The sequence below is a fragment of the Triturus cristatus genome, chromosome 3_2, assembly GCF_964204655.1.
Source record: "Triturus cristatus chromosome 3_2, aTriCri1.1, whole genome shotgun sequence".
NCBI lineage: Eukaryota > Metazoa > Chordata > Amphibia > Caudata > Salamandridae > Triturus > Triturus cristatus.
In genome coordinates, this window is record NC_140584.1 from 316,214,559 (window position 1) to 316,286,647 (window position 72,089).

The following is a 72,089-nucleotide window of genomic DNA, read 5'->3' on the forward strand; positions in this document are numbered from 1 at the left end:
CCTTCCCCTGCGCTGGCGCACAAACTGCATCCATGCGCCGGCGCAGGCACCCTTGCACCATGGTGCAAGGATGCCTGCGCCGTGGGGAGATTGTTTTAGTGCAGGAAGGGACACCTTCCTGCACAAAAACAATCACAAGAGGCTTTTTCCTCTTTCAATGCGTGCTGTAGAATGCAGCGCGCATTGAAAGAGGAAACAAGCATTTGCAATGCAATAGGTCTCGCATTATAAAAGTGTGAGCAGTTGGCATTGTTAATAATAATGCAACACTAGCTATTGGCATTGTAAATGATAATGCCATTTATTTATGTGTTTGTTTTATAAAATAGATTAAAAAGGCATTGTCATGAACAATGTCAATAGCTGAAACTTTTGCAAAAGCGAGACCTATTGCATTGCAAATGCTTGTTTCAGTACAACAGGCTTTTTTAAAAGTTTTAGTCACTACTCAAAATGAAATCCATTTTATCAGCATTGCCAGTGCTCCTTTATGTTTAATGCCCTAAATGAAACACAATGTTCTAAGCAGATTGCTAAACAGCATCTCCAGCCCCGATCACAATGTCTCACTTCAAGTTGGACAATGGCCACCCTGTTTTTATGCAGTGCCAAGACGGGGTGAACTAATGCACAGACTGAGGTCTGTCAGCCTCCGAAGCTCAAAGCATTCCTTGCAACAGTCCGCTGTGTCAAGGTATTGCCATGTGTACAGCACACACTCTGCAACAACGAGGAGTTTCAAAGTTGGGGGTGACTTCACAAACTTTCCCAAGGTGTTCATCGTGTTTGGTGACAGCGTATTTATGGTACCAGCCAGAAAACTGGTTGTGGTTGTGTGTGTGGCTGTGTGTGGGTGTGAGTGTTGTTGTGATTGTGTGTGTAGTTGTGTGTGTGTTGTTGTGGTTGCGTGTGTAGTTGTGGTTGTGTGTGTGGATGTGCGTTTCTGTTATTGTGTGTGCTTGTGTGTGGTTGTGTGTGTTAGGTTAGGTTAGGTCTGTTAGATGAAACTGGGGGGGTTAATGGCTCACCTATCTGCAAAGTAATAGGGATGATCGATGTCTGGACGTCAAAATCCTTTTTGTTGTCCTTCGTAATGAAGTGCAAATCAAGGATGGGGCTAAATGGTAGTTGGTTGAAAGTTGCCAAAGAACCCGGCCGAAATGTGGTTTCTGTTAAGGTGAGTTTGAAAAGAAAATAATAATAATAAACGGTTTGTCTGTCAAGCATGAATGCACATGAAAAATATCAAAACAATCTATGAAGTCGGAATGCAAGCAGTGTAACCAAAGGCAGATAGTCTAGGAACGTCGCGCTTGTAATTGAATCCAAGTTACTTAGAGCAATGCATGCTGTAAAGAAAGCATAAGCTTTAGCAAAGCTTGGTAACCGATTAATTAAGGAACATCGTCCTACTAAGCTCAAAGTTCTCTGAGAGGATTGTAACACTCCATATGGAAATAAAGTTGCAAAACCGTCATGTGACGCATCGGCGGGGTACATTTCGTCATAATAGATTTTACATTTTAAAGTCAGTATGTGGCGTCAGATACTGAGATATTGGTTGCCGGTAAGGTGCTGTTAGATGGTATCTCAAATGTATAGGAATAACCGGAAAAAAAACAGTATACTAATCTGCAAGAAATCGAGGTCAGACACATACCTCATGCACGGAATGCATAGGGTGGGGTCCTCCCAGGCAAAGAATCTGGCCTTAATGGGATTCTTAGGTAACTGACAACTCGCAATAGTGGAGGCGGTAAAAACCGGAATGTAATAGCTGGAAATAACGAAATGAAAAGGGTTTAGGAATCTTAAAATCAATTTACAATTAAAACCGCGTGATGCTAATAGGTTAGGGCGAGAGGTACGTCAATCTGGTAGTAGCGTAGCGACGAGGCGTCCTGTTCCAAAATGTCGGGTGATGTGGTGGAACCGAAGAGCTGGCTACAGCGTTTAAATAGGCCAATGGCCGCATTCGTCAGAACAAATTCAATTGAGTGATACGTCGGGGAATGGATGACGATTCGTAAGGGCGTGACTTTAAAATAAAGCTTTCCTAAAAGTAAAACGACTGTGTATTCAATGAAGCTGTTTTAATAAAGGTATCAAAATTCGAATGACATAGAGTTAGGTCACATCTTTAGGTGGGGACTGCCATCAATGAAACCCGAGCAGAGCTAAAAGAGAATTCACAATGAAAGGGTCATGATATTGTGTCGTTCACATGGAAACAATGTATCAAGAATTACCGTGCGTCTCAATTGTGTTGAAACATGAGTTCCTATATAAAAAACATTGAAAATCAAAATACATTAGCACTGAGTATAACTATAAATAGGGCAAATTTAAGTGACAGAGGGGTAGTATAAATAAATACAACAAGAACAAGCGGCCGCGAAACTGAAAGTGATCGCAATCGCGATCAAACATCAAAGCGGCCGTGCGGCTGCGAAACTGAAAGAAAACGAATGCTTTCAGGCTGCCAAATGGTGCGCGCGCCCGGAGCACATGCACTGTAGTTGGCGGCCTGAAATGCACTCGTTTCCACTTCCAAAAGTCGCTTACTATAAGTCTCGCCAGAGCAGCGCTAAAGCGCTGTCTCAGGCGAGACCTAAAAACGAGGAGAAATGAAAAGATTTCTCCTCGTTGCGCCTCGCTACGCCCCTTCTAGGGTGGCGTAGCATTCACACGCATCTCCTAATTTACGATTTCTCTTAAATCTGGAGATGTGTCTTGTTCCATGGGTGTTGCGTGGGAACACCCACAGCAACACCCATGGGACACCCCTTCAACGCAAAGTGCTGCGTGTGAAGGGGCCATATTTACGAGGAGAGGAAAAGTCACGCAGGATGGATTTTCCTCTCCTTGTAAATATGGAGGGGCCCCCTGCGCCACCAATACGTCACGAAAAGTGATGTAGTGGTGGCGCAGGGGGCTTGTAAATCTGCCCCACTGACCGTAAAGGAGGAATGTCTTACTGTTCTGGAATGTGGGAAAGCTATAGGGGACCTTCAAGTCCAGGGATTTACAATGCTCAGGCTGCAGAAAGTCTGATTAAATAATTCACTTCACACGATGGCACCACTTGAAGCGAAGCCCTGGTTGGCACATGCTACTTAATTTATACTGGGCGGCAACATGCTTCTTTTCTCAGTAAAATGACTCAAGTGTGATTAACTCCCCTGTGGACCTCTGGGAGGGGGGATTGAGTCAGCGTGATAAGGGGGAAATAAATGCTTTCACCCTATCCACTTAACTAGCAAGAAGCCAAAACTGATTTAACAATACACAAATTATTTTTGTCAGTAAGATCTTTGAGCTGGAGAGGGGAGCGGTTTTAATGGTGCTCCTTAGACTCATATTTCAGATGTGTAAACATTTCGATAATATAGAAATGTGTGTGCATGTGTGTACGTTTTACTTGACACTAATATGTCTCATGTAGGCTTGGTCATGGACAACAGCCCTCCATGTGCATTTACACCTGTACATGTACGTATTTCTCTGTATCTTACCCACAGTTAATTGTACGTATTTGACTTAAGCAGGCTTGGATGCACTGCGAGCCCCCACTTATTAGTGAAATAGAAAGAAATACTTACATATTGTAATGTGATACACCTCATACTAACCCTAGACAGCCGTTGAAGCGCGTTGTTGCTCCTGGCTAGAGGACTGTGTTATTTGTACATACTGTTGTTAGCATTCGTGTAACGCTTTCTATTCCTCACGATGCACTGAAGCGCTTCATGGACGCCTAGCAGACAACTCTGCTGCTGGCCGAGGCACCCACAGGGGGCCACTAGAGAGGTCAGCACTCTAGTGTTGCCTGGGCACCCCACACCCCGCCCCCTTCAGGGGCAGGGACTCTGGTTGGAGTCCCCCCAACTCCAGCCTGGTTGTGGCGCAGGAGGGCGTCATTTCCTGGGCGTCCAGGACTTGGGGTGGGTATATATCCCTCCCCCACCATTTTGGCGACCTCTTTTGATAGCCGCACATGCCGTCGTTTGGTTCGTCCTGGTGACGCCGTCGTATCTGGGTCTGGCGTCGGTTTTGTCTGGTGAGTGTGTGGGCATTGTCGCCCCCCCTCCAAGTATTTCCCATGCTGCTCTGGCCCCGACAGCGTGTTTGAGCCGGGTCGTGCTGGGCAGGGGTTTGGTACTTGTGAGGTCCCCCAGCCCCCTGGCCTGGCGGTGTGTTGTGTGTGGGGGAAGCAACATGTGTGAAGCAGCGCCACCACCTTGTGGTAGTAAAATATTTATCAAATGACAGAAGGTTGTTACCAGGTCTGATCGTATGACATTTAACCTACTACGTTGACAACAAGAGGCAAAATTGGCACAGATTTCTAACTAGTCATCACGTAAATTAATCTGTAAGCGCAATATGCCTCGACGTCATATTTATGTTTGCTTGTGTACATTAGAATGCTATTCACTCATACTTATCTTTTCCACCGGTTGCTGGGCATGCTTCATGTAATCCTGTTGTATGCAGGTAGTGTCAGGCGGGCCAGACGAACACTTCGTGAGGTGTGGTTGGGTATCGACTGGGGACAGGTTTGTCCCGTTTAGACCACGGACTGCCTGGACATGCTGTCCAGCCTCATAGGGACGTCGTCGCGAGGTGTTGAATATTGGTGCGGGCCGGGAAGGGCCTTTGCCCAGGCAGACAAACCTCCTTGTAGTTGGAGGACTGGGGGCAGAGGGTGTCCAGGGTTTTCTTTCACAACTATGTGTGGGAGTTGGTGCCGGCGGCGGCTGCTGCCTGATTGAGGCAGGTTTCCCGGCTGGCGAGGGGATTGCAGTGGCCCGTGGCCTGGTCAGGCCAGGGTCCGACGTGTTTGTCGGACGCCTGGGCGACCTGCCGAGGGTCAGCTGGGGATGAAGGTACAGTTGGTAGTTTGCGCGGCCCCCAGTCTTCCCTAGACGGCCTGCTCTTAGGCCCCCCATTGGCTTACCTTACTTTCTATCATAACCAGCAGTGGTCCACGCTGGTGTACTTCTGTGCAGCGCACTCATTTTATCTCCAATTTGGATTAGTCTGTACAGTTGCCCTTCAATATGCGGTCGGAGTGAAATGTCCTGTTAACCTCACCAATTTAAATAATGCTTGTCTGGCATAAGGAGCCAAATGCAGATGTAATTGTCCATTGCGACCGATATTAGCTGTATGTAGCAGATGGTGGAATGGGGTGGTGCAGCGGGAATCTCCTGCTGCTGCTCTCTGGGTTTGGATTTAGTGACCACACCGTCATCCGCTTCAGTCAACACGCATACACAGACGTCACCCAATGATTACACTGACACTTTATTTGTGGGTGAAGAACTGCTGCAGGTTTATTTCATACAACACAGTATGATAATAAAATTGGGTTATCTTACGGGCGATCCAGGGCAGGCAGCCCCTTGCTGCTCCGCCCGCCTGGTGAGCCAGCACACACGGTGGGTCGATGCCCGGCAGTGTGGCACCTAATTATTTACAGATCATCCACTGGGTCACGTGATCTGTCTCCTACTCCCGCCCCTTCCGACAGGGGCGGAGCGTGTTGTGGCACACCCCCGGTTGGTCAGGCCCCCCAACCGCCCGAAGGACTAACGGGGCGCCGTCGCGGTCTTCCCAGAACCCCCTTCGGCTCCTGGACCTTGGCTCGGGCACCCTTACTGTGCCGGACAGGGGTACCCTTACTGTACCGCCTGTCGCAGAGGTACCCTTACTGTACCCGTCTGCATCCAGATCGCCCTGTAACTCCGCCTGCAACGCAAAAGAAAACATTAAAACATTCCAATAACGCGCTGTGCCTGACACGTGGGGTAAGTGGAAAGGGTGGGATAACGCGTGTCCAGGCTGGAGCGGCGCGCATGGAACCGAGGAGGAACTGGGCGAGGGGGCCTCCTAAGTAGAGGGGGGCAAGCCGCGCCCCCCCCCCCAACAGCCCGCCTCCAGCTCCACACTATTGGGGGTCGTAACCCTAGTGGGCGTAGCCTCGCGCGCGAGGCAGCAAGGGGGAAGGCTCAGACGGGCGGCCACTAGAGTGCTGCCCTGCTGATGTCCCACTGCTTGGGACGCGGGCAGCGGCATAGTGACCACACCGTCATCCGCTTCAGTCAACACGCATACACAGACGTCACCCAATGATTACACTGACACTTTATTTGTGGGTGAAGAACTGCTGCAGGTTTATTTCATACAACACAGTATGATAATAAAATTGGGTTATCTTACGGGCGATCCAGGGCAGGCAGCCCCTTGCTGCTCCGCCCACCTGGTGAGCCAGCACACACGGTGGGTCGATGCCCGGCAGTGTGGCACCTAATTATTTACAGATCATCCACTGGGTCACGTGATCTGTCTCCTACTCCCGCCCCTTCCGACAGGGGCGGAGCGTGTTGTGGCACACCCCCGGTTGGTCAGGCCCCCCAACCGCCCGAAGGACTAACGGGGCGCCGTCGCGGTCTTCCCAGAACCCCCTTCGGCTCCTGGACCTTGGCTCGGGCACCCTTACTGTGCCGGACAGGGGTACCCTTACTGTACCGCCTGTCGCAGAGGTACCCTTACTGTACCCGTCTGCATCCAGATCGCCCTGTAACTCCGCCACAGCTCTGGGGAGGCTACCGTCGCTGCCAGAGCCCCCCTTCCTCCCTTCGCTGTTATAGGTGCCCACCCTGCGAGCCAGCTTTTAGTGGGCTAAATTATGGGTCCTGTTCTGCAACCAGTAAGTGACGGCATTAATTTGCAACATTACTCCGGAGCCCAGGGCAGACTACCAAAGGATGTCTTTGGGCCCCACTGCCGTACAGCTTAGACGTTACTGGTGTTCCTAAATTTCTTAGCGATGCCGCTGCAGATCTTCCTAACGTAATTATGGGAAGATCTAGCACCTACATGAGGAGCCAGACTGAACCATAGCTGAATTCGTCAGTCCATCGATTCCCTTCACATCCTAGCACGAAGAAGGTTTTACTTTCCACCTTGTCTACAAAGGTGATGTATAGATAGCGTCATGGTTCCTGAATTGCTGCTGCTGCGAGGGGTGCATGATTTCTCAGCAGGACAAAACATTTTAACGTAACTGCTAAAAGGACGGCTTTTATCATGACTCCGGATAAAGCCAATGTGACTGACTGAGCTGCCGAAGAATACATCTCTCAGCTCGAGGACTAAATTTGTGCACGTTTCCCACCTCCCTGGCTCCAAGGAGAGGCTGAGCGAGAAGAGCAACACCTAAATCTGTTTCTCAGGCAGGAAAATATGGCATGGGTAACAAGGCATTGGTGAAATAGGCGCTTATGGACCTGCAATCCTATTAGATTTTTCAATTGGCCAAATTAGGTGCCTTCCTGGCCTGGAATTGTGTTCCCAACAGCTACAGCACAATAAGCAGGGTGACGGTAACGTGTGAGTTAACTACTTTACCTACGTATATAAACACAAGCTGACATCACAGGTATCTCAATTTTCTTCCTTTCACATCTTATTATCCTACTGTTTACTACAAACTGACCCATATCTTAGCAACATCTCCTCGTTATAGCCTTTCTACTTGCAAATTAAGTTACATTAAATTTGACGGTCGAGTCTTATGCTAGTCCCGCTGTTATCCCAATCTTTTCTTACTCTCCACAGGGACAGCGTGACCAATTCCTTGCTTGTTGAATAGAAGCTAGCTTTTGGATTCTATTGCTGCTGAAAGGAGTTAATAGGTTTGCCTACCGTCCTTGTTATACCGGTGTTGCTGTGCTATAGGTAATTCATTGCACCGACATCGTGGCTTGAAAATGAAACGTCTTGTTTTATCAAATAGTAAGCTGTGAGCCACAGTGATGATTTCGTTCAGATCTTCATAGTTGCCAGTGTCTCTATCCTGCCAATACCTGGGTCACGTCCGCCTTAAATGACGACAATACATCTGGCTTTTCCGCTAGCCTTGCCCATTAACCTGTCAAATGACTGTGGAGAGCAGCACATCTCTGATCATGCTCATTTCAGAAGGTGTTAAGCCCTTTCCATTACTAGAAAGTTTAAGTGCAAAATTCAAGAGGTATGGCCGCTCTCTGCTCTCTCCATCATTACCATGTAGCTGAGGGCATGCCATTCACGGGAGTCTGGTTGACGTATGCACAGGTCATTGACACTCTCCCACGTGCAGTGCTGTGAACCGTTGGAAGTAGTTCATCAGATTCAGCCAGCCACCCCCTAGGTGGAGGCTTGCACTCCCAAACTTCTGCTCGTGTAGAAACCCGGCCACACCTCCAGTTCAGTGAGATTTAGTAGTTCACGACACTGACAACCCTAGCGCAGGTAGAATAAAGAGTTATCCAGCCCTCCTTACTTCCTTTCCCAGTTCGACACAGGTCGAAGAAGAATGCCCCTTCCAGAAAGGTCATGGCCTTAACCCTGAAGCCTATCTGTACCTCTGTTCCATGCGCGCCGCTCCAGCCTGGACACGCGTTCCCGTCTCGCTGTTTGGTCGCGCCGGGATCGTCCCTTGTTTCGCCCGTTTGGTTGTGGTGAGTTTTGTGTTCGCAGGCTGCGTGCCTGCAACTGCGGGACGAATTGTCTGGGCCCCCGGCTGATGTCCGTTGGGAGTGGGGTAACGGAGGTGACTCGCGCCCTCGTTGGGGCTTTGGACCGATGCGGTCACAGGGGTCTCACGGGCAGGCATTGGCAGGAGGGTTATGTTGGTGGCTGGCCTCGTCGGTTTTCGAGGTGAGTGCATGGGGGATGCTGCATGCTGCGAGTGAGCGCCCCCCCCACACTCATAGGCGGTAGTCGGGGTCCTGTGCGGCGGGGCATGACGCTCGAGGGCCACGCTCAATTTAGCCTGATTGACAAAGGAAGGCTATATGGGGACCGCGCGGCGGAGGCTTCTGCACGTGCGGATTAGAAGAGAGCTCTCTCCAGCTCCCGCTCCCGGTACTGGGGCGCGACTGTCAGTAGTGCAGCAGGTGCAGTGGCACCGGGTTAGGTGCGTGAGAGGCCTAGTTCACCTTAATTTGTGGCTGCTTTTTCTAGCGTGCGACTATTTTTTATATTCGAGGCCCGATTTTGCCGGTTGAGCGTTGGTAGCGGATCCGGGGTGGTGTTGTTGGACAGTGAGTCCGGTGGTGTCGCTGTTGTGGCCCCCTGCCTGTCTGTTGGGTTGCTCACGGCGGCCCGTTCTGCTCGCCTACCTTGGTAGTACGAGGGGTGGGGGGAGCTTTGTGTGTGCTCCTTGGCTGGCCCGGTTGCACTGCGGGGGGTTGGTGGGCACAGCATGGAGAGCCCTTCCCTCGGGTGTATGTGCTGGTGTGGGCACTCCCGTGGATTATTGCTCGAGGGGGGCATGGTTTGGCTGCATCAGGGCGCGGACCGATGCGGGACAGGCGCACCAGGCCCATGAGAGGTGCGATATCCGTGGTAGCATATTCAACGGAGTGCCTTGGGAGGCGTGAAATTAATAACCAAGCATTTCTTCTCTGCTATTCAGGAGTTAATTTCGCGATGTTTCACCCCCATTTCACTGTGTCAACGGTGGTACATATATAATATCCCCAACAAAGCCGTTCGTGTTCTCCATCTCCACACAACCCGTTGTTTACCGTTAAGTCGTGTAGCGTTTCTCAAGTTTACCAGGCAGGACATTTCAGACAGACACGAATGTCGTAACATCCTTTGCTTAAATGATGCGTTTGTTTCCTTGTTAATGAGATATACATCTTTACAGATTGGCCACTTAAATATGAGTTATCCATCATAGTTAAAGTTAACAAGCGACTATTTGCCATAAGCAGTTGGGCTCTCAAATTCTGGGCTTTGAATGTAATCTACTGAATAAGCCATAGGGGGCATTGCAGGAATGGAAGGCCAAGTGAGTTTGTAAGCACCCAGAAACTAACGTTTATGGGGATATATATATATATATATACATAGCGGCGGGGTGATGCGCTTGGTGTGGTTGCGTGGCAGAGAGGGCCCTGTGCGGTGGGCCATCGCGCCGAGTGCGTGTTTTTTGGGGGCGCCGGGTTTGGAGCGATATCTGGGAGAAAAACCTGCAGTAGAGGGGGTCCTTGTGTTTCCCCCCCCCCCCCCTCTCCCGTTCACGGTTGGCGTTCCTATAGTCCGGATGTTAAATAGCGCTTGTTTCAGAATTTGGCAGCAGTGACCAATATTTCCTGACTTCTACAGTATAGGAGGCGCGGGACATTTCTAACAATGTGTCACGCGTAGTCTAAGTATTTACCGGTAGCGTGCGCCGTGTGGCTCCCCCTCTCCCGTTCTCGCTGGCGTTCCTATAGTCCAGATGTTAAGTTGCCGGAATTTATTTCTATTATGTATAGCAACCTATATGATTCTAGTTTATGATTTAGGCCCCGGTTATGCGTCTTAACACGATAGCTTTCTATTTGCTTTCTCTCCTCGACTTCAAAGCAGGTTTAATGGCCAACAACAGTCCCATTTGTTTCGTACATTTCAATGGATGTTTCTTTCTTGAACCTTCTGCGTGCCCCTTAGATGTGTGCCATCTTCCTACTCCTGGACTGAACTTTCTGTAGGAGAGTCCTTCCATTGGACTGTTACCCTTGCACTGCGGTCCCCCTCTACAGAGAAGTTTTCTTTCACATCCGGTGTTCCGTGCATAGGCATAATGGCCACCGGAGGGCATCGCATTTCCTTGTAAAAGCCTAGTCCAAGAGACCAGAAACACCTTCCCGTTTAGCAGTCAACAGGTGGGCAGAAAGACAACTTGCAGCAAAAGCCTAACACCCCGACCCCGTACATAAGTTATTGAGCAACAGGGGAGTTTACTGCCAGGGGGGTTCCCTTCTTCACAGCCATTGCCCCCGCCGTGTCCAGGCTGGAGCGGCGCGCATGGAACAGAGGAGGAACTGGGCGAGGGGGCCTCCTAAGTAGAGGGGGGCAAGCCGCGCCCCCCCGCCCCCAACAGCCCGCCTCCAGCTCCACACTATTGGGGGTCGTAACCCTAGTGGGCGTAGCCTCGCGCGCGAGGCAGCAACGGGGAAGGCTCAGACGGGCGGCCACTAGAGTGCTGCCCTGCTGATGTCCCACTGCTTGGGACGCGGGCAGCGGCATTCCACCCGGAGGTTTTCTCGGAACTCACGATGCCAAGGGGGCGGGCGCGTGCTGGGCTGTGTGTGACCTCCCGCTCCGTGTCACGGAGTCTTTGCTGTTTGGTGTGAAGTTGGAAGACAGTGCAGAGGCGTGGTTTAAATACCAGCCGTGGGTGAAGTTTGCTAGTTGTACCGGATGGGGGATTGAAGTGCCGGTGGCACCCGTTTTTCTTCCAATTTCAGTTCTGGCTGGGTGCTGCTTGGGGGAAATTGTAGTGGTGAAAGAGAGCAGAGATGGCTGGACATCTCTGTTGTTGCTTGGCTTCTTGACAGCACAGCGCATTCGGTGTCAGCTGGTCTTGTACTTTTCCCGGTGAACATTTCTCAGGTATTTGGGCCGTGCGCTGAAGTCACTACAGTGAAGTAATGGTCTAGGACGGGTCCTTGAGAGGAAATTCAGAGTGTTCCCGTGTTTCCTTTAATTTAATATTATAGGTGATGTCTGGGAGTCTATTAAAGAAATTTTGTAGAGATATGTTACAAGTTTCGTTCTCATACAGGACCTCACAAGCGAAAAATGGGTGGGGGTAACAAAGATGACAATAATATTAGTGAGCTGCTGCTGTATAATCAAATATTGAAATGGGTATCTTCCTTATTATTAGATCTAACCCATGTAGGATTCGGACCAGTGTGCCTGTGCACTGTCAAGAACCGGGCCAAAGAGGGCATGAAAGAGCTGAAATTGGATCATAAATCCTGTTAAGGGGCTGGCCTTCTCTGCCTGCTGAGGCTCTTCCTAACTCAGCTGCTTGCGGTATTTCCTGTTTTTCTGTTGTGCCTGTGGGGCTGCGAGTGGTCCCTGGTTCCGCTAATACACATTTGAGTACCCTTTCACCTTCCAAGAGTATTGAAAGTGCATCTCTTGTGACTCGTTCAAAGGTTATGCTGGCCGGCTCGTTTGCTCGTCGCTGCGGGCTAGGTGGTGCAGTAAAGGCCAGTGGAGCCAGATCTTAGTTGGTGGTGTAAGGAAGGTCTGGGTTTCTGGGGCTCCAAGGCATAGGGGGGGGCTCTGAGCGGGAACCAGCTAGATGGCGGTCAGCTAAGTTCTTGGCTGGTGGTTTGAGCTTTACATGCAGGCAGGAAGAACCCAAACAGATGCTGCGGTCTTCCTCCAGGGAGTGTTCCTGCCACCGGGTGGCACTGCCCCTTGTTTCGTTTTACATTCGGGCACACAATCCCCCCGTGCCAACCATATGAATGGGTCCATCTGCAACACACCTGGTGTCATGTGCAATGCTTTAATACCTTGGGCAGCCTGTGCGCATAGTAACACCTCAAAACTTTTATTGCTTGGGATAAGAGAGAAAGGGAGATTTGGTAGGGACGATTTCGAGATAGTGCATTTCATGACAGATCTGAAACGGGGAGCAGGATTCCTGCTGGATTTCTGCGGGCGCCGGCTTGATCTCGGGAGGAACCTAGAATTACTCACAGTTTGAAGGGCATTCGAGCCCTGCCTGCTGAGGCCCTCCCACTCAGCTGCTTGTGGTATCTGCGGCTTGGCTTTTGTGCCACACAGCATTACAATGCCTAAAATGTACGTGCTTCACAGGGGTGTGCAGCTGGTACGTGCCAGGTGAATGGCAGATGTGTTGACTTAAACCCTACCAGGCACTTGTACTAATTTAACCCATGTGCAATAATAGGAGAGTAGTTGAACTATCAGTTCACCACATGGGACAACAACCTCACATTGTGTAACAGTTATCTGATGCCCAACCCCTGTCAACAGAGGGACCACGGATAGGGAACATGTCATTTTCACATATTCGTTTCACAGCGTTTGTGTGGCACTAGATGAACGGACACACGTGAACGTAAGTCCTCATTGGCACTTTGTCGTTGCAGTAAATTCTCACCACAGTGGGCAAAGACAGGCCGTAGCCCTTTATGGAAGGTTTATTTGGCTGTGTGGGATCCCTCAGCGGTGTAGTAGGCGAGTGTTTTGACACAATTTCCATATGCCTGAAGTGTGGCACGAGCACAAGTTTCACAAAGCCAAAACAAAGTAAGGAACTTGATGGCAGATTGGGATGCCAGCATGGTGACATAGCATCTGTCAGGCAGATGACTGATGAGTTTGTAGGATAAGGACTTGGTGATCCACCCTTGTCTTGGTTTAGGCGAGGTGGCACACCGAGTGGCCTTGTAGGGCATGAGTTAGCGTAAATTCACTACATGTCTATTGGCTGGCGCAGCACTTGGTCATCAGTCTGTACCTTGTACTGGGGATCATCCAGGTTACAAAGAGCGGCATGGATAGCCAGGGCTCCCCCCTCCTATTTTCGCTGCATCGGTGGAGCAGTTGCAGTTGGGGAGGATTAGTAGGAATGTGCACCCCTGCTCAGTGCCAGCAATGGGGTCTGGGAAGGACCCGGCTGTTACAGGGCATGGTCAAGCGCAGTGTCTGGAAAACCTCAGCCTACATTATTCTCAGGGGGCACTCAAGCTTCCTGCAGGGGGCATTGTTCATGGGTGGATCCTTCAGCGGTGCCTTGGTGAGTGACTTGCGCAGGGGGTTGGGTTTGTGGTACCTTTCCTTTGGAGTTGGGATGTTCGGTGTAAACCTCAGTGTCCTGTTTGGCGCCTGGGTGGCGTGCGCCGTGAGAAGTCTGTCTCGTATTATTGCATTGAGCGAAGATTTCGCTGCTTGGCCAACAAGGTCTTTTGGCCACCAGGATTTATGCATGTGGCCCTTCTCAATGTCTCATTGATGAATGTGCTACTGATGACAAATGGTAAAATGGTTGTCGGTTTTAGCCGGGGCTCGGCAAGTATGGTTTCATCTTTCTCACCTAATACTTGTGCTTTATCGGCCTAGAAGCCAAGTAAACTTCAGGGGGCTCTACTCACACCAAAGTGTGCCAAGATCACACAAAGCACAGGATGAGAGTGCGGTGTCAGTCATATATGGTGAATTATGAGAAATATGCCAGAGGTAGCGAATATGACATCACAGACTTGATCAGTGATAATGTCATGGTTTGTCTTTTGTCCCAATATAGACTAAGGGGTCGAGTACAACTATGTTGCAAGTTCAATCACATTACGGGTCGTTACTGGATGGGGACATAGTCATATCTTACAGGCTAGGCAATACTTTTAAGGCGGTCTTGATGCTTAGAGTTTCGTGTTGGTCTAATGGGTGTAATTACTGATATCGATATGTCTCCCTCATCTTCATTGTTTGATTTTGCTCGCAAGGAAGTGTCAGTCACAGTCCTTTAGATGTCACTCATAGTTGCACTGTAATGAGGAAAATGTCACTCATAGCAAACTGAAACCTGGGCAGCTATGGATGGGGGCTCTTGGCTGGCTTTGCAACTGAGCTAGAATTGTGGCTTATTTATCTGATACAAATAGAAGCATTGACTAAGCCAAAAGATGGATTTGTTGAAGGTGTAGTGTTCCTTTTGTATTAAATATAGGGATGCAATGACATAGCGGCAAAATGCCAGGCAAGGGCAAGGCACGGCCTTTTCAGTATGCTTGGGGGGCGCTGACACATTTATAACACTGCATTTTGAAGGTGAGGTGAAAAGTGCATTTACTTGTAATCAACAGCACAGGCTGTAGTACTACCAGCCGCCCCGGGCAAAAATTATTGGGAGCACCTGTTTCGAACGGCTTTTAATTGATACAGTCTGTTCTTTCATGCCCACTTTGAGGTCGGGCACAGACACACTCGTCCAAATTACGAATGTTTACATCCAATATGCGGGGACGGTGATGCGCTTTCAAACCTTTAACACAGGAGCAGCTAGTTCTGTTGCCAATGGCCCCTCTTGGAGCACAGGGTATGCCCACACCTCGACGATGGGGGCTGTGCGGAGCATGTGGCGTGATGCATCAGGAATGCAGTTAAATGTGCTCTCTGCAAACAGAGGCAGGTTACAGGTCACTTCATTTAAAGACATATTCTCCCACTCTTTGGCCAGGGCAGCAGGCGGGTTGTGGTAGTTGTCATATAACAAGTTTGCTGCAGTGCATAAAAGTTTGGTAAACACTGTGTTAGAGACAAATAGCGACTGGGTATTATAGACCACGGGGCATTCCCAATATTCAGGAAAGGGCAGGTATTTGCACATAACTTTCCCCTCTTTACACAGACTTGTCTGCCCCCCTGGGTTATCCTTCTGCGGGCTAGAACCAGACAATAGAAGGGGCAACTTTTGGGACTGGGGTCCCTAACACATTGATAGTCAAGCGCTGGGGTAGATGTAACATGAAAGACATGGTCACTACTTGGGTTGTCCCCAAGTTCTGGGGTCAAACTGGGTTGGAGCATTAAGTCTTCAGTCCTTAGGTAGCATCCAGCAACCCTTCAATCCGAGTAGGGCAGTTAGCGATAGATAAGTATCAGCGAGTGGGTAACATACACTGGCCATTCAGCGACATCGTGCCCAGGGGATAGGCGCGCTTCACTAATACACAGAGCTGCAACCAGAAGGGTGCCAAGTGTCTAAAGACAGTAAAGAGGTTTAAGGTATGTGTGTTTCTGGCTTACAGCTGGGTGGAGCCAGTCCCATTTAGATGCAAAAAGAGGCACATGGTCAGACTGATTTGCATGTGGCCATGTCTGAACTGGGGGGGCAGAGAGATTAAAGAATGATGATTGATTAACCTCAGATCAGTTGACTGGGGGTGAGTGCTTGCTATGTCAACACTCCGTCCAACATCCCCTTTGGTATCGCTTTGTTCGCCCTAAGTAGGCAGGGTATGCCCAGACGTGGGTCCCTTGCTCACTTTGCCACTGGATTCAAGATAGCCTGGCTGATGAGGGTTATGAACCCGAAACCGGTTCCAGGATGCTTGTTTCCGGTCCAGGGAAGACATGGCTTGGCAGTTCGGGCTGGACTGCTCCCATGAGGCACAGGGTCAGACTGATTTGCATATGGCCATGTCTGAACTGGGGTGGTGGAGTGAGTTAAGAAGGATGATGGATTAAACCCAGATCAGTTGACTGGGGTGAGTGTTTGATTTGGTCAAACGCTCCGTCCAACATCCCCTTTGGTATCGCTCAGTCCCATTTAGAGGTACGCCTGGGTGAAAATGGTGTGCTCCTTCTGGTTCCCATGACCTAGGTGGTGTGTGGCATCTCCCACATCAAATGTTAGGCACCATGTTACAGACAGTGCGCCCTGTATCGAATAAGACAGATTCTCTAAGTGGGTATGCCTAGGGGGCTTCACCAGAGGGAGCTGAGCGGGCGAAATTCCCATAAGGAATAAGGGATGCAGGGCAAGTGCTGTAGGGCAGCCTTGCTCATTGTGTCATACGCCTAGTTATGGACATTCCTGTGCATCTTGATTTAGTAAGCAAGGGACTGTGCCAAGGTTAAGTATATCCTTCTCGCCCTAATATCCGAAGTAGGCAATCGGGGGTATGAGCGGTCTCCTAACTAGTGAGCTGCTGTCCCAGGGATGGGAGACACATGTGTTCAGACGCACATGGCTCTAGAAGGGCGGCAGCTAGTGTGATCAACAAATAGGTGGGGCATCGTGAGCCAGGGTGTCTGAAACTGTCGCGAGGTGAATACTTCACAGGCCAAAAGGACTTTTTATTTCATCTGACACTAGCTGATCCAAGCTAACGTCAAGGGCGTACTGCTTAAATCAGACAGATTCTCTAGCTTGTATGCCTAGGGGGTTCCACCACGGAGGGAACTGAACGGCAACATTCCCATAAGAAATAAGGGATACATGGCAAGGGCAGGAGGGCCCCTTGCCCATTGTCACACACTTCTAGTTATGAACACTCCTGTGCGTCACGATTTAGCAAGCATAGGGACTGTTCAAAGGTTAAGTATAATCCTTCTCGCCATAATAGCCAAAGTAGGCAGGCGGGTGGGGGAGTGGTCACCTAGCAAGTGGGCTACTGTCCCATAGATGGGGCATGCAGGTGTTCAAGCACACAAGGTGCTAGAAGGATGGCAGCTAGGTGAGATCAGCAAATAGATGGGGCAATGTGAGCCATGGTGTCTGCATTCGTCCCGCCCAGAGTAGGCACGGGGCTGAGGCATGTGATGCAGTGGAACTTTCCCGCATGAGGGTGAATAGTGCTTGGCACACTTTCACAGGCCAAAAGGGCCTTTTGTTTCATCAGACACTAGCTGACCCAGGCTAACGTCAAGGGCTATTGGGATATAGATGGGGCCATCTATAACCAGTAGGGATGGTTCTCTTTCATCTAGATTTGCAGGAGGCTCTTTTGACAGGAGAGGTTGTGGGTAAGACTATAGCTGTTTTGGTGGAGGGCTCTTGCGGCGATGGTGTGGCGGAGTTACAGGGCAATCTGGAAGCAGGCCGGTACCAAGGGTACCTCTGTGTGGCACCATAGCGGGTGCCAGAGCCAAAGCCGAGGAGCCTCATGGAAGGGTCCTTGAAACCATGTCGGCGCCCCGCTAGTTCTTTGGGTGGTTGTGGGCCTGAACAACCGGGGGTTTGCTATGCGACGCTCCGCCCTGAAAGGGGCGTGAGTAGGAAGGTGCCAATGGTCACGTGATCCAGGAAGAGGATCACTAGTAAGGGAGGCACAGGCGTGGTTCACCCCAGTGCTGACTGGCTCATCAGTTGTTTGCCTGCCCTTGGATCGCCCATAAGATAACCCACCTATTACATAACGGTGTATGTAATAAACCTGCAGCAACTTTACCCAAACAAAAAATTGTGTTGTGTGTTTATTTATGTGGAATGTATATTATTATGGAGGGTTGGAAAAGAATGCCAATGACGATACTATGTGTGATGTTTACTCCTTTAATGTGACAGAATGACTATGATGCATTGTGCCATACTTGCTAACCCCACTGATTTAAGCACTCTGCTAATTACTAATGCTTTTTTGTGGCAACTCTCTACTAGATTTAGTCGAGTTAGGCTACTGCGTAGTTAAAGGAAATCTGTGGTTTCAACCTGTTAAAAGTTTTATCCAGTCTCCATGGTACGTTACAAATTTATACTGAATAAGTTGCTACCTACGTCATTATCATATGAAATCTCTTAATTGATGTCATAACTGCAATTTCGCTATTGCATTATTCACCTTCTTGCTTTATCAAATTGGCTTGAGAATGTACAATTTGCCCACTCTTTTTTCAACATTTTCCTGGGGAATAACCCCTCCAAACCCCTCTTATGATTGTTGAGTTCACTCACTACCCTTGCTTGCAAGAGGGCACTCATCCAGAACATTTATGCCTCACTGCTGTAGTCTGTGGTTCTTTACAGACAGATCAAATATAACATCATCCATTTAAGTAAAACTTTCCTTAACAGGCAAAATTGGACTTCAATAAGGAATTTCACCCCTTACACAATGCACAATTTGAGAACATTTTTAAAACTGCTGAACCCTGACTATTTGTGTTCAATTTTGAGCATTTTCTGCGTAGAATACGGCCCTGATAGCAGTTCACAATTAAGAAGGTGTTAAAAAAATTTAAATAAAAGGTTGCTAAAATATTTTCAAAATGGTCCAGTTGAAGTGATTTAGAAAGAATAGTTATTTGCAAAGACAAAACATATTTTCAGTGAAGTAATCTGACTTTTTACTTGATTTTATATAGTTGGCGAATCAAAAATATGATTTCATGTATAAGGGAAAAGGGTGCGGATACAGGGAATTTAACACACCCTCCTTACATTACTTGCATCTGTTTTTTCAATTAAGAGTATGGTAAGTGTTTGGCATTAAGCGCATTAACAACAATAAAACTCAATTTGCACTTTGCAAGAAACACACCTAACTGCAGCATAAGAATATCTACTTATGTGTAGGTAAATTAGTCAGATATTGGCCAGTTATGACTCGACACACATAAACAAAGTAGTTATTTTGGTCAACAAGACTACACTCAGATACCACAGAAGTAAGAACCAAAAGATAGTTATTGCTAAAATGGTTTAAGATGTATTGATCTTGGTATGGATCTAAAGTTAATGTGGAATTAGTTGATGGCTGAAATTGGGCCTGGCACCTTAGCCAAAAGCATATTACATTTAATGAGAATTCCTGTAATATTTTTCCAGATTTAGTAATTGTAAGAACTGAATGACAGGAAGATGCCAGCTATCGCTCAGACTTGAAGGGCGGTGCTTTTCCTCAAGCAATTAAAATCCATAGTGTTTGTTGGTCGAACCTATGCAGGTAACCTGCGTGTTAATTAATCAGTCACCTGTAAATTGCACCAAAAATCCTATCGATGACTTTCAGGCAACCATTGGCAGTACAAAAACTAAAGATAAAACATAAATAAAATAAACAAAAGTTAATGTGACTGGGCCATACCTTATCTTATGCTGATCTACTCTATTTGTATTTGGATTACCACAAAGCTACAACAGTGGAATCTCTAATCAATGAATTAGTACAATTTTATAAATATGACATCCGTTCCATTTGTGCTCTGAAACCCTACACAATTAGATAAAAAAAAATGAGTTCAAAGCAGGAATGTACCACTTGTGGTTTTCCAGATGTGCTCCCTTACCCTGAGTAACACAATTGCAATTTTCATTAGGATCCAGGTTTTTGTATTTAGCACACATAGCAATCATGCGTATGTACTGAGGCCTAGGTACAGTAACATTTTCTGAGACCCAGAGCATGGTTGTTCTAAGGTCTGGAGTGGTGCACCAACAATTCCTTTCTAGAACATGGGGTGACTGTTCATATACTGGGGCATAATTCTGTAGGGGCAAATATTTGTGTGATTTGTAATAAGGGACTAACTTTTTCCTGTCCTTGAAGATTGAAATTCCCATAGGCATCCTTTGAGTAAATATCCACTACCATAATACTCCCATACCCTGAACTGTTTCCCTATCTCTCCGATTGAGGTTAAATCACCATCACTGTGCTGCACTCAAGAAGAAGGGGAGGGAGTGATGCAGGGACTGACCCAAGTCCTGGGGAGGCTCTTTCTGATCATGGTCACTACTTAAACTATAACTGTTGCACTGGGGAACAAAGCTTGACCGCCGGGAAAGGTTGGTGTCTGAGACGGGAGCTCAGTGCATTGCCAGAGCATTTCTCCTGACAACAGAGTCCCCTCAACAGTGAGACCAGCGCTATGCAGCACTTTTTCTTTGAGAGACTGGGTGCTGGTGAGCCATATTCTTCTTTTTTGAGACCAATTCTAGAAATTGTGCTCTTTACGCATATCTCTCTTCACAGAGAGTGGCCATTTTATCTCTCTTCCCACTTTGCACTCAAATTGTTTCCTCATTCGGAAATGTTGCTGCCCACATTGGAGTCACCTATGAAGGTTTATTTCCTTTAATGGAATAATTATCCTACTCAAAACTTCTCCTCTTTTCTCTAAGACTTTGTTTTGTCTTTTACCCTCTGAGTTTGTTTGAAATGATTACCTGCAACCTGTGGAGGATTTCAATTTTTTTTTGGCACTGTCAAAAAAGCACTTTGCACTTTATTAATGACTGTTTATAAGGTTAATTGTGTCTGAAAGTAAATAAAAAATTGGATAATGAATTCCAATGGATTAAAACCTGCCTGCCACCTTGAAAAGACACTTTGCCATGATGTGTTTTTTAATAATGAATTTAATGTGTGTTAAGCTGCTCACTGTTAGCCTTATGTTTTTTATGCATTTTATGTATTTCTTACGTGTGTGACTTTTATGGTTTACTAAAAAAAAAAGGAATAAAGTTTTCAAAGTTCAAGTTTTCCTCAGTAATCCTTTCAGTGATTTAGCCAGCATAGTCCACTACCACTTTGAACATTTAGTCACAGCTATGCTTCTTGACATCCTAAATGTTTACCACCATTAGTAGAGTCGTTCTTCTGGTTTATTCACCTCCTCCTAATGACTTTATGTAATGTTCTTCATTCACTGTGTTCCCCTGATATGCTCCTCTACGTAACCTTCTTCTGCAATACATTGTTTATATCTGTTGTCATTTTATATGGGCAGAATTAGGTGATTTAAAATGTCTTCTCATCAGGAGGCACCCTCCAATAGGAAGCCAAGTACACCTTGAATGGCAGATAATTGTCCTATACCAGACCATTTGCCTTCTACAATTCCAAAGATGTCCTCCTTATTCTCATCTTCGTTGAAGGTCACTTCTTCTACTTCTGCAAATAAATATGTCAAACAAGACCCACCTTCTCCAGTGAATTCATCCGCACCAATTTTGCTTGAACTCTTATTGGATGAAATAAGAAGTTTATGTCTATTTGTCAAAGAGTCCAACACACATATTCAAAATCTAGATGACAAATGGCCCCTCATGTAAACAAGAGTTGCATCAATAGATTAGCGATGTTCAGGACAAAATAAATCAAATTGCAGCTTCGGAGAAGGAGGTGGCACTCTTAAAGATACAAACTGAAGATTTAAAGAATAGAAATAGCTGAAATAACCTTTGTATTTAAGGTCTTCTGGAAGGACTTAAAGGGAAAGATTCCATTTCTTTTTTCACATCCTTTTTATCCCAGTTAGTGGATTTACCATCATCCTCACTACTGATTATTCAAAGAGCTTATCGCCTGGGTCCTCAAACTCACTCAACTTCATCTTCCATCAAACCTAAAAAAGTTATCATTTTCATTCTTGAATTAACTGAACTTTTGAAAGTACTTAATGCAGCAAAATAATACTTTTGGTCAGGGAAGAAGATTTTCTCTTTTGCAGGATGTGTCTAGAGCAACTGCTGCCAGGAGGGAAGAATTCCTCGATCTCTATCCCGAGCTTCCTACTTTGAGTGCTCGCTTTGATTTATTCCTGTATGTTCAAAGTGACTTATAGCGACAAAACTACCACTTATCATAACCTGGAAGATCTTAAAAAATGTCTTTAAATACACTCTACTATTAATATGAATACTTCTGGTCCCTCCGCAAGAAGAGCTGTTTTCTTTGTTCTTTGAGTACCAATTTTGACTTTTGATGCATTTACACTTTATAATTATTACTATGTATTAATTCACTTGGTGTATATTTATATGTGTTCCACTAACTAACCTCTTTTCTTTTACAGGTTCTCTGTTGTCTATTGTGTTATCATATATTGTTCAATCAGGCTCTATCATTGATGGGTTTGACTTCCTAACTGTGTCATATTTACCCTATGCTGTCATTGACCCCATCCTAGTGTTCAATCTGATATGGTATGTGTCCTCAGTTGTCATTTATTTTCTCTCTTTTTTCTTTTTCTCTCATTTCTGCCTTATAGTTTCTTTTCTTTTCCCTTTTTCTATTTCTCTTTTGCTTTGGCCCTCTTTTTTCATTCCACTATGTTCATGGAATTTGTTAATATTTAAAACCATATAGTCATATATTGTTGCTTCTCATAACATTCAGAGTTATTTCCTGGAATGTAAAAAGTTTTGTCAGTCCTATAAAAAGGTAGAGAATTTTATCTCATTTGGCCAAGTATGATCCAGACTTAGTCCTCCTTCAAGAAACTAACCTAACACACATTGAGGCCTTAAAGCTTAAGCTTGGTTGGGTGGGCAAAGTTTTTGTCTCACCAACATCCATTACAAAAATGGAGTAATTCTCTGATGTCGCAAGAAATTAAACTGCATAATTGTACCCCAAGAAACAGATGCAGGTGGCAGAAGACTCATTGTTAAATTTCTTATTAATAACATTCCTTTAATGGGCTATAATGTAAATGGACCTAACCAAGCGAATTACTCCTGTTAGCCTAATGTTTCTAAGAAATGTCTACAAAATGACAATGAATTTATCATTATGGTAGGTGACAGTAATCAAATTATGGACCCTTTTATTGACTGTCAATCGCAGGTTATATTCATCCCTCATAAAACTCATACAATTTCACTCTATTATCTCCCAAAGGCTGGTAGATTCATGGAGACTCTGTAACCCTTCCACTGGAGAGTTTTCTTTTTTCTCTGTACCTCATGGATCTCTCACTATGTTAGTTCATATTTTTTATTAGTAAATCATTATCCCAAAACCTTATTAATTCTACTATTGAACCTATTGTGATTTCTGACCATGCTCCAGTTATTGCAGATCTTGATTTGAGTACATCCCAAGTCAAGTAGGTGGAGATTTAATCATTCTCTTTTACATGATCTGGCTTTTTCCTCCCCCTTGGTTTTTTTTACATTGGATTTTTTTGTGATTCACACAGATCCTGATATCTCGGCCTAATTATTTTGGGACACTGTTAAGGTTACATTTCGTGGTCATGTTATTGATTTTGTTTCTAAAAAAAGAGACACTCTGCCAAACAACATGAATTATTACTCTACTATAAAATGACTAGATCATCAATATTATTTAGCATCTGAAACTGATTTACAGGAACATATTCAGTCTAATTTTAATTTTAAGAAAATAACTACAGAGAATGCTTCATCTATTTACTCTGTACCAGCGCTCACTATTGTGGAGGTCATATCGAAGTGGGACCATTTCTTGCTAAATATTTAAAAGGAGACAACGTACTACCATCAGATCTATAGGCTCTTTTATTTAAAGGCGTATGTATAAACATAATGATATTGTAGACACATTTGTGAAGTTCTACCAAATTCTCTTTACTCTTGAATTTCCTGCAAATCCTTCTCAGATTGATACCTATTTGAAAGATACTGTTCCTCCCACTCGTGATGATCTTAATTTTGTCCCTCTTGTAAATGAGATATCCCTCTTGGAAATTCTCAATGCACTTCAGTCTCTTAAGAAAGGTAAGACTCCAGGGCCTTCATTTCTCTTATATACTGCTTCCGAAATGATTGCACCTTTTAACATTGTTATCAGACACTGGTACAGCTGGAGGTACTTTCCAGGAAACTATCATCTGTCTTATTCATAAACAAGGACAAGATGACACACATTATAAAAACCACAGGCCTATTTCTCTTGTAAATATGGATTGTAAAGTTTTTGCCAAATTACAGGCTTTACGCCTCGAACCGTTTTTGACAACATTGATAGGTAAGGAACAGTATGGTTTTGTAAACAGTAGGCTAGCATCTGAAAATTCTAAATTATTCATTGACATATTAACTAAAGCTTCATCCTTATCATATTCCTTGGTGGCAGTTGATATTGATGCAGAAAAGATGTTTGATAGGATTGATTGGACTTTTTATCAATTACCTGACCTGGTATGGATTTGATCCCAATATTATTTCCCTTATTTCTCTTATTTATAAATCTGCAATGGCTTCTGTATTAGTTAACGGGAAACATTCCTAATACTATCAATTAAACCATGGAATTCGACAGGGACGTCGTTTAACTCCCCTCTTATTCGTTTTAGCTCTTGAGCCCTTTCTCTCCCAAATTCATAACAACACATTAATAACAGGATTTAAATATAAGCTGATGCTATTTTTCTTTCTCTTTCTCATCCAGAACACACTTTTCCAGCCTTGATTCACAGAATTTCTAACTTCTCTTTTGCCTTCTCTTCTACCCATCACCAAATGTTGTCTTAAACATTCTTTTTACTCTACTGGCTTTCATTGGGACTCCTCCAAGATTAAATATCTGGGCATCCGTTCACTAATTCTATTAAAGAATCTGTTGCAATAAATCTGAAGGAAGGCTTTACTAGGGTGGAAAACATTCTTTCTTCTTGGAATCCATAGTTTCTTTCCTGGTGGGGTCAATTTGACTCCATCAAAATGATGATTACGCCCATTCTACTCTGTGTTTTCTCTATGATCCCCATATATATATCTATTTCGTATTTTAAAAAATTGGATTCCCTACTTTTCTAAATTCTATGGCATGATAAAAAATCTTGACTATCATTGTTACAACTTAAGAAAATTAAGCAGGAGGGTGGTACTTACTTTCTGGAGGTTTGGGTTTATCATAAAGATTTTTGCTTGAGACAAGCCTTGAGGTGGCTTTTCCCATTACCTTCCTCAATTACACCCTTATGACTTGATATTGAATATTCTTACCTTTTCCTTTTTTCCCAGGGAAGTTCTTTCTTTCTCCTCAAAGACTACCATTACCTCTTGACCATTGTTCAAACATACTTGCATCCTGTTGAAGCTCTATTATTTAGCACAAGTTACAACACAAGACTATTTTCCTACAGTCTCCCTTAAAATACAATCACCTAATTTTGTTTAACAACAAATCACTGTTTTGGACATTTTGAATGCAAAAAGGTATAATATAAGTTTGCGATTTAATTGATTATGTTACATCACGTTCCTTTGCGCAATTTCAAGCATCATTTAACTGTCCGCATTCATTCTTGTCTAACTTTTCTCTTCTCATAAATATCATCTTGGATATTCTTTATTAATTGCGGGTAAATCCAATTCCTTCTCCACTTAAGTCTTTATTTTATGCTATTTTAACCTCTACTCCTAAGGCTTCCCTTAATTTACAAATATTTCATCTCTCCTAATCTGTCTAGAGCAAAAAATAAGGTTGAAGTTAGGGCCCAATTACGATGCGGGCTGGAACGGCTCCAACCGTCAGTCAGAGCCCTCCAGCCCGCATCGTGATCGGATGGTCGGATTCCTTTCTGACTGACCCATTTCGATGGGGTCGGTTGGAAGGGAATCCAAATCGGTTTTCCGATGGCCTCCGACAGGCTCGGAGAACCCGTCCACCATTTGGAAACCCTGCAGTAATCCCTCGGCTGGCTCTTTCCGGCCGAGGGATTACGATGGCAGATTCCCACTGCCTTTCTGTGCAGGCCTTTCCGACACAGAAAGGCAGTGGGAGTCTGTCTTTAGGGGCCCCCTGCAGGGCCCCCATTGGTGCAAGGCTGCCGAATGGCGGCTTATGTTGATCCTTGCACCCAATGGCAGACACCTTGAGGTGCCTGCCATGGGGTGCAGGGATGAACTGCACCTCTGCTCTTTGCAATGACAGCACGGTCCCATTGTAAAGTATAGGATTGCGACCGTACAGGGTTCGGTCGCATCCTACTTCCTGGACTGGAACTGATGGCAGGAGGTTGTTCGGTTCCAGTTCTAAGCCGATGTCGGACAGACTCAAGTCCATTCGACATCGGAATCGACGCCTTAGTTGGGAATCAACCATGGGATGTGCTTGGTCAATCCCCGTCTGTAATAAAATATGGTATAGAGTTCACTAGATTTCTGGAGTGGCTACCACTACTCAAACATTATTTTTTCTATACCACAGACTTTATCATACTCCCCTTTCTATAGGCAAATTCTCCAAGACCACTGATGGTGGTTGATGGTCATGTAATCATCTTAATAGGGATCCTCTGCATCTTCTGCTCCACTGCCCACCCACTGCATTTTTATTTGGAGAAAAGGTTGGCCTCAACTAACAATACTTTTTAACATATAATGTCTATTTATGCCTTTTTTTAGGAAGCTTGTTTGATGCCATTTATTCTTGTATTCATAATAATAAGTTATTTGATCTTTTGTCGGCCTTAGCTATCAACAAGTTACAATTAGTTCTCTCAAAATTTTGATCTTATTGTATGTTCAATGTTACCACTTGGTCTTCAATTTTGATATTTTCTCTTTCCCTTTTTCCCCCCTTTTCCCCCTCATATCCCAAAAAAGGTTCTTTTCTTCTCGACATTATAGAACAATCTATGTTTTCTTATGTATTTATTGTCATTGTCATTCCCTTTTGTGATTGGAAATTTTCAAAAAAGCTAAAATAAATACTTGGTGCATTGGGCCCACCAAGGAGTAGGAGAGAGCGTAAGAGGATCCTCAGCCTCTAAAGACTGCACCTGTGAGTGGAGTAACACTACAAACTGAAGAATCACCAGCACCAGAGGGCGGACTCTTCACTTGTTTCTGAGAGGGACTTTTGCTTTGGGTATTGCCCCGATGAACCTTGCAGCCACAACTGTTGACCAGTTGTGATATGAACGGAGTTCGCGAACAGCATCAGTGGAACTTAGGGCTATGACACGTGCTCCAGAGTGAGGTCCTCACGCTACGGACCTCACTGCAGTTATGGCCAATTAAGTCTCACACCTTTGAAATAGTGCTCACCTGGCAGCCACACCTGCTCACCAACTGTGGTCTGAACTGAGTTTGCGAACAGCATTGGCGGAATGTAGTGTGGAATCCATGTTTTTATTTCAGGTTCCATTTTGTGACTCTCAATAATGAAACCTGCAGAATGTGTCAAAGTTGCTGTCCTGTTTCTTCTGTTTCTGTACTTCAAATTGTTATTATACAAAACTTGTTTTTGAAGTTCTGCACTTTTGCTGTTACCGCATGGCCTTAAGAAATGACCAAGTCACTGCTGTTGCTTGTTATGGCTTGTGATGCTTGCATAGTCTCTATTAAATGGGGGGCCCGTTAATGATGACATCCAGACTCCTGTTCCCTTTCCTGAGCAATAAAGCCCTCATTCAGCTTCCAGACTCTGTGAGACTCGAGATCTTTGAGGTGCTGACTATAAAGCAGCACTTTAACATTTTACCTGTGCTCGGCTTCATGGATCCTTTGTAGGAGTAGGTACTCATTTCCTCAGCTCTGGCTTACATTGAATCCCTTGCCCATGCAATTCCTCATCCCGACAGCTCTACTGAATTTGGAACATGCATCAGATTGTTGATGTGACCTTATTTTGGAAACCGTCGCAAGGTAAAGACAAGCTTTTCCGAAAGCATCCTTTTTGGCTCACACGATGTTTGTCTTTTGTTTTCGGTCACTGCACTAAACCTTTTGCCCAAAGACTTGGCATTTCAGGATAAGAAGCACTATCATCCTAATCCCCATGATTACCTCCTTTCCTTCTCTCCTGCATTTCCATTGATCCACATTTGCGTCTCAAGCCTTTGTAGACAGTACTGCCTTTCCTCTGCCATGCTTAGCATTATACCTTCTATGTAGAGAGTAGACGTTTTCTGGGAAACACTATTACTATGCTATTAATTAGAATGCTGGTTTATGCTCTTTCCCTTGAGGCAATGGTAAGTGTGAATGACGGTATTGACAATAGGGGTTTGTGTGGGTGTTTGCATCGTGTAATAAGAGAAATGTATATTGCTATTTTCTAGTTGTGTCTTTAAAGAGATGCATGTTGTCTGTGGACATCCGTCTCCAGGGTCAAAGCATCTTATAGCAGCCTGAGAGAGCCTGGTCGGATATCCCTCCAACAGCGGAGCTGCTTTGTTCCCCTATTTTCCCTTCTCCCCAGGGTGCTAATCTACAACGCTCTTGCTTATTGGGGCAGTCGGGGGACATCTAGTCTGAAGGTGAGATGATGGACTATCTTAGTCCCATATATTTGGTGGAGAATGCAGACCTGAATCGTGCTGTACCGGGAAAAGATTGCAGTTGAAGGATGACTTTGCCATTGGTGAGATCTTCGCAGCCATGATTGGAGCCAGATGTGCCCTTTGATGCAAAAAAGGCATTTTTTCATGAGCATGGTACCATGTTCAGGTAAGAGGTTTTTGTAATGTTGGTGTATGCCACTAAGATGTATTAATGCACTTTTTGCATCAGAGAGTCCTTGCAGTAGCGTCTACTGTCTTTGTTCCAAATGGAGTGGGCATGTGAACATGCCAGGGTTTATCTCTGTAAACTTTGCGGAGTACATCAGCGCCCAGAGTTCTAACAATTTCATGCAGTGCAGGGCAGCAAGACAATTTGCTGTGCTGCGTCAAAGGGAGAGGACAGGAATGCAACATATTTATTGGATTGTTTTGTGCAGGAAGGACACCTTCCTGCACAAAAACAATGCTTAGAGGCAAGGGCACCACAAACCCTTGATAAAAGTAGTGGTACATGGTGCAAGCCTGACAGGGAGGGTGTAGGAATTCAGGAGTGGAGTGGTCGTCACGCAGGTAAAAATGACTGCGATGCAGAGGTCACAAAACAAAAAAGAAAACACAGGCACAGTAACAAGGACGAGGTGCAGACAGTAAAAAGATAGAGGTAAAACAGAAAAATGGGCACAAAAGACAGAAAAACGGACACAAAAGATAGAAAACAGGCACAAAAGACAGAGGCAGACAACTACGTACCAGCAGAACAGCAAGGCTCTCCCACTGGACCACCAGGGATGAGGCGCAGGCAGGACCCTTCGGGTGTAGGAAGGCCTCAAAACCTACCTGCACAGGGGCAACTGCAGCTGCACAACAGCAGAGCTACTGGGGGAGAGAGCAGGTCTCTGATCAGGAGGTCAATTCAACTCAATTCCATTCACCAAACATGTTGGTTAAGAAGGTTTTCTTGAGCAAACAGACCACATGTACAGGGACAGTGATAGCGTGGTCATTGTCTTATTGTTGTTCCATGACAGTGTAGCATGGCAGGAAAGAGATACAATTACCAACCAATACCAAGGGCCTCATTTATGAGACTCCTTGCGCCTCTGGAATGTCACTTTTTGTGACGTTCCGTGGCGCAGAAGCCTGCAAGATACTTATCAGGCAGCACTAAGCCACTTTTTAAGGCTTAATTCTGCCTGATAAATATCAGTCCCTTTAACACAGTGTTCTGTGTTAAAGGGGCATGCAATGGGTGTTGCTGGGGTCTTTCCCAGTAACTTCCATGGCCTTTTGACACGAGAAATCGTAAATCTGAGGCAGTGCAAAAAGCTTACGCCTCTCCATGGGAGGCGTAAGGGAGTTACAACGAGAATAAATATCTTTATTTTTCCTTGTTTTTCAAGTTTCTATGTGTGCTGCATTCTGCAGCACGCATAGAAAGATGAAAAGCCTCTTGTGATTATTTTTGTACAGAAAGGTTTCCCTTCCTGAACAAAAATAATCATCCCCACAACACAGGCACCCTTGCACCATGGTGCAAAGATGCCTGCTTTGGCGCACAGCAGCCCATTGTTTGCTGGGGCAGGGGAAAAGCACATTCCTGCCCTTTCATAAATGACGCCCCATATGTCCTTTGCATTCCTTTCCACCCCGTCATTACGTTTCACTCTTATACTTAAGTAGCCTTATGCCCTTCACTTATCCCTCCATTAGGAGAAAAAAAGTTTTGGTTGACTCTATGACTACCTAGTTGTTAAAATGTTGTCAACCATCAAACAAACCATCCCAAGTGATATTTTTGCTAGAACCCAACTGTAGTGAGGTATTTCTGTTGTGATTCAAAGGGAAATGAACGGTCCAGAGATCCTGGTCTGGATATTAATTCCTAAAATGCTAGAGGAACTTTTGCTCGAGGCTCTGGACCTTTCCAAATTTGTATTACCAAGTAGGAGTAGGGGTGTAAGCATATGTTCTTCCCTTCCAAAGCGGTCTGTTTTAATCAATAGGAGGATTCCTTTTTTATGACACAGCACAGTAATCCAAGTTGATTTGAGTGAAAGTAGTTCTTTTATTTTCATTTACCGCTTTATAGATCCATTTCACTCTTTTAACTTATTTTATAGACAGTTTTCAAGAAAGAGAACAGCCGACACATGTTTCGGCCTATGTGGCAAGTTGAGCCAGGGCTTTCTCAAGGCTGTAAAGGAAGAGAGATGCAATAAATGCTAAGTGTAACAAGGCAAAGGGCCCTCAGAGGAAAAGACATCAATTTAGCATTCAAGTGAAAAAGATTGGGAATACAAATTGTTATTTATTTTATTGTTACATGATACTAAAAGCCAAAAATTTATTTGAAAGAAGGTGTGTGTAAGAATGTAAATAGAGACAGACCAAGGCTGTTTTTACATTAAAAAGCAGTGATAATAAAAGAAGAAAAGACGAAAAAAAGAGTGACTGAATATAGTGCTGGCGAGAACGTATCTCCAACATTTTTATTCTAAATGTCGATGAAGCAATAGGGTGACATAGATCTAAAAAAAGATGATTTAGGTAGAGAGATAAACGCTTTATTCAATTGATCTCAAAGGTGCTGTTGATTACAAAAACTTCATATGCAGTCTTAAGTGAGTTTATGCAGCTGTCATACCTAATCATTATGTGCAAAAGTCATAAAGTCTGACAAGAGTTGAGTACATTCCAAATTGCCTCAAGATAACATGTAGATAACATCCAAAGTCTAGAAGAAACAAACATGTTTTGGAACTAATTTAAAATCATGAACATACGGGTGCCTCAAATATATAAGGGATGTTAAATCAATAAGCAGTAATTCATACAGTATAGAGTCCATTTATGAATGCATCTATGGTTGCACAACAATATTATACCTTTGTTATACAGATTACTATGCAAAGGATTTTTATGTGCTTTACTGCAATGGAAATACCACATACGAGAAGACACCATAGAGGAAAGCAAACCAGAAGATTAGTAGCAATGGGGTCTATACATTACTAAATGCTGGGCAGGAGGGATTAAGAACTACAAAGTCTGCAATTTCTTGACAACTAGGACTGCATTTTCAGATGAGGAGCATGTCCGCATTTGTGAAAGGTCAAAATTATTTGTCAGATAAAAAGAGAGACAAAGGCATACTTCTAAACATAGAAACGGGTATGGCTACGTGAATACTAAATAGTACAGGCGAGGCTTTTCATTTTGGCTGGCACGGCAGAGCCAACAGTTGAGAAGGACAAGGACCAAAACAATAATTCAAGGGTAACTTACTCAAAATGACCAGGTTCGATCTGTCTATTCGAATTAGGTCCCGGGATAAATCCGTGAACAGAGCGGGCCAGCGGTGTAATAACGAGAAGGAACCGCCGCCATCTTAAGTAGTGCGAGGATCCGAATTGACCCGGAAGTAAACTTCTGTAACCATCAAGACGGTTAATTGTGGGGGAACATATGAAATGTTGTCGATATTATTTCAGCACACGGTGCTCGTTCTTATATCAACAGTAGGAATTAGGGAGTATGGTGAAAAAACCAAACGATCACCATCAAGAAAGAGACCGATATACGTTAAGAGCGTCAGTTTGGGGGTTAAAGGTCTAAGAGCGGCTATACGAGTGCAAAAGACGCAGCCATATTGAAAAGAGTACAGATGAATGTATTTCTGTTGTACTTTGTACAAAATAAATAGTTACTTAAGTGGATAATCTGTTATCTAGAATGGGTGCATTATGTTTTTCTCTATGTGCAAAGTCCAGTCAGTCATTCAGTCAAAAAACTCTTTATTTGGCTTAATGACAGCCATAAAAGAACAAATAAAACATTATTTTAACAATAATACCCATATTAAGATTTTAACCAATTTGAATGATACCCAAGAGTTCATTTTCCGACAACATTACGAAGTCGAACTGCAGCGGAGATATACTTATAGACCACAAGACAGGTGAATTAATTATTGAAAAGAAGTAGATGACATAGTGCAGGTTGACACTTTCTAATATTTAAAAATCTTAATAATGGGTTTAAAAAAGTACGTCTAGGGTTAAGATACAATTTACAAAAAAATATAAAGTGCAAGGTGCTTTGTGCAGAAATTGAATTACATGGACACAGTTCTAATTTGGCATCACAATATGCATCACGTGGGTACGATACCAGTAAATGAGCAATACCCATCCTGAACCTAATCAAATAAAACATATTTGCTTGATTAAAATAAAAAGAAAGATAGGATTCAATTTGTGGGGAGCTAATTAGTAGTGAATGCTCAACGACCCTTTTTTTTTACCATGTCTTGGCTATCTCTTTCATGCTTCAGAAGTAAAAGAAATTCACTTTTAAGCTTGGCTTTAGGAATTGCAGATATATTTCCGGGACTGTTAAAACCTGCAATCCCAACTTCTCCAATTGTTCTTGCAAGTAAGAGAGCCATAGTATTTTTTTTACATAATCCAGTTTTAAACAATCTAAAATTATGTCACGGTCCAGGACTGGTTCCTCTTTTACCCAGATGCTACGCCAAAGCATCAATGGTGTTAATTGCATACGAAAGGATAATGGTGTAACACCTAATTCATTATGACACATAGTGGCAGGGGTGCTTTTAGGTAATGTCAGCACACGTTTTAACATTAAGTTCTCGGCTCTTTGGAGGCCTGATGTGTTTGAGCAACCCCAGACTCGAGCGCCGTATAATGTAACGGCGCATGTTCTTGCTTTATAAATATCAATAATTACTTTTATGGGGCGAGAACCTAATTTTTTTGTGTATCTAAAAATGGCCTCCATGTTTTTATTGAAGCCCCTGATCCTGCCATTAACTAGGTGGGACCAAGAATTTTTTTTCGTTAAAAAGAATGCCCAAATAAGAAAAAATTGGCACCTGACACAATATTTCATTCTTTATGTAGAACGTTTTCGTCTTAGAAGGAGCTTTTCCTGCTACCAAGATGTGTGACTTGGCAACATTTGTTTTTAACCCAAGATCGCTCATGAATTCATTAAAACTGATTAAAAGCCTTTGTAAACCCAACCCGGTTCTCGACATTAGGACGCAATCGTCCACGTATAACAGGCCTGGTAAAGTCCTGCGGCCTATTGTTGGTGCATCTATGTTTCCTATTCTGATGTGGCTTTCTAAGTCATTTATATATAAACAGAAAAGGAAAGGAGCAAGTACGCATCCCTGTCGAACCCCACAATCCATATTTATGGGTCGGGTAAGCTCTCCAGATGCTCCATAGCGTACTCTACCTGTGACACCCTGATGCATTGCAGCTAAAAAATGGACGATGGAGGGATCAATGCCCATAAGGAGCATTTTCTCCCACAATTTCCCCCTCTGCACCCAATCAAAGGCAGATGTCAGGTCCATAAACCCCAGGTATAAGGACCCTGACTTAGCCATGATGTATTTGCCAATGACCAGGTGCAGGTTAAGGCACTGTTCTACAGTGCCCAGGCCCTTCCTGAAGCCATACTGGACAGCGGAGAACTTCCCTTTTTCTGTGGCGCCAGTCTCTAATCTCTCCAGTATTACTCGTCCCATAATCTTGCAAGTGCTATCGATTGAAGAAATGGGTCGATAGCATTTAGGATCTGATCTATCACCCTTTTTAAATATGGGAACTATTGTAACTGATCTCCATGACTCCGGGGGGCCCTGAACTGCATAGCATCTTAATATGTTTGTTAATAACAGGTGCCACAAGTGGGTATTTGCTAGAAATAGGTCAGCGGGAATACCGTCCGGCCCAGAGGCCTTGTTCTTTACAGTCTGGGAGAGCGCCCTGTTTACCTCAACTAGGTTTGGGGGTTCCATAGGACAGGCCACATATTGGGAGCGAGCGGCACTTTGTTTCTCAGTGCTATTACTATAGAGGCCGGCAAAATATTTCACCCACGATTCGGGCATGATTGCTGCATCAATATGGCCATTTTTTGTGTCACCAAAATATTCTTCGTTAACAGTTTCCCAAACAAGTTTGGAATCTTTACTCTGTGATGCCAAGTATAATTTGCCCCATGCCTCTTGCCTAATTTCCTTCTTGCGTTTCTCCAATGCGCGTTTATAATCTATGCGCGCCTGTATCACTCCCACCCTATCTCATGGTATAGTTTTTAGAATCTTAATTAATTTATTATGTGATTGGGAGCATTCCCTGTCAAACCACCTTTTATTTTTCTGTGAGCTGTTCAACTGATTTTTAGTTAGGAGAGCCTTTGTTGTCTCAATTATTGCATTATACGATTTGATCACAGATGTAACACTTAAATTTTCATCCAAACAATCCAGTACTTGCGCAAAGTTGCTCTTTATAATCTCCTCCAGAACAATCTCAGGGTTGACAGAGGACCACTTCCGAGTTAACCCCTTGTTTTTAGTATAAGATAAGGGGACTACCTTAACTGGTGTATTTTGAGGGACTGGAAGGATTGCTAATTGTAATGTTAGTGGGTAATGGTCGCTAAAATGTATTTTGGGAATGTTAAAAACCACAGTTTCAGAGTTAAAATAAACAGACTGAATATTAAAGTCAATTAGCGTCCCTTGACCTCTTCCAACATATGTTACCACATCAGAGTTTAATTTGGTGCGGCAGTGCAGGTAGAGAAGTGTGCATCTGCTGCAGTGCTATGAAGTCTGCAATGCATACAACCAAAGACAAGGTGTGATCTTCAATGCCCACTCATTCACCTATTAGTACTTCACTTCTTCCTTCCTTCTTTCTGTGCCAGCCTACCCTAAAATGTAAATTACATATTGGCATGAGCCACAATGTTTCTGCCCAAGTTACTTATATTTTATGGCTTTCATTACGAATTTGCGGTTTAAATTGTTTCCTTCTGTTAACCAATGTGGCTAAGCAAAAGCATAATACATGATCAGTGACACCCAACTATTCCATAGCTAAACCTCTACCTAGCCCAATCCCTATAACTTACTTCCATGCAGACTATTTTTCCTCACGGCCAAGTAAAGATATCTGTTGAAAATAATGTGTGGTGGAGGGCAGGGTGCAATGTGGTACTAAGTGCTTGATTTAGATAATGGCGGAAGGGAAACTCTTTGCAATGTGATGAATAATATAATATAATAAAATATTATTCTTTCTTCTTTAAATCTTTATTTCGATTCAGTGAATCATAAAAGAAAACATACAAATACAGTGAATCATAAAAGAAAACATACGAATACATTTGAATCACACAGATTATCTTAAAGAAAGAAATCGTTCATAGATAAAAAATACACTATAAACTGGGGAGAATACAATTACAAAAAGTGAATTGGAACATAGTCCTAGCCAAGGATAGACAATTTACATTTCATTTTGGCAGGTAAATTCTTCTGATATACCATATTGCTGCTAAGTACTTGCTAATAGCAAAAACGGTAGAAGGAGATAAATCACTTTTCAGCAGCCTATATGCATCTAAATGTCGTCTAAATCCCCAGCTCCTACAAATGGGAGCAATCCATTTCTTCCTAGATTTAGTGTACATAGGGCAAAAAAACATTAAATGAATATCGTCCTCCAGCTCACTAGAGCATGTAGGACAATTTTTTGCGGTAGGCGGGTGCCACCTACTGGTGAGTGCTCTAACTGGTAGTGCGTTATATCGCCATTGTAAAAATAGTTTTCTCAGGGCGACAGGATTAATGTCATTCAGGACGGTTTCCAATGTATAGTGATCCTTAGTGATTAAAAAAGTAGCGGTCATTGATCCCAAGTTCTCAATTGCAAGGGTTGCCGAGAGCTTAGAATTGTGGTAAAGTGCAACAAGTTCTTTACGGGATATGGTCGCACAGGTCTCTAAGGGTTTTGTCCAATGGGTCTGTAAGCCCAGCTTAGCAAGTTCATTTTTGACATAATTCAGCCATGGGATTTTACCCAGGGCTGGATGAAGATAGAGTTCCATAAGTTCAGAGCGATAACTCAGAAGTTCAGGGGTTGTCCAGAGACGCCTCCAGAAAGTTAAAGGCTTCACTCCGAGTTCCTCCCTTATCGGTCTTAGTCCCATATCGAGCCTAAGGGGAAGTAGCGGCGTGCTAGATGGAAGGGCAGACAGGTTCCGTAAGAACTTGTTCTCCGTAGCGACAATCTCAGGGGCGCAATCAATGCCCCAGAGTTCGCCGCCATAAATTAAAGCCCCACGAGCCTGCATTTTTATAAATTTCCAGAGGCGGACCAATCGGATGGGTCATAGATTGGTTCCATAGTTTCAGGATTCCCCCTACCCTTTGATTTAACTTTAAATTTGATTTGATCTGATGATGAGACCAGGTCATTTTCTCATTTAGTGTTAGACCCAAATACTCGAAAGTTTGGACTCTTTCTAAGCTGGTTCCATTTATGGTAGGATTAGGTCGGAGGGACCTAGGGGGGTTGAAGATCATAAATTTAGTTTTAGCCGTATTGATCTCCAACCCCCGATCACTACAAAAGGATACAAAACCATCCAAGACACGTTGTAGCCCCATAGGGGTCTTGGCTAGAAGCAACGTATCATCGGCAAACATAATGGCCGATATGCCAGTACCCGCAAGACGTGGAGCATCTCTATTGGGTACGCCATTTAAGTGAGAAATGAGACCATTTACATAAAGGCAAAACAGGGTGGCCCCAGGACACACCCCTGCCTTACCCCCCTTTCAACAGGAAAACTAGCTGAAAGGCTGCCACCTCTCCCACATCTTACCCTCGCATAATTGTTAGTATGGAGACGCACCAGTATGTGCAAGAGAGGCCCTGGAAGGCCCAAATCTTGTAGCACGGACCATAATTTTATGCGGGGAACTAGGTCGAAAGCCGCGCGGAGATCGACAAAAACTGTATAGAGGGACCCCCCCTCTATCTTTACTGTTTTCCAATAGAGCATGCACAGCCTAAAGATCTGGTCAGTTGTGGGAACGCTCTTTCGGAAGCCAGCTTGATAGTTGCTCAAGATCTCAGATGACTCAACCCAATCCATAATACGATTCAGGATCAGCCTCGAGAAAAATTTTTGTGCAACATCTATCAAGCTAATAGGCCTGTAATTCCCTGGCAGCAGTGGAGATCCTTTTTTAAAGATAGGCACAACTTCGGCGCCTAGCCAAGTAGGGGGAATAGGCAAGCCGTCGAGGATGGCATTGAACAGTAATGTAAGATATGGTGCCCATACACTAGGTTCATGTTTATACAAGTCACCTGGTACCCCATCCAATCCTGGTGCTTTCCCAGCAGGAAGTTGGGAAATGGCAAGCTGGATTTCAGTTAACGTAAAAATTAGGTGGTCCCAGGTTGGTACTGCGTGTAGTGGGCTCGCAGGGTCAAACGACGGGGCCCTATAAAGAGTGCTAAAGTAGGTTTCCCAGGCTTCTGGGGCAATGTTATTAATTACAATTGCGGGAGGTTCGGTTGTCCCGATGGATACAATCAACCAAAATCTCCTCGAATCTCTTGATTTTAGGGCAGAGGTTAAATTCTCCCAATTTTCAGAAGCCCATTCCAATTTAGCAAAATGTATCAGGGATCTATAAATCTGTCTCTTATGTTGGATATCAGCCTTGGAGGCTTTGTCCTTTATAGCACCGAGCAGATCGCTCTTTGCCGATCTGCAGGTCTTATTGTACCAGTTAGGCTGATTAACAAATCCCTTTTTACAGGGAATAGTAGGGTTAAATAGCCCAGACAACATAAGAAACAATTCCTGATGGGCAGTTGCCAGTTTCTCGTGATAATTTGGGGGGGAATGCTGCTCTAGGAACTTCGCTATTTTGTTTAAAACCGAGGCGACTGCAGCATAAACTTGGGATATTTCTTTGTCATTGCGAACCATTTTAGTCCATTTAATTCTCCGCTTATTATTGGAAAGAATAGCTGAGTCCGATGGCTCCGAATTAGGTGGTGACGCTAAAACTAGAGGGGTCAAACCAGATAAGGAAACATCCAATATAAGAGGATTGTGGTCGCTCTCCCCCCTTGGGATTACTTGAAAATCAAGGACTCTATTCCAGTCCTTGGCTTGAACAAAAATATAATCAAGCCTGGCCTCTCTACCTGATTTATTAAATGTGGGCTTAGGAGGGTTATCCAGAATAGTTCGACCATTACAAGCCCTGATAGAGTGGACCATTGTCAAGGAGGTAATCTGGATAGCCAAGGGTGTCCAGGCCCTGGCCATTGGACCAGAAACCTGGGGAATATTCCAGATTTCGTCCTCTTCCAAGTTTATTTGGTCCGCCAAACCCTCGAGTGGTTCAAAATGAGAATTAAAATCACCAGCTATAAGAAGCGTTGTGTGATCAGGTATTCCAGTTAAAACATTCGAAAGGGCCTCAATCACCCGGGATTCCCCACAAAAATTCACGGGTCTGGCGTATACATTAATCACCGCCAGTTTATTAACTAAGCCCCAATCCAATATTAAGCATAGAATATCATCAGACCCAGTTTCAAATTTAGTAACAGTACATCCTAAGTGAGTGGCAACCCAAATAGTCAGACCGCCAGAGGGGCGGCCACGTCCGGCCCACACCGCCGGAATTGAATAGGTAGCATAGCCCAGTCGATGGTAATCTTGTCTTGCCCAGGTTTCTTGAAAGCAACAAATTTGGTGGAGATCTATAAAGGAGCCCCAAATTGGGCAGTCAAGTTTACTGGGTAGACCGGCTATATTCCATGACAGCACTTTGTGTTTTATTGTGCAATTGGAAGGAGCTACAAGAATTTTACAAGTAGGAGGCTCGCCCAAATTCGGAGAAGTAGGAGTGGTGGTAGGAGCAGGAGTAAGAACAGGAGGGATGGGATGGCAATTAGAAGGTGGAGGCACTGGAGGAGGTGAAACAGAAGTAGAGCCCTCCTGGGGAAGTCAATCGACATCCTCGAGACAGGCATACCTGTTAAAAGTTGAATAGCCAGAAAACAAAGGCTCATCAAAATGGACGCGCCTAGGCCTGCCTCTGACCCCGTTGCCCCCAACTTTAAACCAATTATCATCCATGTCATCCTGGGAAAGAGTGTGGATTGGGGGATAGAAGAAAGACAGAGGCAAAGGATTGATAAGAGAAATACTATTACCACCAGTCCAATTAAGAATATAGGGAGCTGTTAAGCGGTTGCTGAAATTGACCAAAATACAGTCACCCTTAATGTTCTTTGTGGTGCTACCGAGCCAAGGAACCCTTCTGACCATTAAAACCTGTGACCTTACATTTAGAGGGAGAGGCCTATGCTTGTTGAACCAGTTAATGGCTTTGTTTTTTAAAGATGCATAGGATTCAAGCGATGAATTAACAAGTTCCGGCACCCCTCTTAGAACAACGACATAAGGTGAGGCTTCTGGTGGGAGATTGATTATATTCCTCCTATTTGTTAGGGCCATATTTGAATTAGTATTGGCTCTTGGATCCTTGTTATTTTGGTCCGAATCTGCATGTTGTGGGTTGGGTGCTGTGACTATGTTCTTAGTTTGGGATTGTGATTGACATTGAGTAGGCACAAAGGATGTATGTTGTAAGGCAGGGGATACCAGCAGAGAAGTGGTTAAAATAGGTTCTGGTATATGTGACATAGAATCACTAGGTCCAAGTGGAAGGATTTCCTTCCTTTGGAGTAGGTTTGAAGAGCCCAAGGGAGCAGAAAGGGAAGAAAAATGTGAGTCCGCTTTTCTTGCTTCACATACAGCACACGGTTTAGCTCTGCTCACTGATACATTTGCCGGGGCTGTAACGGCCCTTTCTATTTCCTTAAGCCTAGTGTCAATTACATCAAACCTAGCAGACAATGAAGTAAGAAGACCCTTGATAGCAGTTTTTACAATATCATTATATCGGCATGAGGCCTCATCGGGTTCTGAATCACAATCAGAGACATGTTTGGGTGTGTTAGGCGTCAATACAGTTTCTTCTAATGATGATTTGGGGATGCCGCTGTTAACTTGGGCAGGCCTAGTACATGTTGGAATAGGTGATTTAGCAATACTAGTGTGGGGTCCATCGAGTCTAGGTTTTTTCCCTCTCTTATTGGCCCCCACACGTTTTCTTTTTGGAACAGCACCCTCCTCAGTATACTGTGCTCGATTTGGCATCTGATCCGGCAATCGAGATTGCATAATATGATCCGTACCCTCAGGGATTGGTTGAAGAGTATCTCTACATGAGGGGGAACTAGCTCTTAGGTCACATAATACAGATTCAATTGTACGATCAATACTGTCCATCAATGCTGCTTGTGAGTCATCGAGGTTTGTAGGAGAGCCTACAGATGCGATTAAGCCCAGAGATGACCTACGTGTACTGGCAATTCCATCAGATAGACGCCTTTCTAGTAAGTTCAATTCACCTTGGATTACAGAGTTCGCCCTGATGATAAAATTATCCAGTGTTCCAGATACTATCGGTTGTGATTTCGTTAGTTTACCTCGTGTATCCATATTGACTTACTTCCTTGTGCAGGGCGACAGAGTGGATGAAAGGGACAGGGCCCGGTCCGGTCTTGTCCGTGCTTGAACGGGCTTAAACGGGCCCGCCCTTTGCCCGAGCTTCGCCCCGGACTACGCCCCGCAACGCGTCCCGCAACGCGGTAGTAGACGCGGGAATTAAATAGGAAGAGGAGGAGCCGGGAAGAGTGCCCAGGTGCGCTCAATCCGGTTGCACAGCAGCGCACCCTGGTCCTCGCAGTCCCAGCAGGAAACGGGCTCCAAGTACAGCACACAAGGTATCGTGGTTAAAACTCCTCAATGGTAAAATTCTAAAAGAGGGACAGAGTTCTCCTGTGTCCACGCCAGCGAGCGGCTCCCGTGAAGCGGGGGCCGCGAGGCGTTATGTAGGCGAGAGAGGAGGAGGAGGAGCCGGGAAGAGTGCCCAGGTGCGCTCAATCCGGTTGCACAGCAGCGCACCCTGGTCCTCGCAGTCCCAGCAGGAAACGGGCTCCAAGTACAGCACACAAGGTATCGTGGTTAAAACTCCTCAATGGTAAAATTCTAAAAGAGGGACAGAGTTCTCCTGTGTCCACGCCAGCGAGCGGCTCCCGCGAAGCGGGGGCCGCGAGGCGTTATGTAGGCGAGAGAGGAGGAGGAGGAGCCGGGAAGAGTGCCCAGGTGCGCTCAATCCGGTTGCACAGCAGCGCACCCTGGTCCTCGCAGTCCCAGCAGGAAACGGGCTCCAAGTACAGCACACAAGGTATCGTGGTTAAAACTCCTCAATGGTAAAATTCTAAAAGAGGGACAGAGTTCTCCTGTGTCCACGCCAGCGAGCGTACTACAGTGTATCATTTGTATTCTATTGTTATGTTATGTTATTAGTTTTGTAAAGTGCATACCTGCCCCAGCAAATTCACTGTCTACTGTATAATGACAGATGGCTACCTGTTATCTGCCAGTACCACGTGTGTGGCTGAGTTTCCCATCTGAAAGACTCTATCAGCCCCTAAGTTTGATCAATGGGTAAAATTGAAGAGGCAGTCAGAGAAGAACAGGGCCATTATAATTATCAGTAAATAACATACCATGCTACAACTGCCCCAAAAACATGCTGCAGAGTAAGCAGACTCACTATCCCGGCTCTATTAATGTTGCATAGTCAAATATTGATTGTGCAGCATGTTTAGGTCTTGCTCATTATCGGCAGCTAATTCATTTCTTAATACGCATTATGGGCCCGATTACGATGTAAGTCAGAAAGCCTCTGTTCGTGTTTCGGAGGCTTTCCGACTTACATCGTTGTTTTCAAATCTGATAGCCTTAAACGATGAAGGCAGTCAGATTTGAAACTAACCGGTCAGACCGACTGGTTTCTGACGGGCTCAAGAAACCCGTCGGCCAGTCGGAGGCCACTCATAATCCTCTATGTACGGCATTTATGCCGCGTGGATTATGATGTCAGTTTCCGACAGGCTTTTCATGCCGAGTTTTCCGACATGAAAAGCCTGTTGGAAAGCAACTTTTGGGGCCCCTTGCTGGCACCCTCACCACAGCAGCCTCCGGTTAGAGGCCTGGGGGGCACCTATGGTGCTCCCCTGTTAATCCCTACACTGAGAGGCAGGGATGTGATACATGGGCAGAAAAAACTGGGCCCATGCTGTGACCAATCATTACATCCAAATTTAAATTCTAATGGCCCTAAGGGGACCAGCAGTGTTATTCTACTGTGCCACTGTAGACAGTGTAAACAAGTGTTTGCGCTGGGCATCACAATTTGTGTTTTCATTTTTACTTTCTTAATATAGCTACTTCTGCTGCTGAGCTGACAAGCAACCATCCTGGCAAGAGAAAGCCACTCGGCTGCAGCACCAAGAGTTGGACGCGTGGCAGTCGAATATCTCCAGCTGGTGGCTTTGGAAGAGGAAGAGGAGGAGTTCAGTCCAGTTCAGGCTCACCCACTAACTAGCCACGCCAGTGCCAAAACTGCCACCACCTGCAACTAGGGTCCACTGCCACCTGGAGCACCACCAGCACTCCATCCTCTTTATCATCTGGCAGTCTCCTCCTCTGCACCCCACACAAGCTGGAGCTGCTCAGGAGCGTGGTGGAGCTGCTCACGGGCAACCTTGCCCATGAGGTGGCTGACATTAAAACTGAATTGGGAGCTCTCAAAGCCTTTTTTGGTTGAATGTTTTTTGGGTGGAGAGAGCCTGTTGTGGGGGGAAATAGGGGGAGGGCAGTTGGGGAAAGGGTGAATAGGACATTCGGGGTTTTTACTTGAGGAGTGGGATGGGCCTGCTGTGAGTGGAGAGGGTAAGAAGGAATGTTGGGGAAAGGGTGAAAGGGACATTTTTGCCTGCGGAGGGGGGTTTAACTGTTGTGGGTAAAGAGGACGGGGTTCAAATGTAAAAATAAAAAAGGGCTTTAGTTTTTTCTTTGTCACTATCTGTCTTTGCATTGCTAGCTAGTGTAGCACAACATTGTGGTTTTGTGATGATAATGGAGCGAAATGAGAAGCTGTCCTCTAAAATTGTCCCACATTGTACCATACATTGACTTTTTCCCCTTCACTTTTGCTACCTGAAATCCCATGCCATATATTCTTCAGTAGGTTACTTACTTCTTCCTGCAGTCCAGTTTATATACCCTGTGGCACTTGGAACAGAAAACTGTTTAAAACTGTTCAAATCATTCTGTTTCACTTTTTGGTTCGACAAGATTTTGCAGCACCTGGCCACCTAAAAAATGTTACAGTATACTAGTTGGTTTTGTTACTGTCCTTGTCCTACTCTCTCTCTCTTTGGTGTCCCCTCTTGCTCAACCTTCGCCTCTGCAATTGACTTAAGCCCTTCCACTTGAAACCAAGCCATTGCAGAGGTTGCGTCCGAACTTCTGTTGCTGCTGGTGATGGCTGTGAGAGAACAACACTGCTCTCTCTGGAGGTTGAAGGCTGCATGCCTGAACTTCTGCTCGGGCCGCTACATTTCAGCCATTATTCTTTCAAGACTCTCACTTGATCAACAGTCCAAGTCTTGTCAAGTAAGACATCCCCTTCTGAAAATAGAACGAAAGTGGGCAGTATTAGGATGCTTGGCTCATCGTATTGTCCTCTTTGCTGACTTGCTGAGTGAAAACCTCGAAAAGAAGTAGCATTTGTGTCAGGCATCTGACAAGCCCTCATTTGTCCATATCCATTGTCATTGTCAAGTTGCATCCCCTATTCTTTGAAGGACATTGTCCGTGATCAGTCTGCACTGCTCAAACAGACATTGCAACAGTAGTAAGTTGAGTTCCAATGTTTTGGCATCTCAAGTATGACGGCTTTATCAGCACTCTGTTAGCAAGTTGAATGATGCTCAAATGCCTCTAAGCTTTAAAAAAATGACTGAAATGAGTGCAGACTCTTAGGCAGTGGTCGGCATCTTGCTGACTATGTCTTCTTTTTTTAGAAAGCTCTGCACAATCAGTTTGATGCAATGCACCAAATACAGGACCCTAAAATAACTACCATCTGCTATTTTCCATGGCAAAAATTCCAATGTTGAGACCTCTGGGTCAAAGCCATTGAAACATGTTGCTGTTGAACTCTTCCAAGATGTTTGTAGCTGTATGTGAATTCTCAATGGCAGCCATTGCTACTGTTGCATGTCACGGAACACCCTGTCTTCAACACTGAGAAGTGCTCACCGTGCAGTAATCCCAGCTGACAATCAGGCCCGCTCGCAACAATTGGAGTGATTCCAGAGTGGTCAATGCAGTAGAGGGAGGCCAGCATAGTAGAGCATAGTGCAAAGTAGTAGCCCCTCCTGGGATCACAACAATCAGATTGTAGCAGCTCAACACAGCAGAGCAGTGGCAAAGTTGCAGTCCCTCCTAGCAGCGTAGTTCTTCTTGGTTACAGAGTCACCCTAGGACCCCAAAGTGAACTAGTTTGTGGGTGTCAGAGGTTCAGTACTTATACCAAAATGAGTTGTTGAACTGAGGGGATAACAAAAGAGTCATTTGTTCCTCATCAGGTCCCTGCCTTTCCTTCCCTGACTCCAGACACACTGCAGGGGAGGATGCAGCATTTTATGTGGGAGCAGGGACAGCCCAATTCAGGTGTAGGTGTCAGCCCCTTACTCCTAATCTATCGCAGGAAAGCCCATCAGCCTTGTGATGGGCGATCAGGATGCAAACATCACACCACAGCTGCCTTTGTGTGACTCCCTAGAAGGAATGCACACAACCCAGCTATCACTCTGAACCAGACATGTATTCAGATAAGGGAAGAAGCACAAGATGGTTAAAGAAAAACATGCCCACTTTCTAAAAGGGGATGAGTGTTTGAAAAGTTTCAGCACTCCATCTATCATCTCCTTGTGTTTGCTTTGTTCGCCCTAAGTTGGCAGGGTATGCCCAGACGTGGTCCCTTGCTCACTTTGCCACTGGATTCAAGCTAACCTGGCTGGTGAGGGGTGTTACCCCGAAACCGGTCCCAGGATACTTGTGTCTGGTCCAGGGAAGACATGACTTGGGAGTTCAAGCTGGACTGTTCTTTAAGGCATAGCGTAAAGACTGATTTGCATTTAGCTGTGTCTGAACTGGGGTGGCAAAGTGAGCTAAAGAAGCATGATGGATTCAACCCAGATCTGTGACTGGGGGTGAGTGTTCGAAAAGTTTCAGCACTCCGTCCATCATCTCCTTGTGTTTGCTTTGTTTGCCCTAAGTTGGCAGGGTATGCCCAGATGTAGGTCCCTTGCTCACTCTGCCATTGGATTCAAGCTAGCCTGGCTGATGAGGAGTGTTACCCCGAAACCGGTTCCAGGATGCTGTGTCCTGTCCAAGGAAGACATGGCTTGGCAGTTCAGGCTGGACTGTTCCCATGAGGCACAGAGACAATACTGATTTGTATATAGCTGTGTCTGAACTGTGGTGGCAAATTGAGCTAAAGAATGATGATGGATTCAACCCAGATCTGTGACTGGCGGTGAGTTTGTTAAAAGTTTCAGCACTTCGTCTGTCATCTCCTTGTGTTTGCTTTGTTCACCCTAAGTTGGCAAGGTATGCCCAGAGGTGGGTCCCTTGCTCACTTTGACACTGGATTCAAGGTAGCCTGGCTGATTAGGGGTGTTACCCCGAAACCGGTCCCAGGATGCTTGTGTCTGGTCCAGGGAAGACATGGCTTGGCAATTCATGCTGGACTGTACCCATGAGGCACAGGGTCAAGACTGATTTGCATATAGCTGTGTCTGCACTGGGGTGGCAAAGTGAGCTAAATAATGATGATGGATTCAACCCAGATCTGTGACTGGGGCTGAGTATTTGAAAAGTTTCATCACTCCGTCCATCATTTCCTTGTGTTTTGCCACTTTCTAAAAAGTGCCATTTTGAAACCTGCAATTTAAAAAACAACTTTACTTAAAGCTGTGTTAAATTGTGATTCCAGAGACACCTTACTCCAATTTTCCGTCTGCTCCCAAGTTTTACTTAAAAGATGTTTTATGGCAATCCCTGTGTTAACTCATGGGAGAGATAGGCTTTACTGTCGTGAAAAATGAATTTAGCAGTTTTTCACTACCAGGACATGCAAAACTCAACAGTATATCTCCTACCTTTTACATACACTGTATCTTGCTCTTGGGGCTGCCTAGGGCCTACCTTAGGGGTGACTTATAGGTAATAAAAGGGAAGATTTGGGCCTGAAACATAGGTTAATTTGCCAGGTCAATATGGCAGTTTAAAACTGCACACACAGGCTCAGCAATGGCAGGGCTGGGCCATGATTTAAGAGCTACTGAGTGGGTGGTAACAATCAATGCTGAAGGTCCACTAGTAGCATTTAATTTACAGGCCCTGGGCACATATCATACACTTTACTAGGGACTTAGAAGTAAATGAAACATGCCAACTGTGGATAAGCCAATGCTACGATGTTTAGGGCATAGAGCATATGCACTTTAGCACCAGTTAGCAATGATAAAATACCCCTAATCCTTAAAACTAGCAAAAATGAAGTCCGAAAAACAGTAGGTCAGGAGGCAAACCATCAGGGGAAACTACGCCAAAGATGCCAGGTCTAACACTGGGAAGGAAGGAGGATTTTGGATGGCAGAAAAGATAGGCTATGGGTTGGATTCAGACAACAAAGGGCAGCATAGAGGGTATGAGGGAGGAAAGGGGGGCATGAACTCGGAAAGTGGAAGTCTTGGGCGGTCGTCAGGGATATGGGCAGCATGCTGTCCATGCTGGGTAGGAAAGAGGGGCAGTGACATCATAATAGAATGTTCAGTCCAGGCGGAAAGGGCGGTGGCAGATCAATTGACCATAAAGGGCTGGATCGAGGGGGAAAGGGCATGCAAACAAATAATAGAGAGCAAAGGTGAGCATTGTAGGGGTAGCAAGCTAACCATGCAGGGCAGGCTGGAGGGGCTGTAGCACCACGATGGACCACGCAGGTACGTAGTGAGAGGACAGGGATATGGATTGGGTCAATGGAATGCCGGAGGAAGAGGGCAGGAACAACAAGCTTACAATGAAGAATATACAGGAGGGTCACCAGCAACACAATGTACCATTCAGGGCAAGAGGGAGGAGGCAAAAACAGACTGGGCCAATGGAGGAGAGCGAGGAGAGGGCAGTGGCATGGACTCGAACAACCGAGGGCAGAGAGGAAGTGGACGGAGCTGCAAGCAAAGGGCAATTGGGAGGGCATTGGCAGCACAAAAGACCACACAAGGCAGGAGAGACGGGACAGGGGCAGGGTCAGGCAATGAAGGAGTAGAAAGGGAGTACAGGCAGGAAGTAGACCATGGAGGAAAGGCTGGCATAGCAAAGACAGCAAAACTACCATGGAGGGCAGGGGGGAGGGAGCAGGCGCCTGCACACAGATGACGAAGATCATGGAGGAGGGGACAGGAGTGAGGACAGCAACCTGACAATTTAGGGCAGCTGGATTCTACAGGAGCAGAAGCTCTCCACACAGGTCTAACGGGACTGGGTAGGGGTACACAGATGGTAATGTAGGGCAGGCAGAAAGGGGTCAGGGGCAGTTCTCTGACCACAGTGAGCAGGGATGCATAGGCACGGTCAGCACAATGGAAATTAAGGACAGGACGGAAGGGCAAGAACAAGCACATGGAGAATGGAGGGCAGGGAGTGAGTGCATGAGCAGAGGTAGCAAGCTGATCACAGAGGACAGGGTGGCATAGGTAGGCCCAGCCCAATGAACCACAGAAGGTAGATGAGAGTGGCCAGGTGCGCACAAACACACAGAGGGCTGTAGTGATGGGGTCAGGACAGTAGGGCTGGGGAATGGGTTTAGGGGAAGCAAGGAAATAAGGTAGGAGGTGTCATGATGCACAGCTAGAGAACAGGGGGCTGGTAGGAGGGGGCAGAGGCAGCAAAAATATTGAGGACAAAAATATCCACTTTCCCAGCTCACTATACCAAGTACAATGTTATCAACTTCAAGTATATTGTGGTAAAAAAATACATAGGTGTTAGACCTGACATCCTTGGCGTGGTTTACCCACTAATGTTTTGCCTTCAGACCTCCAGTTTTGCTGACTTCATTTTTGCTGGCCTTAGGACTCTACACACTTTATCACTACTAACCAGTACTAGAGTGCTTCTGCTCTCTCTTTAAACCATGGTAGAATTGGATTATACCCCACTCGCATACTTAATGTACTTGTAAGTTCCAGGTAAAGTGTCACTAACTGTGTGCAGGGCCTGTAAGTTGAATGCTACCAGTGGGCCTGCAGCACTGATTTTGACCCTCATTTAAGTCACACTTTAAACATGTCTCATGACTGCAATTGCAGCCTGTGTGTGTGCTGTTTTAAACTGCCATGTCGACCTGGCAAAGAAAACCTTTTGCGAGGCACAAACCTTCCTTTTTAATACATATACGTCATCCCTATGGTAGTACCAGGACAGCCTAGGGGAGGTGGCTAATGTATATAAAAAGTGGGACATGTACTTTTATCTTTACATGTCCTGGTAGTGAAAAACTCTCAAATTCATTATTCAATACCGCAAGGCCTATCTCTCCAGTAGGATAACATTAGAGTTACCTTATTACATGTAATAAGATGTAATTTCCAAATGGGAAGAGGTATACAGTTCATGTTTCGTGTCTTTGGAATTGTATAGACAAATCCTAACTTATGGTGAAGTCGGATTTTGAATGATAATTTTGAAAATGCCACTTTTGGAAAGTTGGCACTTTCCTGCTTTACATTTATACACATGAGGGGGGGGGGCTGAGGAGATTTAATGGACCATTGGAGGCATACTCCCCAATTAAAGACTCAAAAACACACAAAGAGCTCTCGGGTTAGAAGTCATGCACTGGTAGTCCAAAAGTGGGAACAGCTATTCTGGAGGTGGGGTTTCCCTTTTAAGGACGGTTTCCCTCACACACCAGAGGTGTCATGCTTCATCATGGGGAATCCTCCACGCATCATGAAGCCTGGTCATTTTGTTGGCTACAAACCATTCGCGGTGTGTATGATGGAAAAAGTATAGTGCAAAGGTATACCACTCGTTCGCTGTTGCAATTAGTGAGTTCCCACAGTTTGTCCGTGTCAATCTGTCCTGGTCTCAGGCTGAAACATGTTTATCCCTACTCAGTGCAACTGCATCTAATGTCAGCAGTAGCACTACACGTCATTTGTTTTTAACCCTAGCACAGGGATGCAATAACAAACTGTATCTGGCTAACCTAGTAGCTAGTTTTAACCACTTTTCCGCAAGCACTGCACTTTTACCATCATACACACCGCTCACGTTGGGTTTTAGTAATACCCCTCTTACTTCAAAACAACCCATGAGCTTCTCCCTTGCAGCGAGGGGGTTGTAGCCCGCATCATGACCAGGCTTCATGATGCGAGGAGGATTCCTCATGACGAAGCATGACACCTCTGGTGTGTAAAGGAAAACGTCCTTAAAAGGGAAACTCCCCCTCCTGAATAACTGTTCCCATTTCTGGACTACCACTGTGTGACTTCGGACCCAAGGGCTCTTTGTGTGTTTTTGGATTTTCCTGCTTTAGCCATATGGTGCCTGCAGCCTATCTCTGGGACACATGACAGAGTAGAGTTGACAGTTGAGCTTTATGCTTTCTTCTTCTACAGCCAAACACAATAGGGAGCTGAGATTTGCCTGGGTGGGCTATCACTGGCAGGATGGGAGGGAAAAGCTGGGCACAGTCCCATTTACACTTGAATAGGCTGTGTCCTGCCTCAACACAAAAGGCTTCACACTCTATCTAGTTAGTTTGGAGCAAGGGCAAGGAAAGCAGGACATCTCTGCACTTCAAAGGCATGCACTGGGATGTAAGGCATTGTGCTCCCAACCTTCCTTCTGTTTAGAAGGCTCTCCTGGACAATCAACAGTGAAGAAAAGATCGAGTGGTGATCCAGGTGCGATGAAAACAAAGTGTAACGACTTGTGTCTGCGGTATGATAGAATTATGAGTGCATATGAAGTGCACCTGGACATGCCATGCTGGAATGTGCAAGAGACCAGACCCCAAACATGGTGCTGTTCTTAGGTTATACATTTCATAGAGCGCACAGCTGCCCTAGCAATGGGGCCTGCCAGCGCTAAAATGCAATTGCCATAGGCAGACCTGGAGAAGCACAGAGAAACTAAATATGCAGGAAAAAGATAGGTTTTTATGGATTTACGGAATAACTCGTGGTTTTGGATGCTTCTAATACTCACAGGGAGGGAGTTCCAAAGCTTCGGAGCGAGAGCACGGAAGGAGTGCCATCCTGCCCATACTCTCTTAACCTGGGGAATGACCGCAAGGTGCTGACCCTTGGAGCTCAGCTGGCGGGTGGGTATGTAGGGCATAAGGAGATTAGCTAAAATATCGAAGGATGAAGATTCATGATTCTATGGGTGATACAGAGAGTTTTAAACTGGAAACGTTTCTCCACCGGGAGCCAATGTAATCTGCGGATAGAGTCGGTAGTGGAATAGTTTCTCGTCAAGCCAAGACGTGTCCAGACTGCAGCATTTTGCATCCTTTGAAGGTGAAGTATTTCTGCTCTTTTTGCCTCTAGATATAGGGATTTAGCATAATCCATCCTGGATAGTATTGTGGCCTGGATGATCACCTGACGGATGATGGGACCGAAAAATCCCAACAATGGTTTAAGACCACGTAAGAGCCCAAAGCAGACCCTGGCTACCACTTTTGTTTGAGCCTGTAAAGTAAGAGCGAAGTCCAATCATACTCCCAGATTTTTAACTCACTGCTTTGGGGCAGGCAGGAGGCCCAGAGTGGATGGCCACCAATGCTCACTCCACAGATGAGTATCTTTACCCATCAACAAGATCTCAGATTTACTAGATTTACTAGCATTAATTTTTATGCAATTGGCGGTCATCCAGTCTGAGATAGTTGTTAGATATCCCTTAAACTTGGGCACATCCTGCACAGAATCATCTGATAGTGCAACCACCAACTGTGTGTCATTTACATAGGATACCACTGTTAATCCTTTGCTATTGGCTACTGCTGCTAGGGGTTGAATGTAGATGTTAAATAGGGAAGGGCTCAAAGCCGAGCCCTGAGGAACCCCTTGGCGGACAGCATGCACCTGGGAGCAAAAGGGGAGAACAAACACTTGGAAGATTCTCTCCGATAGAAAGGAGGTGAACCAGCCCAGGGCAGGGCCGCCAATATCCTCCAAGCACTGCAATAGGATCTGGGGGAACACTGTGTTGAACACAACGCTTAGATCCAGTAGGATCAGAGCTGAGGTACGTCCGGCATCTAACAAGCACCTTAGATGTTCTGTTACAGCCAGAAGGGTGGTTTCAGTAATGTGGCGCGGGGGGAAGCCATTTTGGGAATGGTCCAACAGATTCTTGTCTTCGATGAACATAGTGAGAATGGAATTGATGTAAGCTTCAGTGATCTTAGATACCAATGGGAGGAGAGAGATAGAGCAAAACTTCTCCAGTTTAGAGGCATCTAGCCTAGGGTTTTTAAGTAAAGGGACCACCTTGTCATGTTTGCAGGCCTTGGGGACTTCCGAAGAGGACATAGATAGATTGATAGAAATTTGCAGAAAGGAGAAAGGAGCTGAGGTAAACATTTCTGGAATTGATCCGGTTTGAGACTGTCAGCTGGGGATCCTGATTTAAGTTTATTGCAGATCTTGCGCATCGCTTCTTGAGAGAGTGCCAGGAAACCAGGGAGTGTGGGAGAGTCGCTGGACCACAGGGAGGGTCCTGCTCTGATCTCAGTGTGGGAGAAAGTCCTGTAGATGTTCTCGACCTTCTTGATAAAGAAGGCGGCGAGGACCTTGCATTGCTGATTAACCCCTTCCATGCGGGGCGGATTCCCCCGCGGTGCTGACCGCTGCTTGCGCGGGCGTGGTCATGACGGAACGGTTCCGTCATGAGCACAGCTCAACCGACGCTCATGACGGAACCGTTCCGTCATGAGCGTCGAAGGGGTTAAGGGAAAAAGGGGAAGCTTTTGGTTACCCTGAAGATTTTAGATCTTTAAGCAGGGAAAAAATACATTTAGCAGGGTTACTGCTGTTTCTGATCTCATCAGCATTGTAAGCAGCTATTTCCTTCTGAATGGCCTTATGATAGTTCTTGATGGCTACATGGTATAGTATTTTCAAAACTGGATCATAGTCTCGCCTCAACATAATCAACAAATACCTTGAAACGGCATAGCCAGCAAAAAGGCGATGTTATTATCAGGAAAAAATATTCCTCAAGGTCATGCCAGATGCTCGATCTGCCATGCACAGATCCACCAAAAACCAATCAATACAAAGTCACAAGTGTAATGTGCACTTAATGAGAAAAGTAAACCTAATGACTCACCGTGTCCAACAGCCAAGGCCGGCTAGTGAGTGGAAACCATCCGTAACAGTCACATTGGCGAAAGGACGCTGTGCCAGATTGTGAATACACGGAAGTGATGAAGAGAAACTAATGGGCACTGAAAAAAGACTGCAGAGCGCTATAGTGCACTGTGAACAACAAAGTAAAACATGGAAAAAACGGAAGGTGAGAGTGAAAACCCCAAAGGTAAAGAGTAGTCCCGCTCCCCCAAAAAAGTTCCAATAGCACCATAATGAGTGGAATACAAAGGAAGCGTCCTCCAACAACACAATAGTCTGGACAGTCAAAAAAGTAATAAAAGAAAGAAGAAAAAATGTCTTAATGCAGTGTGCTCCATAAACCGTAAAACAGAGAAAAATATAGCGCTGGCACAAAGCGAAAAGTATGATTCAAGCTTCACAGAAATTACCACAAGAGGAATAATACTCTGTACACACAAAATAAGAAGTGTTACCTACTGGAACACTATACAACTTAAGCATCACAGTATCTTGTAAATGGGAATGTTTAGCAGAAGCATACCCATATGAAATAACTCATTGGTACAAGGTTCATAATACATGGAAAACAGCACTGTCAATCAGCACAAATAAAACAATACAACAATATAATACATATCATAGAGTGAAATACTCAGGTAAATTTTGTACAGCAAAATCTGGCAGTGCAGTCAACAAATGGAATGTGATCAATGTGTCAAAACAAATCTGAATAGTGTTGTAATACCTCTACTGTACTCACAGGTTTTGAACACTAGTGTCGTATTGGATATCGACTAGTATGAAGCAGCTCACAGAATAATGTAGCATTAGGGAATTACAGAAAACAAGAAAGTTCTAATTTATCGTTGAGACCTTTCAGTATGGGTGTGTCGAGAAAGCATATCCAATGGGTCTCACGTTGAGTCAATAGCTTAGACATGTCCATGTCAAGTTGTGTCTTTACCACCTCTAGGATTGTGAACCTCAGCTGGGCAATCGTGTTTTGATGCGCATTCCAGTGTGCAGCTAATGATGAACCGAGGGTCTTGGTTCTAATCCGGTTATTAAATTCCGTAATCCGGGTAAGTAATGACCTTTCAGTCTTGCCAACATAGTATAATTCACATGGGCACCTAATTGCAGAGATTACATACTGACGATTACAGTCTGCTGTGAAATTTAGGTAAATGCATTTCCCTGACCATGGTTAAGAAATACTCTGACCAAACAGCACGTTGTTTCATATTGGTCTCATTCTGCTAAACATTCCCATTTACATGATACTGTGATGCTGAAGTTTTATTGTGTTCCAGTAGGTAACACTTCTTATTTTGTGTGTACAGAGTATTATTCCTCTTGCGGTAATTTCTGTGAAGCTCACCTCATATTTTTCGCTTTGTACCAGCAGTATATTTTTTTCTGTTTTATGGAGCACACTGCATTACAACATTTGTTCTTCTTTCTTTTATTGCTTTTTTGACTGCCCGGACTATTGTGTTTTTGGAGGATGTTTCCTTTGTATTCCACTCATTATGGTGGTTTTGAAACTTTTGGGGGGGAGCGGCACTACCCTTTACCTTTTTCGTTTTCACTCTCACCTTCCGTTTTTTCCTTGTTTTACTTTATTGTTCACAGTGCACAATAGAGCTCTGTAGTCTTTTTTCAGTGCCCGTTAGTTTCTTTTCGTCACTTCCATCTATTTAAAATACGTGGCAGCGTCCTTTCGACAACGCGCCTGTTACAGAGGGTTCCCTCTCACTAGCCAGTCTTGGCTGTTGGACACTGTGAGTCTTTAGGTTTACTTTCCTCATTAAATGCACATTACAATTGTGACTTTGTATCGATTGATTTTTGGTGGATCTGTGCACTGCAGATCGAGTGTTTGGCATGACCTTGAAAATAATCAGCTTTTTGCTGGCTATGCTGTTTCAAGGTATTTGTTGATTATGTTTGGGGTCTGGTTTCTTGCATATCACAGCATGACATGTCCAGGTGCACTTCATTCGCACTTGTGATTCTATCATACCGGAGACACTAGTCGTTACACTTTGTTTTCGGTGCACGTGGATCACCACTCGTTCTTTTCTTCACTGTTGATTGTCCAGGATAGGTTGTGTGTAATCTGGCACTTCTTTTTTCCTCTTTGTACCATTCTTTTGCGTCTTTCACATACGGCTCCAGGTTTGTGTCTATGTGCTTTAGGTCTCTCAAATGCTACATTAAATTCTGTACAGTTGGCCTCTTTTGTACACGTTTATCTATACAATGTTCAGCCCAAGTTTGAGCCCTATTTTTTCACACTTCTTTTATATGTATGTCATATATACGATTGATTTTGGTATTTGTGTTTGTATATATTCCCCTGATGAAGGGCAATTTAATGCCCGAAATGCATTGGGATAGGCTGTATTGACATACCATCTTATGTCATCATCGAATTTAGTACTTTGAAGAGTACCATTTCTTTCACACCGTTAAAATTAAACCGACTGAGCAAGATTCAGCATTCTGATTATTATTGACTATGGACATTGTCACTGATTTACTATTCATGCTCAGTGCTAGAATTATTTTCACACCATGATAAGCATCTTTCATTTTGTGCTGGTTAAATTGTTCACACTTACATAGGGATTTGTGGTAGTGCACCCAGTGTCTAGGATATACGTCCCAATTTTTTTCTTTTCCTGTTGCACACTTGAGAAAACTACATCGAGTAATTTGTTTAACGTTTCTTTAGATTCTGTTCAAACTTACTGCATCCCAGCAGATCTTCTGTTTTTGTACTTTTAGAAAGTTGCCATTTTCCTGCTCTAGCCATTTGGTGTCTGCAGCCTGTCTCTGGGTCACATGACATTCTTTCTAGACAACCACACACAACAGAGAGCTAGCAGGAATGCTAGTGAAGTGGCACATCAAGGTGGTGAACTTCAAAGACTGTACTGCTAAGAAAGACTTCTGCCATTTTCAAAAGTTGTAGAATAGAGAGATCTGGGTGGAAAAGTTGACACGCACTTTCGGATGTGGTCACCTCAGGGGCGGAACAGCCACTGGGTTAGTAGCCCATCTGTCACTTTCACCCACACCCCTAACACCCCTAAATCTAGGATTTAAGGGCTACACCTGAAACCAGAACCTCAGTTCTGATCCAACTTGCACCAAAGGACAAAGAGGAGACCTGTTTCTCTGACAACAGGATCTGCGCAAAGCAAAGGCTTGATATTCTATACCTGTGGAAACCTTCCAGGAACTGCACAACTGCGACTTATCCTGGACCTACGCTCAGTTCCTCCAGACAGAGGGATCACTTTAACAGTTAAGTGCTACTCGAGGCTCCCCTGGACTAGTAACACTAGTTCCCTGCACAACGCAGGTAAAAATAACATACCAAAACCAAAGAATAGCTGGCCACCGGGCACTTTGATAGACCACCCACAATTAGATGGTCCACTGCATTGTGGAAAATGTAGTCCTGACCTCCACCAAGTTTCAGGTGGCTACCATTTTCTCCCAAACCTCTGAACATCAAAACAACTTTCTACTTGACATTACAGCTGCCAAAGCATGTTGATCGCCAGTTCGGCAACCATCACCTTTACTCGATGCTGCACCTCTAGTGAACTCCACAAAACCTTCATCCAATATCAGAAGTGGCTTTGTTGGCCACTTTTAGCAACCTGTTCCCCACCTGCACTGTATAAGCAGTAAAACCAGCTCTCCTGCGGCTCTGCACCAAGGACAGCCAGGATAATTCTGCACCTGGGCTTCTAGAGCAAGGTAAAATCAAACTGACTGTTGGGGTTTGGTCCTGGGAATTGCATCACTTTTACCCTCCTTGGGTTTTAGGCAACTCAACCTGCAAGTGACTCAGGGCCTCATTATGATGTCGATCAAAGTTGCCTCTGACTGACATCTATGCAGTTGTAGAACCGACCGACCTCCGGTCGGCGTTCCGAAAACCCCAATTACGATGTGACTGCACATGATGCAGTCACAAAGTCCCATTTCTCTATGGGAGCTTGTGCAGCGGTCGGAAACCTGGCTGCAGTACAAACTCCCGTAGAGCAATAGGAGTTTCTGTAAACACCTGCACCGTGTAGCAGTCACCTCACGGTGCCTGCCACATGGTGGAGGGATTTCCAGGGGGCAGCAAAGGTGTCCCCCCAGCCCCACAACCATAGGCCACGGGGAGAAGACGGCCCTGCAAGGGGCCCTCAAAGTCGCTTTCCAACAGGCTTTCCATGTAAAAAGCTCGACATGGAAAACCTGTCGGAAACCAATATCATAATGTCAATGGCGGAAATTCTGTCCTCAAGGGATTATATGCGGTTTCCGACTAGCTGTCAGGGTCCTTGAACCTGTCGGAAGCCAGACGGATTGACCAGCCGGTTTGTACTCCGACTGCTGTCGTTGAAATAAAGTAGTCGGAGTTCAAACCAAGGATGTCAGTCGGTAAGCTTCCGATGAGCTTACCGACAGACATCCAAATCAGGCCCCAATTGTTCCACTAGTGCATTTTACCTTTGACAGCAATGATAAAGTTTTTCAGTACTGTTTTGCTCTGATTTAATATTGCTTTTAAAATCAATAGCTTTGGTTACACTTATCCGATTGACTTCATTTTGAAGTTTACATTTATATAAAAATCAGCTTTATTTTATAAACTGGTGTCGGATTTGTTTTGAGTTGTGTCAATTACCTGTCGTTCATGTTGGGATTCTGAAATGCTTAAACCATGTTCCCCTAGTAAAGCCTGACTGCTCTTTGTCACTGCACCAGGACTAAGCTAAGGATTTATTATTGTGAATCCAAGGACCATCTTTGAGGTATTGTGAGAGCATTGCATAGTAAAGCCTAACCAGCATCACCCCATAATACTCCACCTTCTTAGGAGCAATTTCCACATCTCATTAAGATTAAGCACTGGCAGACTAGCTGTACGTACACTAATGCTATTTAAACAAAAAGCACCACAAATGAACTCGGACACGGATAAAATAAACCTTTAAATTTGTGTCCACGTGTATTCTTCAAGTATCTTCTTTATTTTGATAATGTTCAAAATACGATCAGGATGATCAAAACACAGCCGACGCGTTTTGTCCTTTACAAAAGGACGTCTTCAGGGCTGTTTTAACAAAACATATGTACAAACATAAGGAAATATATACAAAAAAAGATAGTTTGACTGAAATACAATATTGGAAAAAGACAATTAAAAGACAATTGATTCTGTATGCAATAGTTCTATACAACGTTTATTCTATGCTAGTGCTTAAGCCTAAAAGACAGCCCATGGTTAATATTGCCATTGTAGAGACATAAAGGCAAAATTTGCATAATTAAATGGCAAGAATAGTAATTTTTATGCAATCAGACATTCATAATTTAAAACATTTTTTATGCCTGTGCAGGGTAAAGCCTGCCTGGTATAAAGAAGATTAGACGAAACCTGTAGGTTAAATAGGTTATAGTCCTAAGGAGTAAAATAGGAATGATGTATACATGTATCTGGAGAGAGGGAAGGAATGGGCCAAAAGTTGTGTAAAGGAATAGAATACCAAAGAGTGTAGAACGTTAGAGTTATGGGTGAGGGGAGCTTTAACCCCTTCAGCGCGGCGCGGATTTCCGCGCTGTGCTGAAGGTTCTGTGCGCTGGCGGGGCCATGACGGAGCGGTTCCGTCATGCGAACAGCGCAACCGACGCGCATGACGGAACCGCTCTGTCATGCGCATCGAAGGGGTTAAGAACCTTATTCCTAATATGTGTTTGAGCAGCTTGTACAGTGTACCCACTGCAATAAATCCGTATAGATGGTGTAAGGATTTAAAAGAGCGAAAGCAGTGACCAAGTATAATATACTTCAGTCAATTGAAATATCTAGGAACGGAAAAGAAAAAGTCAAGGTATTAAAGTACTTTCCCCAAGTAAATATAAATGAGGCATAGAAATGGGGATAGAAGAGCATAGTCCTCATACTCACTTGGCTTGCGTATGGCGGCCATTTTCGGTTTGGTTTTTGGCATTCTGGCCTTTATTATTTTTCTTCCCCTTGGAGCCTTGTAGTAGTAAGGCTATATGGACCTGGAATATAGGATTTCTTTTTGTGATGGGGATTTTCATTGCCTCTGGATTCTCGGACTACCATTTAAATCGGAGTCTAGCCTGATGCGCCGATCTCCATGGCCTCTTATGGGAATTAAATCAGCTGATTTTTTAATAATAATTTTCAGTTTGATCTAGTGCGACAGATGAGGGCTAGTCACCCATGGCCCATGATGTCTCTTTCGTTATTTTTATGTACATTGATATCCCGGGATTGTTTCTATACACCATTACAAGATGGCTGCCGTACATGCATCGCCGATCTCGTAATACCGGAAGCTGATACTTGTCAGCATACGAGCAGCTGTCCTAACTTATCTGTGATGGATGTGGTTAAGTTAAGCCGTTTTTTCCAGACTGGCCTCATTCATCCTGAATCCACAGACGACACACGCGCATACCGACGGATCCGGGTAAGAGAATCGACGTGACATTCCGCCCCCTTTTTTGACCACCATAAGGGTAATGTTGTATTGCGTTTTAATACCAAGACCTTGCTTATGTGCTTGTATAGTTGGGGTCTTTGACATTCTATCCAAATATCTTCTGGGCACTGTCGTAGAATAATTATGGCCCATGCCTTTGTACTACTGGTATTCTGGGATCTTCATTTCGTGAAACGTTGAAAAACGCCGAGAATTGCTCGGATACCTTTGTTTTTTTATGGGCTCTCTGACCACTACTGTGGCGCTATCCAAGGGTCTAAACATGCAATACTCCCTCATGCTGTTCGACTGTGTGCTCCTTGGCCCTTATCCCAGCGCAATTCATAGATTTATACTCACAACATAGCGAAATATCAAACTGCTATATTGGGCATGCTAATCTTCATTTTAAATGCCTAGGCGTTGTTGGGGGATTACTTAACCCCTTCGCTGCTAGGCCATTTCCCCAGGCCTTTTTTGGCTATTTGGGGTAGTGCGCGCTTAGACCCCTGTAACTTTTTGACCACATAAGGTATCCACGCCAAATTTGCGTCCTTTTCTTCCAACATCATGGGGATTCCAAAGGTACTGAGGGTTTGAGGATTCCCCTGCAGGGGTCCCAGAAATTAGCCAAAATACACATCATTTTTTTTAGGGGGGGGGAGTGCTGCACATGAAAGAGTCTGGGTTTTTCCCTGCAAATGGTGTCAAAAAAGTGTTTGTGTGGCTGAAATCACAATTTTCCAGCTTTTAGGGAATGACAGACTTTTGTCTGGGACATGGCCTATTTTTGCTATTTTTTGTGCTTTGAACCTCCTTCCAGTTAATGGTAGAAATGCATATGAAAGCAATAATGGATCCAGGAAAGTTATACATTTTAGAAAAGTAGACAAACTTCTGAATTCAGCAAGGGGTCATTTGTGTAGATCCAGCAAGGTTTCCTTATAGAAACTAAGAGTTAAATATAGGAAAAATTGGAAATTAGTTGAATAAAACAGCCTTTTGTGTCAACGTTTTCACCTGTAACTTCATCTAATTATGACAGCTGTTTGAAAGCAATATACCGTTACATTCGCTGGACTGTACTGGTTGTGGGGATATATAGGGCTTGTAGGTTCACCAAGAACCCGACGAACCCAGAGCCAAAAACTGAGCCGCAATTTGCAATGGCTTTTTATTATGTACCGTGTATATGGCAGTCATTGTGGGAAAATGTATAAATGGAAAAATCGGTATGAAAGACACCCATGTATTTCTGAAATGGGAACAAAATATAGAGTTTAGAAACAGTAGATATTTGCACATTTCCGAAATTGGGAATACTCATACTAGCATGAGAATTATCGGTTATTTTTCAAAATGACTTCTTTTTTACACAATGTCTTTCATTTGGAAGGCAGAAATGCATCGAAAGTCAATAGGTAATTACAGTTGCTTTACAAATCTGAATTACCCTAAGTTTCCCGATACAAATGGTACCTCAGTTGTGTGGGTAGACACGACAGGAAACGGCTCAAAACCCAACATGAACACACCACATTTTCACAAAGAAAAATTACCCTTTTTTTGCAAAGTGCCAAGCAGTAGTTTTTTAACCATGGCTCTGCCGGCACCTAGGGAAACCTAGCAAACCTATACATTTTTGAAAACTAGACACCCAGGGGAATCCAGGATGGGGTGACTTGACTGGTTTCCACCAGGTTCTGTTACCCAGAATCCCTTGCAAACCTAAGAAATTGTCAAATAAAAACACATTTTCCTCACATTTATGTGGTGGACAGTTCCGGAATCTGCATGGATCCACAAATTTCCACCCACCCTGCGTTCCCCAAAGTCTTCCAAGAAAAATGGTACCTCACTTGTGTGGGCAGGCCTAGTGCCTGCGACAGTAAATGGCGCAAAACGCATCGTGGACACACCCCAATTTCACAGTGAAAAATGACCCTTTTTTGGCAAAGTGCCTAGCTGTAGTTTTTTAACCCTAGGTCTGCCGCTCCCAAAAACACAAAGGGCATTTAAAAAAAAAAATCCCTGGTAGCCCAGTGGGGGCACACACACCTTTTTTAAATGTAAAATACTAACGATCTGCCCCCCCCCCCAAGGAGGGCAGACACAACTGCATATATTACTCCTCCAAGGGGAGCGACCCTTCCCAAGGGGCCGCTCCTCGACACAATTTGGGCCTTTTAAAAAAAAAACGAGCATTCCTGCTGCACGATCACACCCCAGGCGCTATCGTGCAGCAGGAATGCTTTTTAAAAGACATCGGAGGAAAGGAAAACCCTTTCCTTTCTTCCGATGCCTTTTAAAATATTCCCCCCACCCACCATGACGAGATACTCACCTCTTTGTTTCCCAACGTGCTGGAAGCAAATGGCTTATAGTGTGTCGGGAAACAAAGGGAAACCCTCAATGACGTCCGCGCGCCTCGACTGCTGACGTCATTGATGATGTGGAGGGAGGGTGCAGGGGCGGCAGGGTAAGGGCTTCCCCTGCCTTCCCTGGTGCAGGCATGACAATCGGTGTCCCACGGGGGAAGCACCAGCGCTTCCCCTGTGGGTGGGTGTCACGACGGCCGGGAGCCGTCATGAGCACAGCCCCACTGTGACTTATGACGGCTCCCGGCCGTCGTGAGCACAGAAGGGGTTAAATTTAGCAAATTGACTACTCTCTGTGTTTTTAGCATACTCATGTTTTAAAAAACTATACTAATGAGGCATTAAATGGTCTATAGCCGCCATCCCCCGCTTATTATGAGGCCCTCCATCCCAACCACATGGCAACATATACTTAGCATAAAATATATTAAAAAGCGTTTTTGGTGACGTTCATGCCAGTCAGACTTGACATATTGGCTAATATGGGGCCATATCTCAAACCTCATTATTCTTATTCTTTTTCATTCAGGCCGGTTGGGGCAAACTACGTATATTAATTTTTGTTCTTCTCTACTCAATTCGGGACTAAGGATTGCTTCACCCAGGAGTGATTATTTTAAAATCCTAAAACACCTCACTTGGTAGACAAGGCGATGCTCATACGCAAGCCAAGTGAGTATGAGGACTATGCTCTTCTATCCCCGTTTCTATTCCTCATTTACATTTACTTGGGGAAAGTACTTTAACACCTTGACTTTTTCTTTTCCGTTCCTAGATATTTCAGTTGACTGAAGTATATTATACTTGGTCACTGCATTCGTTCTTTGGAATCATTCCAACAACTATATGGATTTATTGCGGTGGGTACACTGTACAAGTTGCTCAAACACATATTGGGAATAAGGTTCTTAAAGATCCCCTCACCCTTAACTCTAACGTGCCGCACTCTTTGGTATTCTATTCCTTCACACGACATTTGGCCCGTTCTTTCCCTCTCTCCAGATACATGTATACATCACTCCTATTTAACTCCTTAGGACTATAACCTATAGGTTTTGTCTTATCTTGTTTATACCAGGCAAGCTTTACCCTGCACAGACACAAACATTTTTTAAATTATGACTGTTTGATTGCATAAAATTACTATTCTTGCCATTTAATTATGCAAATTTTGACTTTATGTCTCTACAATGGCAATAATAACCCATGGGTTGTCTTTTAGGCTTAAGCACTAGCATAGAATAAGCATTGTATATAACTATTGCATACAGAATCAATTATCTTTTAATTGTCTTTTTTCAATATTGTATTTCTGTCAAACTGTCTTTTTTTGTATTTATTTCCTTCGTATATACTAATGTTTGTAGATATGTTTTGTTAAAACAGCCCTGAGGAAGTCCTTTTGTAAAGGACCTAATGCGTCGGCTGTGTTTTGATCATCCTGATCGTATTTTAAACGTTAGCAAAATAAAGAAGATATTTGAAGAATACACGTGGATACAAATTTAAAGAACTTCTTTTCTTCCGTGTCTGAGTTCTTTTGTGGTGCATCTGTGCTTTGTGTTTAAACTGTGATATTCCTGTATTGGAACTACATTGTGACAGTAGGTGTTCTTGCGGTGTGCACACAGTATGCTGGGTAGTTCCAGAATCTACACATAATAGACAGGGATAGCAATTCAGGTGCTGTGGCCTATAGAGTTCCACTGTCTAGCTTTTTTCCCCATACACTAATGCTAATTAGCCCACTGGAGGTTCACCCAAGTAAAAGGTAATTTTCTAAAACTTACTTTACCATTAAAATGATTTTTGATAAATATTCAAAATAACATTTCTAGTATTCAACTTCACCCTTGCCAGTAAAAAATAGCTTTTATGGACTTGTCACTGGAGGATCATGCCAACTTTAAATTCCTACATGTTTTCTGATTTTAAACATCGAGCACCCAATCTTGTATGCAACAATGTGTAATCAGGGATGACTAAAACATGTTTGAAAGCAGGCTTTCTCATCTTCTAAAAGGGTTAATTTGGAAAGATTTGACATCAGGATTTTGGTCTGCTGCATTCAGGCTATACATGGTAGACCTGAAGCCATGTTTTACAGGCTCACTCTGTGGATGGCACAATAGGTGCTACAGTCCATAGCCGATATTTAATTTCAGGCCCCTTGTGCACTTTCTGCAGAGTATTGAAGGAACAAGTAGGCAAGTTAAACGTGTCAATCAAGGATAAGCCATTTAAACTATGTTTAATGGGGGAGCACAGGCATTTTATTCCTGTTTAGCAGAAGAAAAAGTGCAGAGTTCCAAGTTCAGACAAAATAGAGCACGGAAAAGGCCAAAATCTGGGGTGGCCATGCAGAAAACCAGATTTTTAATAGACCCAAAATATACTTTAAAATAATAATGACACAAATAATAAAACATATATTTAAAGATCTTGCAAAACAACCAAATACTCAAAACATGTTCCCAAAAATATTTTTAAAAATTCAATCATCAAGTTCAAATAATTAATACAAAATATCAAATTTAAAATGTTAGACATGGACAGACATTTACATGTATGATAATGAATTACTTAACTAATTAAAATGTAATGAATTAATTGATAATAATAAAATTTACTTTAAGCACTTCCCATCCTATTCTTCTATAAACCAACCAACCCACTGACTCACTAACAAACAAAAACAACATTTTAATAAAAATATAATTCCTTAAATGCAATACCAAACTGAAAAAAGAACTTTATTAAAATAATTACAAATAAAAAGTTATAGCCTAATAGCATTACAATATTATTAACTTACAACGTCAAAACGAATGAAACATAAAAAATGAGCAACCTGTCTTGTATACAAAGATATAACATTAAACAATATTATTTACTTTGATAATTTTAACATTTGAAAAAAAATATTCTTGATTGCAATATTGTGTCCCATGATATTATTTTAATCACAATATATTTTAATGACGTATCTGCACCATAATATGTTTACATCCATATTAAGGTGGAACACCCGTTGAACATCTATTACTAAATATCATATAAATAGATGACAGCAATGCTATTGTGAATAATTAGTATTGCAAATGGTTAGACTCTAAAAATGTAAGATTGTGAGAGAGTCAGATTTTTTTTTTGTCACACTGACGAACACCCACACCAGGCGCGCAACACCTATTGGGCCTGTGTGCAACTCCTAGGTACTGCAGTTGGATTCTCCTGCACTGTCTGCACCTTTTGCCACTGTACTGGGTTTGCCTCTTGTCCAAATGTTTTTCTTGTTTTAATGACTGCAGTAAATGCCACATTTTGATCCTGGCAAACACAATGAGATGATGGATGGAGTGCTAAAACTTTTCAGACACTCGACTCCAGTCACAGATCTGGATTGAATCCATCATCATTCTTTAACTCACTTCGCCACCTCAGTTCAGACCCAGCTGTATGCAATTCAGTCTTGACCCTGTGCTTCATGGGAACCGTCCAGCCCGAACTGCCAAGCCAGGTCTTCCATGAACCGAAACAAGCATCCTAGGACCAGTTTCTGGGTAACACCCTTTATCAGCCAGGCCAGCTTGAATCCAGTGGCAAAGTGAGCAAGGGACCCACGGCTGGGCATGCCCTGCCAACTTAGGGCGAACAAAGCAAACGCAAGGAGATGATGGGCGGGGCGCTGAGACTTTTCAGACACACCTCCAGTCACAGATCTGGGTTGAATCCATCATCGTTCTTTAGCTCACTTTGCCACCTCAGTTTAGACCCAGTTATATGCAAATCAGTCTTGACCCTGTGCCACATGGGAACAGTCCAGCCCGAACTTCCAAGCCAGGTCTTCCTTGAACAGGAAACAAGTATCCTGGGACCGGTTTCAAGGTAACACCCTTCATCAGCCAGGCTAGTTTGAATCCAGTGGCAAATCCTAGCATGTGCCCAGATTGGCAAACATCTGAGTATGTCTGATAAACACACAAGCCAATTGTTTAGCTGCATGAACTCAACATAAACAACGCTTGTTTGGGGCACCAGCAAAGAGTTTCGCAATAGGTGCCACCAATGCCAAAGCTGGCACTGTGCGCACGCGCGTGCACACACACACACCCTCCCACCTTCTTTCAAATCCAACTTTTGCTCAAAAACGCTTCTCATATACACCCTTTCTTTCCCCCTCTCTCACGGCCTTAACCACTTGCAACACAGCCTTTTCTCTTGCATTCATGCCCCAGTTCTTTCTTTTTTTCTTATCTCCTCTTTCCACATATGCTCTTTTTCACTCTGTCAGACACACTCTTCTGAGTTTTTTATGCTGTCTGTTACAGTGACAAGTGCTAAATCATAATTTCACAAAAATCGCTGGTGAAAAATCTCTGATTCACAATTAAACAGGATCAGGCTACAGGCCTTACTATTGATGTCAGTTCAGCAAATTCTGTAGACTTAATCTGATACAGTAATGATTTCAAGATGAAACATAGCTATCAAGCTATAAAAATGAAGCAAAAAAAGATTTGAGGTAATTTTCAAACTACTGGATTCGCATGGATTATTTTGTTTTTTAGGAGTTAAAGTTATACAGTTGTCACGTGGATCAATGTTTCTTGGCGCAATCCATCCACATCTTCAGTAATTTTAACAAGGCAGGCAAATTCCCGCCAACCTCTTCAAAAGATTTGAATGCATGTATTGTTGTACCACTTCAAATTGTTGAGAGGCACCACAGCAGACTTTGCCTTGACGAAGCTTGGGCAACTCCCAAAGGTAGTGAAAATTGCATGCAAGGAAGGGAAAAACAGCCCAACCCATTTAAAAAGGATTTTAAAGAATGGCAACATCACTTCCTGTGATGTCACGACATGTCATTACACTTTGCTTACTCGAATTAGCACCCACTGTTATTTTTTAGGTCTCGCCTAACCCAGCGCATGCGCTGGTCTGGCGAGACTTATTGAGAGGGCTCCAAAAAGTGCTACCAGGCAGTTAATGCATGAACTTTAGGCATCAAAAGGCGGAAAGAAAGAGAGGTAATCCCTGCTCACTGTATCCGACTTGTGCTGTTTTCTTTTCATTCAAAAAATTCTGAGAAATTCTGAGATATATGCAGGGCATGAGTTGAGGGTACATTTGGGTAGATGGCGTCTACCCACTTTTTACAGGGGGTGGGCGCTGTCTACCCTGCCAAGAGGCTGGGCTTTGCAGAAATATGGTAAGAGTGTGCTGGCTGGTGTAATTTTCAGTCACTCGAACATGTTCAGCAATGCTATGCATGTGGATACGGTTTGGGGGCTATACTCACACAACAGAATGGGACTTTTGAACACATTGTCTGTTATGCATCTAGAGTTTTGCGAGATGTTGAAATGCAATATTCTACTGTCCAAAAAGAACTGTTGGCATGTTGGTGGTCTATTAAAAAATGTAAACCTTATGTATGAGGTACAAAATGTATTGTCAAAACTGACCACAAATCGCTTGTAGCTATTTGTCTGGTGAAAAAATTAAGGAACACCTCCTAGAAATTCGAGATTAGCCTCCAAGTTGGTGCAATATAATTTTGACATTGTTAATATCCAAGGAGGCATGAATGTGCATGCAGATTTTTTTGTCTCGTTTTCCCATTTCCGAGGACGATCCGGATGTTGTAGATGATACTGATGAGAATTTTTTTATTGCCTCGTTTGATTTGGAAGGTATGTGTGCTGTTACTAAGAGCGAATGCAGAGATGGAATGGCTCTGGATGAAGTCATAAAAGTAGTCATGGATTGTGTGTCAAAAGGGTGGCCCAAGGAAAAATCACTTTCTACCGCCTGTCAACCATTTTGGAAGGTGGCAGATGAACTATCCATTGATTATGGTTTCCTTCTTAGGAATGATAAATTAGTTCCCCCCGTTGGTTTGAGATCTAAGCTCATCACAATGGCACATAAAGGCCATATGGGTGTCACCTTTACAAAAAAATGATTAAAACAGACTTTGTGGTGGCCCTCGATGGGTTCTGATGTTGAATCATAAGTGGGCAATTGTGTTATATGCATGTCTTTTGAGAAGAATCTGTGTGTCCGAAAAACAACCATTGACTCCTATTGAAAGACCTTGGGAAAAAATTGGAGTTGATCTTGTTGGACTCAACAGATTGCCTGCCCAATCTCGTTTTGCAGTGGTTGCAGTAGATCTGTACTCAAAGTGGCCAGAAGTTACATTTGTGGCTGAACCTAATGCCAATGCTGTGTTTGATTTTCTCCGGGAACTTTTTCTCAGGGAAGGGTTTCCTCGTTATTTGATTTCAGACAATGGCGTTCAATTTTCTAAGGGGAACAGCCATTACAACGCGGTTTTTACCACGCAGTGCAGTTACATCGCATGCGTTACAACGCATGCGATGTTACATTGCTATGCCATTACAACGCAAGTCTGTACATCGACTTGCGCTAGATGGCGTGCTAACATTACAAATAGTGTAGTTTACTATCCCAACACCTTCCCTACTGTTAAGTGGACTGGAGTCGCACACTCCCCTGCCCTTACTTTTCATTGGCTTGTGTGTATGTCCTTTGTAAATGCTCTCTTCTGATTCATTATGAGGCTAGTTAGTCCCTCCTTAGTACAGCCATGTCGTCATTTGTGTCCTCCCATGGCTACTGGCCCCTTTACTTGGTTCTTACACGGGGTGTGTACTATTTCCTGTTGGAGTCGGAGCCTGCTGTAGGAGACAGACCAGGTAAATGTGTGTTTTGGTGCCTCCTACCCCTCTCCCGTTGTTGTGCCTTCTTCTCCCCTCCACCCTCCCTCCCATTGTCCATGCCTTCTCCTTCCCCCCCCCCCGCTGCCAGCCCTCCCATTGCCCATGCCTTCTCCCCCCCTCCCTCCCTACTGATGTCCCTGCTTTCTAATTAAGGTTGCTGGCAGCACATTGGTAATCTTCGTATATTTTATCTTGCCGTGACTCTCAATAAATAATCCATGCACCAATGTTACTCAACAACCTAAAGCAAATGCGTACTCTGCAGATCACCTTATCATTTATGTGCAAAGATTTGCATTAGGAAGATCCCACAATACTCTCCTGCATCAGAGTCAATAATCCCACCGCAATTCACACAAAGCGAGCAAGAGTGTTCAGTAAGTGGAATGCTTGCTACAGATAAATATATGGCTTCTTTTTGCATGCCACAATTTATAAATTATAATATTGGTGAGGCCTGCTCTTTCTTCCATCCAGCCAAGGTCCATATAATTGTAGTTGCCGCTTAGGTGCAGAATGTAGAAGCCATAAAAAGTGTGGTATTAAGCACACTGTGACATCTTTACAAATAATGGATGCAATTTTTTAAAAACTGAATGCTGTCAAAACTCACCGTGTGCTGTTGGGGCTGGCGTGAACGAAGGAGGAGAGAGAACGGATTACAGTATCTTTGAATGGATATCCTTCTGGGTGTTAACCTTCCAGTTAGATAGCTGTCCACACTCATTGCCCTCCCTGCACCTTACAATGTAATGTCCCAGTCTGGTCATGTACATGTGCACACACATACCCACTTACATCCCAGTCCAGCCATATACACGTGCACACACATACCTACTTACATCCCAGTCCGGCCATATACACGTGCACACACATACCCACTTACATCATAGTCTGGTCATATACACGTACACACACACACATACTCGCTTACATAAATATACACATACTGACTCATGGGCACTCCCATATAAGCCTATAGACGCACATGCAGACACTGTTGCACAAACGCACTCACAGGCTCCGCACACATACAAAGCATATACCCCTTCACTCATATAGATAGACACAAATACATGCATGCACTCAAACACACTTGCAACATATGTACACATGCACATGTATAGACACAATCACCCACATATCACACCAGTATGCTCACACACACAGTATATAGACACACACACAAACATATACACACAAGGATCAGGCAGAAAGACCCCATGCACCCTCCACCCCACATTGGGAGGACTGTATTTTCATTTCTTTATTCATACTTGATTAATTAATATCCTTTCATGTGCTCGGCCGGGTTTAGGCAGTAACCCATAGGTGGAAATTAGCAATGCAGGGGACTGTTGGTAGGGCTGTTGGACAGGGATGGGGACATTAGGGTCTGAAGGCAATATCCCCTCTAGGAACCATTCAGAGGCACTCACAATGCCAAGGAGGGTTCCCATTGTAAAGCAGTCCTTAAACTCCAGACAGTTGGAGGGATTTTGGGAAAGGAGATCATGGTCCTTCCCATTTTCCTTTCAAATCCCTCTCAGGACCTTTCTCCTTTCCCTTTGAAGAAGGCGTAGCCACCCCCACACTGAAAAAAAAAACCTAGAGGGATGTATCCTGGTGGACTGAAAGTGATTTTAGACTAGACACTGGCTACTATTGGCCTGACCAGCCTGGCGCCAGACCCTCTTAAACATATGGGTCACAAATGTAGCATTATATCAGCTAATTGATTCGCATGTTCCGCTTTTATCTCCTCGCATTGAGATCAGAATGCAGTTAGCACTGTAGTTGTATTTGAAATATATATGTATATAACGTAGACTGTTTCTGTGGTGAATTTCGATATGTGAACCTTATCATGATAACACAGGGGTTCTGCCTGTCTCCCTCATAGGTACTCGTCTGACATGATAGTGACTGCGCTGATTTTGGCTTTTTATGGGCCAGCATGCTGTGTCAGAGTTTGAGAAGTTGGAGGACTTTGTGTATTTGAGCCTAATCAGGGAGATCTCTTTAAGTTTCAAGAATTCCTCACACGACAGGCCTTCATCCGTGCCTGTTAAAATGTTTAGAGGAGCCGTAAAAATGGTGATATTTTATTCCCGATATTAAGAAGCTGTAATGCATAATTATGAAGACAGTATTGACTGCATGTAATTGAAGACCAATGCCATCTGGTCTTGGTTCCACCCCACGCATTTTTCTTCTACCGCGTTATACATCCTCTCCTTTCATCTCAGGCTTGCAAGCATGGGCGTCTACAGAAATTTTTCCAGGGGGGAAAATGTTAACGTCTCTCTTGTTTTTCTGACTGCTTTCTCCATTCTCCTGCTTTTGACCCGTTTTTTTAGGTCTTGCCTGCGTTTCAGCGCGTGCACTGCTCGCCTTGGCGAAATCTATTGTCGTTGGTTTTCTGAACGGTGTCTTTGGAAGTGGGGTTGGTGACCGCATTGTCTCCCTTAGGCCCCGCCCACTCGCCTAGCTTTGCAGCGCATGCATGCTGCGTCTCTTCACGTTGTTTCCTTGCCTCATGCTCGAGCCCCCCTTCTCTGGGAGGCTTGCGTTGTGTCGGTTCTATTTTGGTTTTAAGAGACAATGGATTACAATAGCGAAATTAAAAGGTAAAATACATGTGTTGCCGCCTCTTTGAACACAGAAAGGTGTGGAACAAAACTGTTGAATATTAGAGAAACCAAGAAGCAGGTTGTTGTTTTACAGCGCGTGCATTCCCACAGTGATGATTGACGCCGATGTTGCTTTAGATAACTTGTATGTTGTAGTTTAGGTGTCGCCTCACGTTTAGCAACACCCCCCTTATGACCTGCGCAGACTAAAACGGAACCCTAATGTGTTTCTGAACAGAAACCTATATGCACCCCTGCGTGCAGAATGCCAGCATTTGTCACCCATGTACACAGCTGAACGGAAGCGCAGGCGCGTACAGTGCAACCCGGAGTGTCTCATATGAAGAGAATTCACGTATACGTACTGTAACAGATAAAGCTCAAGGGGTATTCGAGAGATGATTTTAAGATGGACAGAAGGCTGTATGGATGAATAGATGTAGGTTTCATGTACACTTTCTGCACAGGAAAAAGAATTCGAAGTAGAGAACAGAGCAGAATGCTGGCACCCATACAGTCATTGGCCTCTCCTTGGTACGTCCTTTTACATCTAGTAGTCAAAGGCCATAAAGTGGAGGAAAGCTTTTTTATAACTGGGGGAAAAAACATTCACCACAGCAGGTGCTAGCCTTGGGCTATCTTGTGGTTTATGTTTCTATCACCTGGTCCTGTTTGATTCTTACTCGATACTCTCTCATTCTTTGCGGGCTTCTGAAGTACTGGGTATTTTAGTCCCAGCGGTGCAGGGGCACACACCCTATGACTTCTGGGTTTCACCCTGTTCCGGACCTACAGAAACACAGAGTCTTCTGGGTGAAGTCAAAGAATCGTTTATTGGCTGCAGACCAATGACAGGTATCCTAGAAGTACAACAGCGTGTATGTTCTCAGGAGACTGCTGAAAATCATAGGAACGGACTTCTCCTTAAGTACAAAATATCATGCTCCAGGCACACATTCCTTGGTTTACGATATGGTCATATAAAGGCATACATTACAAACGAAAAAGCAGAGTCATGATGACCATCCCACATTCCAGTTCGGCCAGCCCATAATGATTTACACAGGAAGGTTCAGATCCCATGTTTGAAGTAAATAGACCCCCCAATAAACATGAGCATCTCCTGTTTTGGGAAACAAGTCATAAAGCAAGAACAAGCAGGTGTGGAAGAGATTAGCCGGGGGATTGTGTAGAATGAAAGGGTTTT